The 68,837-nt window shown below is 46.6% G+C and overlaps 1 protein-coding gene, 1 long non-coding RNA gene and 2 pseudogenes across 10 annotated transcripts; 2 read left to right on the top strand and 2 right to left on the bottom strand.

Annotated features, from left to right (window-relative positions):
• The first annotated feature begins 24,997 nt into the window (after positions 1–24,997).
• Positions 24,998–42,451, top strand: LOC149911865 (uncharacterized). 5 transcript variants are annotated; one of them, XR_016462769.1, is made up of 9 exons: positions 24,998–25,282; positions 25,601–26,232; positions 28,300–28,596; positions 31,551–32,048; positions 32,254–32,703; positions 33,382–33,541; positions 33,936–34,310; positions 41,026–41,915; positions 42,335–42,451. It is a non-coding gene; the product is annotated as an uncharacterized LOC149911865 (long non-coding RNA). The 5 variants fall into 5 exon arrangements; XR_016462770.1 differs by having other exon boundaries at positions 41,026–41,161; positions 42,335–42,449; XR_016462771.1 differs by lacking the exon at positions 41,026–41,915 and having other exon boundaries at positions 42,335–42,448.
• LOC149911866 (olfactory receptor 4M1-like) lies at positions 34,434–37,068 on the bottom strand (annotated as a pseudogene).
• Positions 42,452–42,908: 457 nt separating the features above from the next.
• Positions 42,909–50,166, bottom strand: LOC116237348 (uncharacterized; annotated as a pseudogene). Its single transcript, XR_016462767.1, has 3 exons — positions 48,726–50,166; positions 43,294–43,383; positions 42,909–43,040 (listed from the first exon to the last, which is right to left on the bottom strand). The product of XR_016462767.1 is annotated as an uncharacterized LOC116237348 (transcript).
• A 5,320-nt stretch (positions 50,167–55,486) lies between these two features.
• Positions 55,487–59,754, top strand: LOC149911864 (zinc finger CCCH domain-containing protein 11A-like). Of its 4 annotated transcripts, none has more exons than XM_090133178.1 (8): positions 55,487–55,813; positions 56,668–56,830; positions 57,119–57,242; positions 57,667–57,729; positions 57,976–58,062; positions 58,343–58,657; positions 58,988–59,061; positions 59,519–59,746. In XM_090133178.1, the coding sequence occupies exons 2-8, from the start codon at positions 56,777–56,779 to the stop codon at positions 59,573–59,575; spliced, it is 774 nt and encodes a 257-aa protein (XP_089989304.1). In that variant the 5' UTR covers positions 55,487–55,813; positions 56,668–56,776; the 3' UTR covers positions 59,576–59,746. The 4 variants fall into 4 exon arrangements, 3 of the variants coding, with proteins under 3 accessions (XP_089989304.1, XP_089989303.1, XP_089989305.1); XM_090133177.1 differs by lacking the exon at positions 55,487–55,813 and adding an exon at positions 55,883–56,062 and having other exon boundaries at positions 56,640–56,830; XR_016462766.1 differs by lacking the exon at positions 55,487–55,813 and adding an exon at positions 58,758–58,807 and having other exon boundaries at positions 56,075–56,830; positions 59,519–59,558.
• Positions 59,755–68,837: the final 9,083 nt, after the last annotated feature.

Genomic DNA, 68,837 nt, shown 5'->3' with positions numbered 1-68,837 from the left:
TTCTTTTTCTTTCCAGACCATGCCTTTGCATTATTTTTTTCTGTTCTAGAAGTATTGCTTTTCTTTTCTCCTTTTCAGTGTAGTTTTTTTTGCATTCCATGAGCTCCTCTTTTTTTTTTTTTTTTTTCTCATTACATTCTTCCTCCTTCCTTGTCCCCATGCCTGCCTGCTTCCTCTTACATTGCCTTTACTTACCTGACATTAGTCCTCTGGATTCTTCATTTTTATCTTTCCTTTGCTGACTTGTTTAACTCAAGCCAGCTCCCTCTGCTTTCCTCCTCTGCTTGGTGCTTCCTCAATGGCTCAGCTGGCTTCCCGCCTCCTGGGTGTCCTTGCCTCATGCCTCGACATGGACTGGAGGCTTTCATCAGATGGCCGGCACATCCGTGCCCGGTAGCTACCCTTACCTCCTCCTCGGCATGACCACGAGCGCCTTCCCTTCCTCCAGAGAGATGGTTTGTCCTCATTAGCAGCCGCGGACTCCTGCACGGGCGCTAGCTGAGAAAGTGCATCTCTGGTGGAGGTCGCAGCATGCCCAGTAGCTACCCTTTCCTCCTCCCAGGCACGGATGGTTTGCTTCTGGCTGCACCACAGTCTCTTGTCATCTTTGCCCTGCCATCCAATTGAGGAGCAGATTTCTTTGCTCTTCTGTTGGTTGGTGTGGGTTCTTTTTGTTTCTGGTTCTTGTCTCTTTTTCCGCTGGGTCGCATTGGTTTGCTCTCGTTTGTTCACTTGATTTCGTTTTCTTTACTGCTTCTTTGCTTAGGTTTCCAAAGTTTATTTCATTTTTATTTTTATTTTTATTTTTACTTTTATTTTTATTTTTATTTTATTTTTTCCTTTGGTTTGCTTTCCGTTTTGTTGTTCTTTCTTTTCCTTGGCTTTTTGGTTTTCTTGTTTTGCTTTGCTTTTCCTACTTTCTACTTTGCTTCTTCCCTTTTATTCTCTTTGCTCCCCTTTTTAATGTATTTGGCTTTTTTTTTTTTTTTTTTTGCGTTCTCATTTAGCTGTTGTTTGCTGGCATTTTTTTTTCCCCGTCTTTGTCTGTATAAATCCTTTCATTCGCCATTGTATATTGTTGTCTTTGCTTTTTTTTTGTTTTTCCCTTTTTGGGTTTGCTTTGGATATTTTTGTTTCTTTTTTTGTTGTTGGATTTTTCTTTTTTATTATTGTTTTTCCTTTTTATCTTTTTTTCTCTTTACTGTGTCATTTTTGCCCATTTCTTTTTGCTTTTCTTTTTTTTATGCTTAGTTCTTTTTTTTCCTGTTTGTTTTTTCATTTTGTTTTTTTTTTTCTTCATTTTGTGTGTGTGTTGTATGGTAATTTTTGCATTGTGTGTTTTATTGTAACTTTTGTATTTGTGGTGTGCATTGTCGGTATTTGTATTCTGGTTTTTTTTGGTTTTGGTTTTTGATTTGTGATTTGTGCTCATTCTGGTTTCTTATTTTCTGTATTTGTGGTTTTTGTTTCGTTCCTTTTTGCTTTTTTGTTTCTATTTTATGCTTGTTTATTTTTTGCTTTTTTCTTTTTTCGTTTTTACATCTTTTTGGTTTTTTGTGCTTGTGTGTTTTTTGTGCTTTTGTTTTTTGCTTTTCTGTTTTTTATGATTAATTTTTGCTTTTCTTTTTAATTTTTTTCTGTTTATTTGTGGTTTTTGTTTTATGCTTGTGTGTTTTTGTTGCAATTTTTGTATGTTTGGTGTTTAGTTTGGGGTTTTTTTAATTTATGTTGGTTTTGCTTTTTATTTTCTTGGGTTTTTTTTGTTTTTTTGTGTGTTTTTCTTTTCGTGCTTTTTTTTTGTTGTTTTTTTTTTTTTTAATATATCATTGTGTGTGTGTGTGTGTGTTTTCATTTTTTGTCCTTTTATTCTTTTACATGTTTTGCCTGTTTTGTCTCTTTTTGTATTCTGGGTTTTTTTTTTGAACCGTTGTTTGTTCTTTTTTTTTTTAGGTTTTCTGTTTTCTTCCCTTTTTCTTTTTTCTTTGCCTTTTTATTTAGTTTTTACTTTTCTGTTTTGGTTTGCTTTCTTTTGTTGTTGCTTAGTTTTCTTACCTGTTGTTTTTTTCCTTTGCTTTCCACTGTTCTCTTCACTTGGGTTGGATTTTCATGGCAGTTTCTTTCTTTCCATTTCTTTTCTCTTTTTCCTGAATATTCCTTTTCATTTTATTCTTTTTTCCATTGCTTTGCTCTCCTTTGCTCTTGCTTTTCCTTCCTACCTTTCCTTTGCATGGCCTTTCATTCTGCTTGCTTTACTTAGTTCTCTTTTATTCCCTTTCTTTTTCTTTTCTGTTTCTTTTTCCGTTTACTTCCTCTTGCATTAGTTTGCTTATTTTTTTTTGTTTGAATCCTTTGCTTTGCCATGATACAGCATTGTATGTCTTTGCCTTTTCTTTCCATTCCCTTTCGTAGTTTTGCTTTGATTTTTCTTAGTCTTTTTTTTCTCCTGCCTGTTTTTCTTTCGTTTTGTTAGTTATTATTTATTTTCTGTTGGGTATTTTGTTCCCTTGGATGTCATAGGCTTTGTTTGCTTTTTTTTCCACTTAGTTTTCCTACTGCTTTCTACTTTGCTGCTTCTCTTTTATTCCCGTTTATTTTCTTTTTTCTTTTTCCTTTTTTTTTCCATGTACTCTCCTTAAATTTGTTAGCTTTTTTATTGTCTCAGGTGTTTCCTTGAATTCTTTACTTTGCCATATTCTTGCAGTCTATGCCTTAGCTTTTTGTTTGTCCTTTTTTCCCTTGGTTTACTTTGCTACTTTTCTTTTCACATTTGTTTACTGCTCCTTTGGCTTTGCTTTCTGCTGTTTCTTTTTTTTTGTTGTTGGTTCTTTTTCTTTCCAGACCATGCCTTTGCATTATTTTTTTCTGTTCTAGAAGTATTGCTTTTCTTTTCTCCTTTTCAGTGTAGTTTTTTTTGCATTCCATGAGCTCCTCTTTTTTTTTTTTTTTTTCTCATTACATTCTTCCTCCTTCCTTGTCCCCATGCCTGCCTGCTTCCTCTTACATTGCCTTTACTTACCTGACATTAGTCCTCTGGATTCTTCATTTTTATCTTTCCTTTGCTGACTTGTTTAACTCAAGCCAGCTCCCTCTGCTTTCCTCCTCTGCTTGGTGCTTCCTCAATGGCTCAGCTGGCTTCCTGCCTCCTGGGTGTCCTTGCCTCATGCCTCGACATGGACTGGAGGCTTTCATCAGATGGCCGGCACATCCGTGCCCGGTAGCTACCCTTACCTCCTCCTCGGCATGACCACGAGCGCCTTCCCTTCCTCCAGAGAGATGGTTTGTCCTCATTAGCAGCCGCGGACTCCTGCACGGGCGCTAGCTGAGAAAGTGCATCTCTGGTGGAGGTCGCAGCATGCCCAGTAGCTACCCTTTCCTCCTCCCAGGCACGGATGGTTTGCTTCTGGCTGCACCACAGTCTCTTGTCATCTTTGCCCTGCCATCCAATTGAGGAGCAGATTTCTTTGCTCTTCTGTTGGTTGGTGTGGGTTCTTTTTGTTTCTGGTTCTTGTCTCTTTTTCCGCTGGGTCGCATTGGTTTGCTCTCGTTTGTTCACTTGATTTCGTTTTCTTTACTGCTTCTTTGCTTAGGTTTCCAAAGTTTATTTCATTTTTATTTTTATTTTTATTTTTACTTTTATTTTTATTTTTATTTTATTTTTTCCTTTGGTTTGCTTTCCGTTTTGTTGTTCTTTCTTTTCCTTGGCTTTTTGGTTTTCTTGTTTTGCTTTGCTTTTCCTACTTTCTACTTTGCTTCTTCCCTTTTATTCTCTTTGCTCCCCTTTTTAATGTATTTGGCTTTTTTTTTTTTTTTTTTGCGTTCTCATTTAGCTGTTGTTTGCTGGCATTTTTTTTTCCCCGTCTTTGTCTGTATAAATCCTTTCATTCGCCATTGTATATTGTTGTCTTTGCTTTTTTTTTGTTTTTCCCTTTTTGGGTTTGCTTTGGATATTTTTGTTTCTTTTTTTGTTGTTGGATTTTTCTTTTTTATTATTGTTTTTCCTTTTTATCTTTTTTTCTCTTTACTGTGTCATTTTTGCCCATTTCTTTTTGCTTTTCTTTTTTTTATGCTTAGTTCTTTTTTTTCCTGTTTGTTTTTTCATTTTGTTTTTTTTTTTCTTCATTTTGTGTGTGTGTTGTATGGTAATTTTTGCATTGTGTGTTTTATTGTAACTTTTGTATTTGTGGTGTGCATTGTCGGTATTTGTATTCTGGTTTTTTTTGGTTTTGGTTTTTGATTTGTGATTTGTGCTCATTCTGGTTTCTTATTTTCTGTATTTGTGGTTTTTGTTTCGTTCCTTTTTGCTTTTTTGTTTCTATTTTATGCTTGTTTATTTTTTGCTTTTTTCTTTTTTCGTTTTTACATCTTTTTGGTTTTTTGTGCTTGTGTGTTTTTTGTGCTTTTGTTTTTTGCTTTTCTGTTTTTTATGATTAATTTTTGCTTTTCTTTTTAATTTTTTTCTGTTTATTTGTGGTTTTTGTTTTATGCTTGTGTGTTTTTGTTGCAATTTTTGTATGTTTGGTGTTTAGTTTGGGGTTTTTTTAATTTATGTTGGTTTTGCTTTTTATTTTCTTGGGTTTTTTTTGTTTTTTTGTGTGTTTTTCTTTTCGTGCTTTTTTTTTGTTGTTGTTGTTTTTTTTTAATATATCATTGTGTGTGTGTGTGTGTTTTCATTTTTTGTCCTTTTATTCTTTTACATGTTTTGCCTGTTTTGTCTCTTTTTGTATTCTGGGTTTTTTTTTTGAACCGTTGTTTGTTCTTTTTTTTTTTAGGTTTTCTGTTTTCTTCCCTTTTTCTTTTTTCTTTGCCTTTTTATTTAGTTTTTACTTTTCTGTTTTGGTTTGCTTTCTTTTGTTGTTGCTTAGTTTTCTTACCTGTTGTTTTTTTCCTTTGCTTTCCACTGTTCTCTTCACTTGGGTTGGATTTTCATGGCAGTTTCTTTCTTTCCATTTCTTTTCTCTTTTTCCTGAATATTCCTTTTCATTTTATTCTTTTGTCCATTGCTTTGCTCTCCTTTGCTCTTGCTTTTCCTTCCTACCTTTCCTTTGCATGGCCTTTCATTCTGCTTGCTTTACTTAGTTCTCTTTTATTCCCTTTCTTTTTCTTTTCTGTTTCTTTTTCCGTTTACTTCCTCTTGCATTAGTTTGCTTATTTTTTTTTGTTTGAATCCTTTGCTTTGCCATGATACAGCATTGTATGTCTTTGCCTTTTCTTTCCATTCCCTTTCGTAGTTTTGCTTTGATTTTTCTTAGTCTTTTTTTTCTCCTGCCTGTTTTTCTTTCGTTTTGTTAGTTATTATTTATTTTCTGTTGGGTATTTTGTTCCCTTGGATGTCATAGGCTTTGTTTGCTTTTTTTTCCACTTAGTTTTCCTACTGCTTTCTACTTTGCTGCTTCTCTTTTATTCCCGTTTATTTTCTTTTTTCTTTTTCCTTTTTTTTTCCATGTACTCTCCTTAAATTTGTTAGCTTTTTTATTGTCTCAGGTGTTTCCTTGAATTCTTTACTTTGCCATATTCTTGCAGTCTATGCCTTAGCTTTTTGTTTGTCCTTTTTTCCCTTGGTTTACTTTGCTACTTTTCTTTTCACATTTGTTTACTGCTCCTTTGGCTTTGCTTTCTGCTGTTTCTTTTTTTTTGTTGTTGGTTCTTTTTCTTTCCAGACCATGCCTTTGCATTATTTTTTTCTGTTCTAGAAGTATTGCTTTTCTTTTCTCCTTTTCAGTGTAGTTTTTTTTGCATTCCATGAGCTCCTCTTTTTTTTTTTTTTTTTCTCATTACATTCTTCCTCCTTCCTTGTCCCCATGCCTGCCTGCTTCCTCTTACATTGCCTTTACTTACCTGACATTAGTCCTCTGGATTCTTCATTTTTATCTTTCCTTTGCTGACTTGTTTAACTCAAGCCAGCTCCCTCTGCTTTCCTCCTCTGCTTGGTGCTTCCTCAATGGCTCAGCTGGCTTCCCGCCTCCTGGGTGTCCTTGCCTCATGCCTCGACATGGACTGGAGGCTTTCATCAGATGGCCGGCACATCCGTGCCCGGTAGCTACCCTTACCTCCTCCTCGGCATGACCACGAGCGCCTTCCCTTCCTCCAGAGAGATGGTTTGTCCTCATTAGCAGCCGCGGACTCCTGCACGGGCGCTAGCTGAGAAAGTGCATCTCTGGTGGAGGTCGCAGCATGCCCAGTAGCTACCCTTTCCTCCTCCCAGGCACGGATGGTTTGCTTCTGGCTGCACCACAGTCTCTTGTCATCTTTGCCCTGCCATCCAATTGAGGAGCAGATTTCTTTGCTCTTCTGTTGGTTGGTGTGGGTTCTTTTTGTTTCTGGTTCTTGTCTCTTTTTCCGCTGGGTCGCATTGGTTTGCTCTCGTTTGTTCACTTGATTTCGTTTTCTTTACTGCTTCTTTGCTTAGGTTTCCAAAGTTTATTTCATTTTTATTTTTATTTTTATTTTTACTTTTATTTTTATTTTTATTTTATTTTTTCCTTTGGTTTGCTTTCCGTTTTGTTGTTCTTTCTTTTCCTTGGCTTTTTGGTTTTCTTGTTTTGCTTTGCTTTTCCTACTTTCTACTTTGCTTCTTCCCTTTTATTCTCTTTGCTCCCCTTTTTAATGTATTTGGCTTTTTTTTTTTTTTTTTTTGCGTTCTCATTTAGCTGTTGTTTGCTGGCATTTTTTTTTCCCCGTCTTTGTCTGTATAAATCCTTTCATTCGCCATTGTATATTGTTGTCTTTGCTTTTTTTTTGTTTTTCCCTTTTTGGGTTTGCTTTGGATATTTTTGTTTCTTTTTTTGTTGTTGGATTTTTCTTTTTTATTATTGTTTTTCCTTTTTATCTTTTTTTCTCTTTACTGTGTCATTTTTGCCCATTTCTTTTTGCTTTTCTTTTTTTTATGCTTAGTTCTTTTTTTTCCTGTTTGTTTTTTCATTTTGTTTTTTTTTTTCTTCATTTTGTGTGTGTGTTGTATGGTAATTTTTGCATTGTGTGTTTTATTGTAACTTTTGTATTTGTGGTGTGCATTGTCGGTATTTGTATTCTGGTTTTTTTTGGTTTTGGTTTTTGATTTGTGATTTGTGCTCATTCTGGTTTCTTATTTTCTGTATTTGTGGTTTTTGTTTCGTTCCTTTTTGCTTTTTTGTTTCTATTTTATGCTTGTTTATTTTTTGCTTTTTTCTTTTTTCGTTTTTACATCTTTTTGGTTTTTTGTGCTTGTGTGTTTTTTGTGCTTTTGTTTTTTGCTTTTCTGTTTTTTATGATTAATTTTTGCTTTTCTTTTTAATTTTTTTCTGTTTATTTGTGGTTTTTGTTTTATGCTTGTGTGTTTTTGTTGCAATTTTTGTATGTTTGGTGTTTAGTTTGGGGTTTTTTTAATTTATGTTGGTTTTGCTTTTTATTTTCTTGGGTTTTTTTTGTTTTTTTGTGTGTTTTTCTTTTCGTGCTTTTTTTTTGTTGTTGTTGTTTTTTTTTAATATATCATTGTGTGTGTGTGTGTGTTTTCATTTTTTGTCCTTTTATTCTTTTACATGTTTTGCCTGTTTTGTCTCTTTTTGTATTCTGGGTTTTTTTTTTGAACCGTTGTTTGTTCTTTTTTTTTTTAGGTTTTCTGTTTTCTTCCCTTTTTCTTTTTTCTTTGCCTTTTTATTTAGTTTTTACTTTTCTGTTTTGGTTTGCTTTCTTTTGTTGTTGCTTAGTTTTCTTACCTGTTGTTTTTTTCCTTTGCTTTCCACTGTTCTCTTCACTTGGGTTGGATTTTCATGGCAGTTTCTTTCTTTCCATTTCTTTTCTCTTTTTCCTGAATATTCCTTTTCATTTTATTCTTTTTTCCATTGCTTTGCTCTCCTTTGCTCTTGCTTTTCCTTCCTACCTTTCCTTTGCATGGCCTTTCATTCTGCTTGCTTTACTTAGTTCTCTTTTATTCCCTTTCTTTTTCTTTTCTGTTTCTTTTTCCGTTTACTTCCTCTTGCATTAGTTTGCTTATTTTTTTTTGTTTGAATCCTTTGCTTTGCCATGATACAGCATTGTATGTCTTTGCCTTTTCTTTCCATTCCCTTTCGTAGTTTTGCTTTGATTTTTCTTAGTCTTTTTTTTCTCCTGCCTGTTTTTCTTTCGTTTTGTTAGTTATTATTTATTTTCTGTTGGGTATTTTGTTCCCTTGGATGTCATAGGCTTTGTTTGCTTTTTTTTCCACTTAGTTTTCCTACTGCTTTCTACTTTGCTGCTTCTCTTTTATTCCCGTTTATTTTCTTTTTTCTTTTTCCTTTTTTTTTCCATGTACTCTCCTTAAATTTGTTAGCTTTTTTATTGTCTCAGGTGTTTCCTTGAATTCTTTACTTTGCCATATTCTTGCAGTCTATGCCTTAGCTTTTTGTTTGTCCTTTTTTCCCTTGGTTTACTTTGCTACTTTTCTTTTCACATTTGTTTACTGCTCCTTTGGCTTTGCTTTCTGCTGTTTCTTTTTTTTTGTTGTTGGTTCTTTTTCTTTCCAGACCATGCCTTTGCATTATTTTTTTCTGTTCTAGAAGTATTGCTTTTCTTTTCTCCTTTTCAGTGTAGTTTTTTTTGCATTCCATGAGCTCCTCTTTTTTTTTTTTTTTTTCTCATTACATTCTTCCTCCTTCCTTGTCCCCATGCCTGCCTGCTTCCTCTTACATTGCCTTTACTTACCTGACATTAGTCCTCTGGATTCTTCATTTTTATCTTTCCTTTGCTGACTTGTTTAACTCAAGCCAGCTCCCTCTGCTTTCCTCCTCTGCTTGGTGCTTCCTCAATGGCTCAGCTGGCTTCCCGCCTCCTGGGTGTCCTTGCCTCATGCCTCGACATGGACTGGAGGCTTTCATCAGATGGCCGGCACATCCGTGCCCGGTAGCTACCCTTACCTCCTCCTCGGCATGACCACGAGCGCCTTCCCTTCCTCCAGAGAGATGGTTTGTCCTCATTAGCAGCCGCGGACTCCTGCACGGGCGCTAGCTGAGAAAGTGCATCTCTGGTGGAGGTCGCAGCATGCCCAGTAGCTACCCTTTCCTCCTCCCAGGCACGGATGGTTTGCTTCTGGCTGCACCACAGTCTCTTGTCATCTTTGCCCTGCCATCCAATTGAGGAGCAGATTTCTTTGCTCTTCTGTTGGTTGGTGTGGGTTCTTTTTGTTTCTGGTTCTTGTCTCTTTTTCCGCTGGGTCGCATTGGTTTGCTCTCGTTTGTTCACTTGATTTCGTTTTCTTTACTGCTTCTTTGCTTAGGTTTCCAAAGTTTATTTCATTTTTATTTTTATTTTTATTTTTACTTTTATTTTTATTTTTATTTTATTTTTTCCTTTGGTTTGCTTTCCGTTTTGTTGTTCTTTCTTTTCCTTGGCTTTTTGGTTTTCTTGTTTTGCTTTGCTTTTCCTACTTTCTACTTTGCTTCTTCCCTTTTATTCTCTTTGCTCCCCTTTTTAATGTATTTGGCTTTTTTTTTTTTTTTTTTTTGCGTTCTCATTTAGCTGTTGTTTGCTGGCATTTTTTTTTCCCCGTCTTTGTCTGTATAAATCCTTTCATTCGCCATTGTATATTGTTGTCTTTGCTTTTTTTTTGTTTTTCCCTTTTTGGGTTTGCTTTGGATATTTTTGTTTCTTTTTTTGTTGTTGGATTTTTCTTTTTTATTATTGTTTTTCCTTTTTATCTTTTTTTCTCTTTACTGTGTCATTTTTGCCCATTTCTTTTTGCTTTTCTTTTTTTTATGCTTAGTTCTTTTTTTTCCTGTTTGTTTTTTCATTTTGTTTTTTTTTTCTTCATTTTGTGTGTGTGTTGTATGGTAATTTTTGCATTGTGTGTTTTATTGTAACTTTTGTATTTGTGGTGTGCATTGTCGGTATTTGTATTCTGGTTTTTTTTGGTTTTGGTTTTTGATTTGTGATTTGTGCTCATTCTGGTTTCTTATTTTCTGTATTTGTGGTTTTTGTTTCGTTCCTTTTTGCTTTTTTGTTTCTATTTTATGCTTGTTTATTTTTTGCTTTTTTCTTTTTTCGTTTTTACATCTTTTTGGTTTTTTGTGCTTGTGTGTTTTTTGTGCTTTTGTTTTTTGCTTTTCTGTTTTTTATGATTAATTTTTGCTTTTCTTTTTAATTTTTTTCTGTTTATTTGTGGTTTTTGTTTTATGCTTGTGTGTTTTTGTTGCAATTTTTGTATGTTTGGTGTTTAGTTTGGGGTTTTTTTAATTTATGTTGGTTTTGCTTTTTATTTTCTTGGGTTTTTTTTGTTTTTTTGTGTGTTTTTCTTTTCGTGCTTTTTTTTTGTTGTTGTTGTTTTTTTTTAATATATCATTGTGTGTGTGTGTGTGTTTTCATTTTTTGTCCTTTTATTCTTTTACATGTTTTGCCTGTTTTGTCTCTTTTTGTATTCTGGGTTTTTTTTTTGAACCGTTGTTTGTTCTTTTTTTTTTTAGGTTTTCTGTTTTCTTCCCTTTTTCTTTTTTCTTTGCCTTTTTATTTAGTTTTTACTTTTCTGTTTTGGTTTGCTTTCTTTTGTTGTTGCTTAGTTTTCTTACCTGTTGTTTTTTTCCTTTGCTTTCCACTGTTCTCTTCACTTGGGTTGGATTTTCATGGCAGTTTCTTTCTTTCCATTTCTTTTCTCTTTTTCCTGAATATTCCTTTTCATTTTATTCTTTTTTCCATTGCTTTGCTCTCCTTTGCTCTTGCTTTTCCTTCCTACCTTTCCTTTGCATGGCCTTTCATTCTGCTTGCTTTACTTAGTTCTCTTTTATTCCCTTTCTTTTTCTTTTCTGTTTCTTTTTCCGTTTACTTCCTCTTGCATTAGTTTGCTTATTTTTTTTTGTTTGAATCCTTTGCTTTGCCATGATACAGCATTGTATGTCTTTGCCTTTTCTTTCCATTCCCTTTCGTAGTTTTGCTTTGATTTTTCTTAGTCTTTTTTTTCTCCTGCCTGTTTTTCTTTCGTTTTGTTAGTTATTATTTATTTTCTGTTGGGTATTTTGTTCCCTTGGATGTCATAGGCTTTGTTTGCTTTTTTTTCCACTTAGTTTTCCTACTGCTTTCTACTTTGCTGCTTCTCTTTTATTCCCGTTTATTTTCTTTTTTCTTTTTCCTTTTTTTTTCCATGTACTCTCCTTAAATTTGTTAGCTTTTTTATTGTCTCAGGTGTTTCCTTGAATTCTTTACTTTGCCATATTCTTGCAGTCTATGCCTTAGCTTTTTGTTTGTCCTTTTTTCCCTTGGTTTACTTTGCTACTTTTCTTTTCACATTTGTTTACTGCTCCTTTGGCTTTGCTTTCTGCTGTTTCTTTTTTTTTGTTGTTGGTTCTTTTTCTTTCCAGACCATGCCTTTGCATTATTTTTTTCTGTTCTAGAAGTATTGCTTTTCTTTTCTCCTTTTCAGTGTAGTTTTTTTTGCATTCCATGAGCTCCTCTTTTTTTTTTTTTTTTTTCTCATTACATTCTTCCTCCTTCCTTGTCCCCATGCCTGCCTGCTTCCTCTTACATTGCCTTTACTTACCTGACATTAGTCCTCTGGATTCTTCATTTTTATCTTTCCTTTGCTGACTTGTTTAACTCAAGCCAGCTCCCTCTGCTTTCCTCCTCTGCTTGGTGCTTCCTCAATGGCTCAGCTGGCTTCCCGCCTCCTGGGTGTCCTTGCCTCATGCCTCGACATGGACTGGAGGCTTTCATCAGATGGCCGGCACATCCGTGCCCGGTAGCTACCCTTACCTCCTCCTCGGCATGACCACGAGCGCCTTCCCTTCCTCCAGAGAGATGGTTTGTCCTCATTAGCAGCCGCGGACTCCTGCACGGGCGCTAGCTGAGAAAGTGCATCTCTGGTGGAGGTCGCAGCATGCCCAGTAGCTACCCTTTCCTCCTCCCAGGCACGGATGGTTTGCTTCTGGCTGCACCACAGTCTCTTGTCATCTTTGCCCTGCCATCCAATTGAGGAGCAGATTTCTTTGCTCTTCTGTTGGTTGGTGTGGGTTCTTTTTGTTTCTGGTTCTTGTCTCTTTTTCCGCTGGGTCGCATTGGTTTGCTCTCGTTTGTTCACTTGATTTCGTTTTCTTTACTGCTTCTTTGCTTAGGTTTCCAAAGTTTATTTCATTTTTATTTTTATTTTTATTTTTACTTTTATTTTTATTTTTATTTTATTTTTTCCTTTGGTTTGCTTTCCGTTTTGTTGTTCTTTCTTTTCCTTGGCTTTTTGGTTTTCTTGTTTTGCTTTGCTTTTCCTACTTTCTACTTTGCTTCTTCCCTTTTATTCTCTTTGCTCCCCTTTTTAATGTATTTGGCTTTTTTTTTTTTTTTTTTTTGCGTTCTCATTTAGCTGTTGTTTGCTGGCATTTTTTTTTCCCTGTCTTTGTCTGTATAAATCCTTTCATTCGCCATTGTATATTGTTGTCTTTGCTTTTTTTTTGTTTTTCCCTTTTTGGGTTTGCTTTGGATATTTTTGTTTCTTTTTTTGTTGTTGGATTTTTCTTTTTTATTATTGTTTTTCCTTTTTATCTTTTTTTCTCTTTACTGTGTCATTTTTGCCCATTTCTTTTTGCTTTTCTTTTTTTTATGCTTAGTTCTTTTTTTTCCTGTTTGTTTTTTCATTTTGTTTTTTTTTTTCTTCATTTTGTGTGTGTGTTGTATGGTAATTTTTGCATTGTGTGTTTTATTGTAACTTTTGTATTTGTGGTGTGCATTGTCGGTATTTGTATTCTGGTTTTTTTTGGTTTTGGTTTTTGATTTGTGATTTGTGCTCATTCTGGTTTCTTATTTTCTGTATTTGTGGTTTTTGTTTCGTTCCTTTTTGCTTTTTTGTTTCTATTTTATGCTTGTTTATTTTTTGCTTTTTTCTTTTTTCGTTTTTACATCTTTTTGGTTTTTTGTGCTTGTGTGTTTTTTGTGCTTTTGTTTTTTGCTTTTCTGTTTTTTATGATTAATTTTTGCTTTTCTTTTTAATTTTTTTCTGTTTATTTGTGGTTTTTGTTTTATGCTTGTGTGTTTTTGTTGCAATTTTTGTATGTTTGGTGTTTAGTTTGGGGTTTTTTTAATTTATGTTGGTTTTGCTTTTTATTTTCTTGGGTTTTTTTTGTTTTTTTGTGTGTTTTTCTTTTCGTGCTTTTTTTTTGTTGTTTTTTTTTTTTTTTAATATATCATTGTGTGTGTGTGTGTGTTTTCATTTTTTGTCCTTTTATTCTTTTACATGTTTTGCCTGTTTTGTCTCTTTTTGTATTCTGGGTTTTTTTTTTGAACCGTTGTTTGTTCTTTTTTTTTTTAGGTTTTCTGTTTTCTTCCCTTTTTCTTTTTTCTTTGCCTTTTTATTTAGTTTTTACTTTTCTGTTTTGGTTTGCTTTCTTTTGTTGTTGCTTAGTTTTCTTACCTGTTGTTTTTTTCCTTTGCTTTCCACTGTTCTCTTCACTTGGGTTGGATTTTCATGGCAGTTTCTTTCTTTCCATTTCTTTTCTCTTTTTCCTGAATATTCCTTTTCATTTTATTCTTTTGTCCATTGCTTTGCTCTCCTTTGCTCTTGCTTTTCCTTCCTACCTTTCCTTTGCATGGCCTTTCATTCTGCTTGCTTTACTTAGTTCTCTTTTATTCCCTTTCTTTTTCTTTTCTGTTTCTTTTTCCGTTTACTTCCTCTTGCATTAGTTTGCTTATTTTTTTTTGTTTGAATCCTTTGCTTTGCCATGATACAGCATTGTATGTCTTTGCCTTTTCTTTCCATTCCCTTTCGTAGTTTTGCTTTGATTTTTCTTAGTCTTTTTTTTCTCCTGCCTGTTTTTCTTTCGTTTTGTTAGTTATTATTTATTTTCTGTTGGGTATTTTGTTCCCTTGGATGTCATAGGCTTTGTTTGCTTTTTTTTCCACTTAGTTTTCCTACTGCTTTCTACTTTGCTGCTTCTCTTTTATTCCCGTTTATTTTCTTTTTTCTTTTTCCTTTTTTTTTCCATGTACTCTCCTTAAATTTGTTAGCTTTTTTATTGTCTCAGGTGTTTCCTTGAATTCTTTACTTTGCCATATTCTTGCAGTCTATGCCTTAGCTTTTTGTTTGTCCTTTTTTCCCTTGGTTTACTTTGCTACTTTTCTTTTCACATTTGTTTACTGCTCCTTTGGCTTTGCTTTCTGCTGTTTCTTTTTTTTTGTTGTTGGTTCTTTTTCTTTCCAGACCATGCCTTTGCATTATTTTTTTCTGTTCTAGAAGTATTGCTTTTCTTTTCTCCTTTTCAGTGTAGTTTTTTTTGCATTCCATGAGCTCCTCTTTTTTTTTTTTTTTTTTTCTCATTACATTCTTCCTCCTTCCTTGTCCCCATGCCTGCCTGCTTCCTCTTACATTGCCTTTACTTACCTGACATTAGTCCTCTGGATTCTTCATTTTTATCTTTCCTTTGCTGACTTGTTTAACTCAAGCCAGCTCCCTCTGCTTTCCTCCTCTGCTTGGTGCTTCCTCAATGGCTCAGCTGGCTTCCCGCCTCCTGGGTGTCCTTGCCTCATGCCTCGACATGGACTGGAGGCTTTCATCAGATGGCCGGCACATCCGTGCCCGGTAGCTACCCTTACCTCCTCCTCGGCATGACCACGAGCGCCTTCCCTTCCTCCAGAGAGATGGTTTGTCCTCATTAGCAGCCGCGGACTCCTGCACGGGCGCTAGCTGAGAAAGTGCATCTCTGGTGGAGGTCGCAGCATGCCCAGTAGCTACCCTTTCCTCCTCCCAGGCACGGATGGTTTGCTTCTGGCTGCACCACAGTCTCTTGTCATCTTTGCCCTGCCATCCAATTGAGGAGCAGATTTCTTTGCTCTTCTGTTGGTTGGTGTGGGTTCTTTTTGTTTCTGGTTCTTGTCTCTTTTTCCGCTGGGTCGCATTGGTTTGCTCTCGTTTGTTCACTTGATTTCGTTTTCTTTACTGCTTCTTTGCTTAGGTTTCCAAAGTTTATTTCATTTTTATTTTTATTTTTATTTTTACTTTTATTTTTATTTTTATTTTATTTTTTCCTTTGGTTTGCTTTCCGTTTTGTTGTTCTTTCTTTTCCTTGGCTTTTTGGTTTTCTTGTTTTGCTTTGCTTTTCCTACTTTCTACTTTGCTTCTTCCCTTTTATTCTCTTTGCTCCCCTTTTTAATGTATTTGGCTTTTTTTTTTTTTTTTTTTTGCGTTCTCATTTAGCTGTTGTTTGCTGGCATTTTTTTTTCCCTGTCTTTGTCTGTATAAATCCTTTCATTCGCCATTGTATATTGTTGTCTTTGCTTTTTTTTTGTTTTTCCCTTTTTGGGTTTGCTTTGGATATTTTTGTTTCTTTTTTTGTTGTTGGATTTTTCTTTTTTATTATTGTTTTTCCTTTTTATCTTTTTTTCTCTTTACTGTGTCATTTTTGCCCATTTCTTTTTGCTTTTCTTTTTTTTATGCTTAGTTCTTTTTTTTCCTGTTTGTTTTTTCATTTTGTTTTTTTTTTTCTTCATTTTGTGTGTGTGTTGTATGGTAATTTTTGCATTGTGTGTTTTATTGTAACTTTTGTATTTGTGGTGTGCATTGTCGGTATTTGTATTCTGGTTTTTTTTGGTTTTGGTTTTTGATTTGTGATTTGTGCTCATTCTGGTTTCTTATTTTCTGTATTTGTGGTTTTTGTTTCGTTCCTTTTTGCTTTTTTGTTTCTATTTTATGCTTGTTTATTTTTTGCTTTTTTCTTTTTTCGTTTTTACATCTTTTTGGTTTTTTGTGCTTGTGTGTTTTTTGTGCTTTTGTTTTTTGCTTTTCTGTTTTTTATGATTAATTTTTGCTTTTCTTTTTAATTTTTTTCTGTTTATTTGTGGTTTTTGTTTTATGCTTGTGTGTTTTTGTTGCAATTTTTGTATGTTTGGTGTTTAGTTTGGGGTTTTTTTAATTTATGTTGGTTTTGCTTTTTATTTTCTTGGGTTTTTTTTGTTTTTTTGTGTGTTTTTCTTTTCGTGCTTTTTTTTTGTTGTTTTTTTTTTTTTTAATATATCATTGTGTGTGTGTGTGTGTTTTCATTTTTTGTCCTTTTATTCTTTTACATGTTTTGCCTGTTTTGTCTCTTTTTGTATTCTGGGTTTTTTTTTTGAACCGTTGTTTGTTCTTTTTTTTTTTAGGTTTTCTGTTTTCTTCCCTTTTTCTTTTTTCTTTGCCTTTTTATTTAGTTTTTACTTTTCTGTTTTGGTTTGCTTTCTTTTGTTGTTGCTTAGTTTTCTTACCTGTTGTTTTTTTCCTTTGCTTTCCACTGTTCTCTTCACTTGGGTTGGATTTTCATGGCAGTTTCTTTCTTTCCATTTCTTTTCTCTTTTTCCTGAATATTCCTTTTCATTTTATTCTTTTGTCCATTGCTTTGCTCTCCTTTGCTCTTGCTTTTCCTTCCTACCTTTCCTTTGCATGGCCTTTCATTCTGCTTGCTTTACTTAGTTCTCTTTTATTCCCTTTCTTTTTCTTTTCTGTTTCTTTTTCCGTTTACTTCCTCTTGCATTAGTTTGCTTATTTTTTTTTGTTTGAATCCTTTGCTTTGCCATGATACAGCATTGTATGTCTTTGCCTTTTCTTTCCATTCCCTTTCGTAGTTTTGCTTTGATTTTTCTTAGTCTTTTTTTTCTCCTGCCTGTTTTTCTTTCGTTTTGTTAGTTATTATTTATTTTCTGTTGGGTATTTTGTTCCCTTGGATGTCATAGGCTTTGTTTGCTTTTTTTTCCACTTAGTTTTCCTACTGCTTTCTACTTTGCTGCTTCTCTTTTATTCCCGTTTATTTTCTTTTTTCTTTTTCCTTTTTTTTTCCATGTACTCTCCTTAAATTTGTTAGCTTTTTTATTGTCTCAGGTGTTTCCTTGAATTCTTTACTTTGCCATATTCTTGCAGTCTATGCCTTAGCTTTTTGTTTGTCCTTTTTTCCCTTGGTTTACTTTGCTACTTTTCTTTTCACATTTGTTTACTGCTCCTTTGGCTTTGCTTTCTGCTGTTTCTTTTTTTTTGTTGTTGGTTCTTTTTCTTTCCAGACCATGCCTTTGCATTATTTTTTTCTGTTCTAGAAGTATTGCTTTTCTTTTCTCCTTTTCAGTGTAGTTTTTTTTGCATTCCATGAGCTCCTCTTTTTTTTTTTTTTTTTCTCATTACATTCTTCCTCCTTCCTTGTCCCCATGCCTGCCTGCTTCCTCTTACATTGCCTTTACTTACCTGACATTAGTCCTCTGGATTCTTCATTTTTATCTTTCCTTTGCTGACTTGTTTAACTCAAGCCAGCTCCCTCTGCTTTCCTCCTCTGCTTGGTGCTTCCTCAATGGCTCAGCTGGCTTCCCGCCTCCTGGGTGTCCTTGCCTCATGCCTCGACATGGACTGGAGGCTTTCATCAGATGGCCGGCACATCCGTGCCCGGTAGCTACCCTTACCTCCTCCTCGGCATGACCACGAGCGCCTTCCCTTCCTCCAGAGAGATGGTTTGTCCTCATTAGCAGCCGCGGACTCCTGCACGGGCGCTAGCTGAGAAAGTGCATCTCTGGTGGAGGTCGCAGCATGCCCAGTAGCTACCCTTTCCTCCTCCCAGGCACGGATGGTTTGCTTCTGGCTGCACCACAGTCTCTTGTCATCTTTGCCCTGCCATCCAATTGAGGAGCAGATTTCTTTGCTCTTCTGTTGGTTGGTGTGGGTTCTTTTTGTTTCTGGTTCTTGTCTCTTTTTCCGCTGGGTCGCATTGGTTTGCTCTCGTTTGTTCACTTGATTTCGTTTTCTTTACTGCTTCTTTGCTTAGGTTTCCAAAGTTTATTTCATTTTTATTTTTATTTTTATTTTTACTTTTATTTTTATTTTTATTTTATTTTTTCCTTTGGTTTGCTTTCCGTTTTGTTGTTCTTTCTTTTCCTTGGCTTTTTGGTTTTCTTGTTTTGCTTTGCTTTTCCTACTTTCTACTTTGCTTCTTCCCTTTTATTCTCTTTGCTCCCCTTTTTAATGTATTTGGCTTTTTTTTTTTTTTTTTTTGCGTTCTCATTTAGCTGTTGTTTGCTGGCATTTTTTTTTCCCCGTCTTTGTCTGTATAAATCCTTTCATTCGCCATTGTATATTGTTGTCTTTGCTTTTTTTTTGTTTTTCCCTTTTTGGGTTTGCTTTGGATATTTTTGTTTCTTTTTTTGTTGTTGGATTTTTCTTTTTTATTATTGTTTTTCCTTTTTATCTTTTTTTCTCTTTACTGTGTCATTTTTGCCCATTTCTTTTTGCTTTTCTTTTTTTTATGCTTAGTTCTTTTTTTTCCTGTTTGTTTTTTCATTTTGTTTTTTTTTTCTTCATTTTGTGTGTGTGTTGTATGGTAATTTTTGCATTGTGTGTTTTATTGTAACTTTTGTATTTGTGGTGTGCATTGTCGGTATTTGTATTCTGGTTTTTTTTGGTTTTGGTTTTTGATTTGTGATTTGTGCTCATTCTGGTTTCTTATTTTCTGTATTTGTGGTTTTTGTTTCGTTCCTTTTTGCTTTTTTGTTTCTATTTTATGCTTGTTTATTTTTTGCTTTTTTCTTTTTTCGTTTTTACATCTTTTTGGTTTTTTGTGCTTGTGTGTTTTTTGTGCTTTTGTTTTTTGCTTTTCTGTTTTTTATGATTAATTTTTGCTTTTCTTTTTAATTTTTTTTCTGTTTATTTGTGGTTTTTGTTTTATGCTTGTGTGTTTTTGTTGCAATTTTTGTATGTTTGGTGTTTAGTTTGGGGTTTTTTTAATTTATGTTGGTTTTGCTTTTTATTTTCTTGGGTTTTTTTGTTTTTGTGTGTGTTTTTCTTTTTGTGCTTTTGTTGTTGTTGTTTTTTTTTTTTTTAATATCTCATTGTGTGTGTGTGTGTGTGTTTTCATTTTTTGTCCTTTTATTCTTTTACATGTTTTCCCTGATTTGTCTCTTTTTGTATTCTGGGTTTTTTTTTTGAACCGTTGTTTGTTCTTTTTTTTTTAGGTTTTCTGTTTTCTTCCCTTTTTCTTTTTTCTTTGCCTTTTTATTTAGTTTTTACTTTTCTGTTTTGGTTTGCTTTCTTTTGTTGTTGCTTAGTTTTCTTACCTGTTGTTTTTTTTCCTTTGCTTTCCACTGTTCTCTTCACTTGGGTTGGATTTTCATGGCAGTTTCTTTCTTTCCATTTCTTTTCTCTTTTTCCTGAATATTCCTTTTCATTTTATTCTTTTGTCCATTGCTTTGCTCTCCTTTGCTCTTGCTTTTCCTTCCTACCTTTCCTTTGCATGGCCTTTCATTCTGCTTGCTTTACTTAGTTCTCTTTTATTCCCTTTCTTTTTCTTTTCTGTTTCTTTTTCCGTTTACTTCCTCTTGCATTAGTTTGCTTATTTTTTTTTGTTTGAATCCTTTGCTTTGCCATGATACAGCATTGTATGTCTTTGCCTTTTCTTTCCATTCCCTTTCGTAGTTTTGCTTTGATTTTTCTTAGTCTTTTTTTTCTCCTGCCTGTTTTTCTTTCGTTTTGTTAGTTATTATTTATTTTCTGTTGGGTATTTTGTTCCCTTGGATGTCATAGGCTTTGTTTGCTTTTTTTTCCCTCAGTTTTTCCTACTGCTTTCCAATGTTTTCTCTACTTTTGTTGATTTCTTCCTTGCAGTTTCTTTCTTTCCATCGTTTTTTTTCCTATGAATATTGCTACGAATTTCTGTGGATCTGGTAACTCTTATACATGCCAGAAATGTGTCACCCTTAACACTTATCACTAACACAAAATGGCAACCACTAGCCACATCCAAAAAAGGTAGATCTTGTGCCTAATGCAAAAGGGTATCCCTGAATCCTAAACCCCAATCCAAACCTCGAAGGGCAACCATTAAACCAAACCAAAAATGGGTACCCATCACTCTTACCGCTTCTCCAACACGGTAACCCTTTACCCTTCCGTAACGGCACAACCCCGAACCCAAACTGATAACAAGCCTAACCCCAGAGAGAAACCGGTAACACAAACCCCAAACCGTTTGCCTTAACGCTTCGCCCTCAGCCAAAAGGGTGACCTTTAAACCTGACCCAAATGCAGAACGCTTGACACGTAACCCTGAAGCAGAACCCCATCTGGGAAGCCCTAAGCCGAAAGCCAAACCCAAGAGGGTAACTCAGCACTCACCAATCACACAAACGGTAACACTTCGCCACAACCCAGAGCGGGATGAGGCTGAGCTTCTCTGCTGCCGGGGCTGCTCTGAGGCACAGGGCACGGCGAGCGGCTGCGGGCAGCGCAGCTCACAGAGGAGGTGCCTGCACCCAGCTGCCTTGGGCAGGGCCCTCCGTCCTCATGGAAACGCACTGTGACAGCATAAAGGCTCCAGGGGCCCGGCTGATGTCATCTGTGCTGTGACGTGCTCTGTGCTGGTGCTCTGCCTGGCCTGGAGCCAATGCCTCCAGCTTGTAGTTTCATGGTGTCTTAGTGTTTCTTGTGTGTTATTTTCTGTTTGCTTTTTGTTTTTTCTTTTTCTTTTTCTTTTTTTTTTTTTGTCAGTTGTCATCTCTGCTTTGCCATGACATTAAATCCTGTTTCTTTGGTGTTCTGTTGGTTGTGTTTCTTTATATTTTGGGATATGGATATGGGATCAATTTGGGATAGGATACGGGGGTATGGACTTGGGATTAGATGTGCACATGGAATGAATATGGTCTGGGATATGGATAGAGGATGAGATACGGGATGGGAAAAGGGGAGATGGTTATGGGATGGGCTGTAGATATGGGATGGATTTGGGATATGGGTATGGGATGGAGATGAGGGTCTGTATATGTGTTATACATATGTATATGTATAAAACATATATATATATATATATATTGCCCCCACCCCATGGGAACAGTGTGGTCTGTGGTGGGGGACACACAGAAGGGGCCCCCCAGCTTTGGAATGTGACACCATGGGGGGATGTGGGGGCGCCCCCAGCTGTGGGACTGTCCCCAACTCTGGGGTGTGACACTGTCAAGGTGACATAAAAGTGTCCCCAACTTTGGGGTTCAACACTGTGGCAGTGTCCCCAGTGCTGGGGTGTGACACCATTGGAGTGACAGAGAGGTGTCCCCAACTACATGGTGTGACACTGTGGGGGTGTCCTCAACTTTGGGGTGTGACACCATTGGGGTGACACAGATTTGTTTGCAGCTTTGGGGTGTGACACTGTGGGGATGACATAGGGGAGTCCCCAACTTCAGGGCGTCACACTCTGGAGGCATCCCCAACTTTGGGGATGTGACACCGTGATGCGGTGTCCCCACTTCCCCTGGAAAGTCTTCAAGCTGCTCATGGTGTCCCCAACTTCGACAGAATGTCCCCAGGGGGGTCCTTTTGTCCCCTCTGCGTGAGGATGACACCCAATGACAATGACACCCCGTCAGAGCTGTTCCACACTGATGTCACCCCTAGTCCCCTCTGGTGGTGGCACAGAGTTCACCCCTGTGTGCATCCCTGTCCTCGTGACAGACGATGGTGACAGCTCCAGAGGGCGCCGGTGTCACTGGGTCCGGCTGTAGGCAGGCCTGGAGGGGTGACAAAGGACAGTGTGAGACTCAGTGACAGCACGGTGACTGTGTGGGGCCACCTGTGCCTGCCCCCATGTGGTGGTCAGAGCACAGGGAATGCTGTCACCCGAGAGATGGTGACACACAAGTGATGGTGATACAAAAGTGATGGTGACAAAAGTGACAGCCAGTGATGGGGACACTGTGCCACAGCTGTTCCACACTGAGGTCACATGCAGTCACCTTTTTAACAGTGTCACCAGAGTGATGGTAACACCCAATGACAGAGACAACAGTGACACCCAATGATGGTGACACCCCAAGGACAGTGACACTCAGTGGTACCCAGCGATGGTGACAACAGAGACACCCAAAAGCAGTGACACCCAATGATAGCGACACCTGAAGACAGTCACAATGGTGACACCCAGTGATGGTGACAGCTGTTGACGGTGAGACCCAATGACACCTGGAGGCACCCAATGACGGTGACATTCAAAGATGGTGATAACGGTGACACCCAAGTGATGCCGACACCCAATGACACCCAATGACGGTGACAGCAGTCACCCTGTGCCCCTCTGGGTCATCTCCAGACCCTTCCAGTAGACAACAGGTCCCTTGGAACCCACCTAAGGACCCCCCAGACCCTACAAGTCCTCTCAGGGACATCCTCAGATCCTTCTGAATCCCTCTGAGGATGTCCTGGACACACCTGGGACTCCCTGGACCCCACAGGATCCTTCTGGGACATCTCCAGACCCTTCTGGATGAATCCACAGACCCCATGGATCAACATGAGGACCCCCCGGACCCTCCAAGTCCTCTCTGGAACATCCCCAAACCATTCTGGATGACTCCAGGACCATTCAGACCCTCATGAGGACTCCCTGCACCGTACCAGACTCTACTGGGACATCTTCAGATCAGACCAGTGTCTCACTCCGATTTATAGGAGGGAGAGGAGGTTCTTTTAATATCTGTATACCCGGCGTGAGATTAAGAAACAACGGTTCAAATGTTGGTCCGACCAGTTTATTACAGATCTTAATTAGGGAGATGGGGAAGGGGAGGACGGACGCTATTATGAATTAGGGTAATGGGGAAGGAAAGGAGGGCGATAGAAAAGGTAGGAAAGAAGAAGCAAGGAGTCTTTATAGGAAGAAAAAGGGACATAGTCACCACCATGGATCCAGTGTGGTTCGTAGTTCAGCCTTTGATCTTCAGTAGTGGTGGGTCATCGGGCATTGTTGTTGATGGCGACGACGACAACGGTGACCATGGTGATGATGGCCCTTTTTCAATGCTTTCAAAGTGGTCGAGTCAGCTGTCTTTGGAGTGACAGCTCAAATCCAAAGTGGTTGAGTCAGCTCTCCTTGGAGTGGCAGTTTCTGGCTCTGGGATCTCAGCAGAAATTCCTTTGTTCCCACCTTCTGGGCCTTGCCAGCAGATAAGAGGGAGCAGGGATGCCCATCTGCATCCTGTTTTTCACAGGACACGATGGTATCGTTCCCCAATTTTCCCATACAAGGTTGGAGCTATTTAGTCACAGGCCAGATCTTCCGCCAGTAAGCACTTCTGAGCACTCTCTTCCAGAGGTAAGCAACTCTGGAGGAAGGGGCTTTCAAATGTTCCCAGAGGGATGTCAATTGTCACACGGTAGCACCCATCTCTTGCCTCCTCAACAAATCAATCAGAGTCTTATCACAAGAAATACCTCAGGAAGCAAGCTTTGAGCCAAAAAACAAAGAAAGATTCTCACAACCAGAGACTTCTCAGTGCTCCTGGACTCCTAGTGGGAGCTTACAGATCTTTCCAGGGGCCCATGGGATCAACCTGGGGACTCTCTGGATGCCCCAGTACCACTCTGGGATAACTCCAGACCCTTCTGGATGAGTCTGGAACCCCCTGGATGCCCCCAGACCTCTCCAGGACTTCTCCTGCAGATCCTTTTGCATGATTCCAACAGGGGATAAGGGGGGTTCAGCAGGGGGTGGGAGGGGGGGAAATGAGCTAGTGAGGCTTCTGTGGGGTGGAAAGGGGGTCTGGGGATGGAGGGAGAGGTGGAAGAGGGAAACTGGAGAGTTGTGTGGAGCTTCTGTGGGGTGTAAAGGGGGTCTGGGAGGAGAGAGTGCTAGTTGGGGGGGGGGTAAAGAGGAGAGGCAGACCACATGAGTGGAAAGGGGTTCTGGGGGTGGAGGGAGGGGTGGGAAGGGAGAACTGGAGGTCGTGGGGGGGCTTCTATGGGACGTAAAAGGGGTCCAGTTGGGGGAAATTGGGGTCAACATAGGGGAATGCACTCCAGAGGGCAGGGAGGAGGGCATGGGGGTACAGGGGACTGTAGGGGTCAGAAAATGGGGTCAGAAGCAGGGGGAGGAAGGGAAGACAGGGGACCCTGCGGGGGTGCAAACAGAGGGGACTGGGGAATGGTAGGAGATTCTATGATGTGAATGGGGGAATTGGAGCAGGGGAACTTGAGGGGACAGGGAATTCTGGGGGTCAGATAGAACGGACGGGGGAGGGGGATGAATCTAGGGGAGAAAATGGGAAGACTTGGGGGGGTCGGGGGAGAGTATGGGGACACAAGGGATCAGTGAGAGACAGACACGGAAGCCTGGGGGTCAGAATGGGGAACAGGGGCAGACAGTGACGGAGGAACTGAGGGGACGGGTGGAAGAGGACTCCAGCGATGAGAATGGGGGAAGTGGAGGCGGGGAATGGGGGGGGAGAGTGTAAGCCCAGCGGTCAGACTGAGGGACTCGGGAGGTTGTGGGCGACCCGCGGCGGGGGTGGGGGGGGGGGGGGGGAAGGCAGTGAAACACCGTGGGTGGGGGGGAAGGGCGGGGGGCACAGGGCACCTCCCGCCGCCGAGCAGAGGCCCTGAGCAGCAGAGGACCCACGAGGCCAAGACAGGACGGCCCCAGCCCCGGTGCCCCCGCCGCCCCCGAACACCCACTCGTAGAAGCTGAGGCGGAGCTGAGGCGGCGCTCGGAGTCCCGGGGCTGCGCCGCGGCGCTGGAGCAGCGCGGGGCCCCACTCCGCTTCCGCGTGGCCGCGTCCTCGCGTCGCCGCGTGATGACGTCACTCCGCGGGGAGCGGGGACGGCGCGTCGCTCGAGCAACGGCCGCGCCGGGGCGCTGTCGCTATGGAGACGCCGCCGCGCATGCGCTGTCGCCGCGGGGACGGCTTCCCGCGCCGCAAGGAGGGAGGGCGCGCTGTCGCCGTGGCAGCGCGGCCTGCACGCACGGCCTGAAGCCCGAGTGGGGCTCGAGGGGCAGCGGGGGGCGAAGAAGGGTGGGGGGGGAACGGAGAGCCCTCAGGGATCTCCTGGGGAGGTGGGGGAGCGACTGGGGGAGGGCAGAGCTCCGGGGATGGCGGCTGTGAGTGGGGCTGTGGGGTGGGACATCCGCAGGGAGATGCAGCCAAACAGGGGGATGTGGGCAGAGCATGGAGGTGTGGGAAAAGGAAGACGGGCATCTGGACAACAGCGTGAGAGCCAGGCTGATAGGGAGGGAGGGAGGGAGGGGGGGGGGGGGGGGAGGGAGGAATGGGAAGAAAGGGAGGGAGGGAGGGAGGGAGGGAGGGAGGGAAATGGAAAAAGGGGAAAAAAAGGGGACAAGGGAAAAGAAGGAAAGGAAAGGAAGAAGGAGAGAGGGGAAGAGGGGCAGAAACGAAGAAGAAAAGGGAAAAAGTCCAGAGCTTGGCCTGGGTGGTATTGCAATGTAGAAGGGCTTCAGGTATCTTGTTAGGTGCACAAGAAGGAGTTCATGCAGCAATAAATGATATTGTTGTGTTCATGTAGGTCAGAGTGGTAGAATTGAAGCAGATGGAGATAAGATATGGCACCAAAGTGAAATACTGCACAACATAAGACGATGTGAGCTGAAACCAACATGACTTCCTGGCTTCCCAAATTGCACTGGTTTAAGAAGTTATTTGTGGGGATGGTGTGTGTAATCGCTGTATGTATGCATCCTTCCTTGTAGTGTGATTGGACTGTGGAGATGTATCTCTAAGTATGAAAGGTCAAAGGTGGTGAGGATTAGGATGTGAACATCGTAATCCTCAAAGGAAAAGGGGGGATTGATGTGGGGTGCTCTGTTCAGCAGTAGGGATTAGCACATCAGTTTAAGAACCAGTGTATGAGTTTAGCAAAAGGAATCCATGAGTGATCGTTCTGAAACTTTCATTTCAGCTTTAGTGGGAGAACAGCCTCGTTCCTCCTCAATAACTTTCCACAAATGAATACTTCTACCTTCTGCCTCCATGACTGTGCCTCACGAGAAGCACCAGAGTCCCAGTAGAATACTTTTATCTTTTGCCTCAACACGCGCGAGGACATTTTCCTCAGGTCCCACATACACTGCTAGGAAAAAGTGGCTCACTATGGCCTTATCAGCCGCTCCGCTCGGCAGCCAGTAACGTCTGAGTGCGAAAACACAATGCGCTGATGGAACTGCATGTTAAGCTCTGCAAATTGCCACAGCACTGCGTTCCTGCCAGGGCTGCTGTCTGTGTGCAGGGATAGGATTAGGAAAGCCAAGGCACAGGTGGAGCTGAACTTGGTGTGGGATGTGAAAAATAACAAGAAGGGGTTCTACAGGTACGCAGGCAGAAGACAGGCCAAGGAGAGCGTTCCCCCTCTGATAAATGAGGACAGAGAACTGGCTTCCTCAGACATGGAAAAAGCTGAGCTGAGGTGCTCAATAAGTGTCTTGCTTCGGTCTTCATTGGTGGTCAGGCTCCTCCCCATGCCTGCCAGGACCTGAAGAGAGGAAAGTGGGACTAAAGAAGGCTTCTCTGAGAGCTGCTGCTGCACGTGCAGAGGTGAGTCCTTGGTGAACACAGACACGGCTCTTGTTCTTCTCAGCGCCTCCGTCTGTCAGAAGTGAAAGAGATTGCAGAGTCCCAAGGGAAATGGTGTCCTGTTACTACGCTCACTTTGTTTCTTTCCAGTCCTCACACCTTCTTCTACTGTCCTCTTCTGCAGTTCCTTCTTCACTGTCCTCTCTCTTCTTTCTTCATGTGCTCTTCTTTTACTGTTCTCTTCATATCACGATCTGCTCTTCTTTACTGCTCTTTTCGTTTTCTGCTCTTCTGTACTCACTTCTCTTCTGCTCTTCTCATTTGCCACTTTCCTCTCTTACCGTCTCTTGTACTTCTGCCAGACTTCCTTTCTCGCTTTTCCTCTTCAGCTTCTCTCCAACTTCTGCTTTTGTCTTCTCTGTATACGCTCTGTATACGCTAATACCTCTTTTGCTTTTCTCCTTGTCTGCTTGTTTTTCTTACCTACATCCTTTTTCTTCTTCTCTGCTCTTCTTTCTTTCTTGTCTGTTCTCCTTCTGCTCTTATCTTTCTCAGGGTCTCTTCCCTTTATTCTCTCCGCTACTGCTCATCTCTTTTGCTGTCTTGCCTGTATCCTATTGTGCTTTTCATCTTCTGCGCTTCTTCCTTACCGGTATCCTTAATTTTATCCTCTCTTCTGTTCTTTTTCTCTTCTTCTCCGTGTCCAATGCCTGCATCGCAACTCTGTCAGAATTAGTTTTGGGGTGGAAAAAGGTACCCAGATACATAGGTTTGTACAGTGGAACCTCTTACACTTTGCCTGAAAGGTGATCCAAAGGAGCCCTCAGGAACCAAGACCACAAAGGAGCTGCTTTTGAATGGAGAATTTTCCAGAGTTCCTTCCAGTCGTTGCTCAGAGGAACTGAGGTTTTTATCCTTGTATCTCTGCAGAAAAGCAGGGTGGAGGGAACACATATGGTGAGGTGCTCGGGTGAAATTGCCCTCCTTGCACAAACAGCCTGTTTGTGTCCATGTGATGCACGGTGAAGAGAAGCCTGCTGTTCTGTGAGTAAGCCTGCCAAAAGGGAGTTCTGGCCTTTTTGGCAAGTCTCTGAGGTGAGGTCTTTAGACAGGCTGGTTGTTTTGCAGGGGAAATGCCATTTCAGCTGTTTGTTGCCACGCTTGGTTGGTGCTTGTATGAAAAACATTCATCATCTAGACAAGCAGTGCTCTAGCACCAGGGAAGGGAAAAACCTCATGTACATCCAGTCTTCTCCATGAGCCTTATGTTGCCTTTCCACAGAGTCTCTAAATGCCTGTGGAAATCACAGGGGGGTGGGAGGGGCAAGGGGATGGGGAAGAGATGAGGGGCAGTTTGTGCGCATCCTGTGCCCACGGAGCAGGTATTACCTACAAAGAGCTAGGAACCCTTCACGGCATCCTGGACTTGTTTACTTTCCTTTTTGAGCGTGATGGTTTTGTAGGTACTTTGTGCATTTTAAGTAACTGTCAACTCTGCTGAGACAACAGGCGTCCTAGAGAGAGCCTCGCCGTACCCTTTTTGTTCGGGCTGTTTTATTCCCTCCTGAGATTAAAAGGGACTGTGGTCTTGCTTAGCAAAGGGAAGCGTGTGCATGCTTCCAAAGCAAAGGCAGGTAGGTGCGTGCTTGCTTAGCAAAGGCAGGTAGAGGCATGTGATGCGAAGGCAGATGGTTGCTTGTGAAGCCATGTCAGGTGGTGTGTGCGCTTCAGTGCTGGTGGGTCAGAGTTGAAGATGCACGAGCTGTGTGACAGCTCTGAGAGTGGGATGGCCAAGGAAGAAGCCTATGGTCCTAGCCCCCTGGGGAGAGAGTGAGATCACTAAAGGGAGGGAGGATTCTTAGACTCTGAGGGGTCTAGAAAGGGAGCTGAAAGGTTTGGGGCTCCCTTGCTGTGCTCTGCGCAGGCTGTGGCAGTGCTGGGGTTTATTTTGGAGTCAGTCTGAAAACAAAATGAGACAAGGGGGTTTTCTGTGCAGTTTGAAGCCCTGCAACTCTGCTGCCGGGGCTGCAGCCCAGGGTAGGCACCCTGTCCCCACAACTGCTGACCACGTTCTTTCCTTCTCTGCAGTGACCACGTCCAGCCCTACGAAGACACTTTACATCATGTCGGACACCAAAGTGTCTGCGCTGACCACGTCTGTGATGGGTGAGGCTACCTCAGTCCCTCTCAAACTGCCAGGCATCCAACCTTCCTCCTCCGCCAGCTCTCCTCCTAGCCCTGTCACCTTTGCCACCTCCCCATGTTGTGTCGTGTCATGGAGATCTGTGGTGCTGGGGCAGGCCTGAACTCCCCTCCCTGACAGCAGACGCGTTTCTGAAATCTCTGCTCATTTCCTCATCCTGCTGGCTCATTCTGTATTTACAGGTTTGTGTCCTTTACTTTTCTTGGGTAATTTAGGACTGGTTTAAAGCAGCTGTATTTGCTATTGCCTTTGTCTGCAGTTACCCTTGTGGATGATGGTGATGGGATATACCCTTTTGGGTTAGGTTTTTATGGAAGGGGAAATGGTGGAATCACCATCCCCAGAGGTGTTCAAGGAGTGTTTAGGTGTTGTACCGAGGGATGTGATTTAGTGGGAAATGTTGGACTAGATGATCTTAGATGCTGTTTCCAACCGTGGTGATCCTATGATCCTAAGGTTTACACTTGTGGATTGTGATGAAGTGTTAGTGTTTAGTGCTAGAGCTAAGTGCTGAGGGTAACCCTTTGGGGTTAGGGTTTCATGTTACTGTTTTCTGTTAGGTTTAAAGGTTAAGGCTTAACACTTGATGTTAGTGATGGTGGGGGTGTGCCCACCTGGTTGGGGGTTTATGGCTTGTCCTTTTTGTTAGGGACAACAGCAGCACTTTTGAGATGGGAATGAGGGTTAAGCGTTAGCATTTTGGATTAGGGCTGAGGAGTATCTTTTGGGGTGAGTGTTAAGGATTAGGCTTTTAGGTTAAGGTAAAGGGTTAAGGGTTGTCCTGTGGAGTTAATGCTAAGGGATGCTGTAGTGTAAATGCTGAGACATGGCTTGAAACCTGATTTTTCACCTGGTAGAAAGGCAGGGCCAACCCAGAGCATGCAATGTTCCAGAATGACAGAAGGGGTGGAGCCAGGATCCACCCCTTCCCAGCCCTCATTGAAGGGTTGGCAGTGTAGGCAAAGGAGATCCCTGCCTACCTGAATCCTTCTGAAGATAAGCAGCTTCTTGCCTTGATTTCTGTGCCCACGGCTGTTGCCTTTGAGCAAATTCTCCCTTGCTGCAGCCTTGGACCTTGCTCCTCTGCTGTCATGGCATGAGGCCTGGCCTCATGGGGCGCAACCCTGCTGACTGATAGATGTGTTGGTTTGGTTGGGGGTGGATGCCGTAGCTAATGGCAAAACCATTTCCTTAGTGCAACTAAGGAGGTAAGTGAGAAAACAAGAGAGTCTTGAGAGGAAAGAGTGACTGATGGCAGCGCTGTACTGGAAGCAATAGAGAGGCTGACAGTGGCTGTCGGTGGCAGTAGAGCGATCCGAGTCTGTGTCTAAATGGTTCTTAGAGCTGTGTCTGTTCCTTGGAGAGGCCAAACAGTGTGGAGGTACTTGTACTCACAGTTGTTTGACTTAGGAATGAAGTGTTTCTCAGCTCATGCACCTGACAGCGTTGTGTTTGCTTGTGCAGCTTTGCTTTGTGCATTGTAGAGCTGTCAGACAGATGTGGATTCATTTGCCACTCACTCAGCAGGAATGAGACTAGTAATACTTTCTGTAAATGCATTTCAGTTGAAAAAATGAGTTTGTTTTGGCTGTAGAAATGGTGTATTGGAGGGATTTTGGTGGATGTGGGCTAACAGGATAAGGATTCTATTGGCAACTGCTTTCTGTGACATGGAAAGGCTGTACTTTATTTTAGGGATGGAGCATGGGATTCTATTGACTCTTATTGAGAAAGGGGGAAATGGAAAGCCTCTGTGGGTAAGAATGTTTTGTGAGCTGTATTTTGGGTACTTTCATCTAAATAGGACTGTGTGAAAGGGTGTGTGTGATGGAGGAGAGAGAAAAGTGCCTCGTGTTGACTGTAAGGAAGGCATAACGTTAGAGCAGTGGAAAGGCAAATTTAAGAAACTGTGCTTGAAAACTTGAAGTTAGTGGCTGGCTGTGCTAAAATCTTCTTCCAAAGAGTTGCTCTTCAAGTATTTCCTGCTTTCTCTCTGTGAGAAACTGACGCCAGTGGCCTTCCACTGCAGCATGGCCGTGCGGAAAGGCTGGGGAAGAAGACAGAGCTGGAGAAAGCACCAAAGAGAGGTACAGATACATAACAGGCATCTGGACTTGATGCACTGTCTTTCTGCCCAGGCTTTCTGTTTCTTCATTGCTGGGACAGTTCTCTGCAGTTTGCATCCCAGCTTTCTCCCAAGTCCTGGCTGCACAAAAATGCAAGCATTCAGAGGAAAAGGAAAAAGCAGAGGAGTGGGCTTCTGAGAAAAGAGTTGAGGGGGAGCGTGAGGAGCTTGAGGCAGAGTTTCAGAAAAGTGGTGCTTTCACTTAGGATTGCTCTGAGATTTCCTTGCCCTGGGTTATGATTGAGTGTAGCTATTGGTTTCTTGGTTCCTGTGTATGCATTGTTGGTAGACAGATTAGTGTGTGGAAAACACAGCTGAGAATCCGGGACATGGTAATGTACCAAATGGACTGAACTACTGGAAGGATTGTGGGAATGAGAAGAGAACCTGGATTTCTCTTGCACAACAAGCCTGTATCAGTTGTGTCTCCTTTCACTGAGCTGAACGCACAGTGTGTGTGAAGTCTTCTGATGGGAAACCCACGGTCCCACAAAGTGGGCGTGGAAACGAAATGGAGCTGAGGTGCATCTGTGTGCTGAGTCATACTGCTGAGGACAGAGAGGAGCCCCAGCTGAAAAAGCAGCTTTGGTAAGAATAGTGGTGAAAGTAGGAGTGGGTATGGAAGGTTTAGACTGCTCTTGGAGGAAAGGTGAAAGTTTCAAATGTTCTGCAGATTCAGTATGCCTTGGTGTGCCACATCTGCCTGCCCTGTCAGCACTATGTCAGGCTTTTTTTCCTTTCCTTTTTAAGGTAGGAAAAACAGTTTCTGGCTAGGAGAAGAAGAAATGCAAGTCTTCCCTGCATTGCTCCTTGGGCAGTGGGTGCTGATGAGCAGTCCTTGTATGAGAATAATGTATTGTCATTTGATCTGTCTTTCCATTCCTTCAGCAACTGGGGTGTTGATGCAGCTGCACGTATCTCCTGTTTTGTCCTGCTTTGTGTAAAAGAATAGTATAGTATGCAATCTCTGTGTGAAATTTTCTTAAAGTATTTTACTTTATTTGCCCCTAGGAAGCAATGGCTTGGAAATGATGGCAGTGTCACCCAGCAGCCCACACAGTGACCTGATGTCTCATTGCTTGCGTCTGTTAACAACCACCACGATGAGAAAAGAACGTTTGCATGGATTCTGTGCTGACTGTGTCAGTACAGCCCTTAGGAGTGGTGTGGACATGGCATGGCAGGGAGAAGGGAATTCCCTTCTGATGGGAAAGTGCCCGAGGAGTGTTGACATCCCGTGTGTTGGTGCCCCATGCCCACCCCATGCCCCACGCACTTCTGAATGAGCAGCACAGCTTTTGTGTCATTCAGCCACCTGTGGCAGAGCAGATCAGGCTTTCTGCAGGCGTCAGCAATCATCCCATCGCTTTCTGCCTTATAAGGAGTTGAAAACCTTTTCATTTTGGAATCCTACTTCCAAGCTTAACCACCTCCATTGAAGCAGATGTCATTTTTCTTGTATCCTTCAATTCTGAGTCCATATTCTCCCAAAAGCAAAAGAGTTTGGAGGTAACCACCAATAGTTAAGTGAGTGATTTCAGTATGTATTTCTGATCGTGACAATTACTTCAGTTTAGAGGTCACAGTTAATGTACTGTGCCTGTTTTAATTCTGACCAAGGTTGTAGTTGTAGCTGACTTCCCAAGGCTGCAGTACGTGGTGGTGACACAGCCATGGGCTTCTGCATTTGCATTAATCCCACATTTCCTTGCAGGTCAGCTTGTGCTGGAAGTGGACGGTATCAGAGTGTGAGTGAAGGTCAGTGCAGGAGCAGCTGTTGATGGGAGTCCAGGCTAATGAACTCTGGAGCATCTCCCAGTACGGTACCGGAGGAGGCAGGAATGATGTTAAGGAGCTCCTCAGCAGGAAGGTGGCTCATCCAAATGCTTGCTGACAGTTTGAAAGCCCAGACCCTTCCAGCCTCCACCTCAGAGGCAACATCTCCTTTGTCCGATCATGCAGCACCTGAGCAAGAGGGGGACCTGAGCTGGCTACACAAGAGTCATCTTAACTTCTTTGTTATTTTACTTCAGATAACTCCATTGGGTGACCCTGCTGTTGGTTTCTTAAAATTTGGATTACGTCTGATGGAGGCCCAGAAGTGTTGTGAGCACTCACAGAGGTCACAACTGTTGCTGGGGTGGGAGCGTTTGTCCCACAGCTGGTGAGCAGAGCTGGTGCTGCACGCAGAGACTGGGCTCTGGGCCTTCCTTGAGAGAGATCGCCCTGTGAGAACCCGTCAGAAGCACTGCTGCAGCACGTGCCTGAGCTGGGCACAGCTCAGGCTGAGCAGGCCGAGTGGGTGAACTGGGTTTGGTGCTGGGTGGTTGCTGGGAGGTGTCTCAGAAGAAAAGCTGGGCTGGGGTGGGCCCGCTGTGTCAGCCCTTGTCCCAGCTGGTGGTGAGAGCAGGGTGGAGGCTGATGGGTGCTGCCCACTGTCACTGCTGCTCTTACCATGTGGCACAGCAGTGCTCTGGTGTGTGAGCTGGGAGGGAGAAGGACAGCCACTGTGCCTGGCTAAGGCAGAGCTGAGGTCTGTTGAACACGTGGATCGTACCAGTGCAGCTATTGTGGCTGCAGTAGGGGTGGAAGACAAAGGGAATTTTCTTCATGATAGCAACACCAGCCACTTGCTTCAAGGTGTGTAAATGTTGAGGAGATGGAGAACACTTGCTGTCAGAAATCATGGCAGCTGTACAGAATCTAGTTGTATTTTGGGGATGGTTCTTGTAACCAGTTGATTTTAAGACACTGTGCTACTCAAGAGTCTAAAGTGCATGATAGAAGAAAGCTGGGAAAATGCTTCTCCTTACTATTTTTCACTTGCAGATTCTTTCTTTAGGGATTCTTTCCAAAAGGAGATTTTGGGGATTGAGGCAGTTGAAGAAAGAGTGAAGCCAGGGGGCAGTCCCTGTGGAGAGGACCCCAGGAACTGAGCTTCCCCACCACTGTCTCAATGAGAAGACAGACGCAGTTCCCATTCCTGCTCTGCATATGGAAAAGTGTGGCTGGATTTATTTGTTTTGGTTTTCTTCCCTTCTCTCATTTTGAAGGGGAAAAGCTGGAGCAGGGGGAGCACTACTGGTCCTTTGTTACCTCCATAACCGGTTGGATTCTGCATGTGCTGCAACAGGACAGCATTGCCAGGCTCCTTAACCTGCTGGGGCAGGGTGGGAGCAAAGAGCGTGAACTGTCCTCCTGCCAGCTGCACCTAGTTATAGTTTGCCAGGTCCCTGCTGCCCTGAATTTCACCTGAAAGGTTTGTTCTAGCTGCTTGCAGTAGTAAAATTTAGGGAAGAAATGGAAGTCAAGAGCTAAGGCTCTGCACAATAACTTTGCGTGGATTGAACTGTGGCACCTGAAGACTGTTTCCTGAATAATGCTGGCATTTTGCAGGTGTGTTGGTTTAACCCACTGAACTGATGTCTGTGAGCGCCAGTCTTCTCCACCTGAACAGTAAGAAAGCTGGGATATGCCCAGAAATTGCAGCAGTTGCTGTGAATACTCTCCCAAATGTTTGTTTCCTTTAGTGGTAGCTAATGACTCAGCACTGTGATATCCTGTCTCTGGCACGATCTGGAACGCTGCATCTCTTTGCAGATGTTGGGTGCCCATTTCCATGGACCCTCCTTTCTTTCTCTCCTCAGAAGCAGCACAGTGCGGTTCCCTGCGTTAGGGAGCAGCAGCCAGCAGGCTGCCAGAATGCCAGCTGGGCCTTGCAGCGCGCAAAGGGACGTGTTGGGGATGGACCATCCTTAGCACCACGCAAAAGTGAGTCTCTTCAGTCCTCTGTCATGAAGTATGGAAGAATGCATTTTAAGTATTACTTCTGAGCGGGTGCAGGACTGTAGGGATGTCAGGTAACCATGGTGGAAGCACTGGGGAGGCCGACAGCAGCAGCTGATGGCAGCAGTGTGACAGAAGGCCGTGTATAAGTGGTGGTGCTCAGAGCTGAGTGCATTCCTGAGAAAGGCACTCTTGACTTTATGGCGTTTTCTTTCACCTAGTGATATGTAGAAAGTTAGTGAAGAAAGGAACAACAAGAACAAAAATACCCTACTGCAAGGGCAACTGCATTTGGATATTTACAGCATGCTAGAGCGTTATGTGAGAACCAAGAACTCCGTGACCTGTAGGATGCAATGTCTTCTGAGAGATTATTGGAGGACTTTGTGGACGGAGACGTGTTTAGCTCACTCTGCATCATCTACACTGCCTAAGGAAGTTACACTGCAGTAAGAAAACCATGCTCTCTGAAAGCACAGTTTCCCATTGAGAAGAATTATTTGGCTGACCACCTTGGGGTCAAACTATAAAGCGGATTACAGGGCAAGTACAAGGGGCGAGACAAAAACGCCTAAGGCATGGTTTATTACTTCTCAAAGTAGAAATTAAGAAAGGGTTAGCTGAACTTCTCCCTAGAAATGCCTGTTAGTTTTGCTGGAATCCTTAGTGACTAATTCAGACAGACATCTGTGCTGCAAATGTCTGTAACTGTATGGATAAAGTTTATGATCTGCACGTCCTGTAAAGCTATAGCTACATTGTCTTTGATTTTTACTTAACAGATTGCAATGTCTTGCCTATGCTATATGAATTGCAAAGCTTGCCTGCAAGCTGGATCATCCAGCAGCTTTCACACTCTCCCTTTGTGGAAATGTAATCAACTCATTCAATGGTGGGATCATGAATGAGTCCAACGAGAAGGCAGCATCAACAGTGAAAGTTTGACTATAAACTGAAATAATGAATTACCATGGTTGAAGCTGAACCAGTAGTCCAGTAATAGTTCTATGAAGTCTCAACACCTACCAGATACTTTCTAATGAATTTAAAAGATTCTTAATGATAACTTCATAGTGCATGAGTTGGTTCCTTTACACAGGTTGGTTCTTTCTTAACTTATTCCATACAGGTTTTAGTATCACTCTAGGGATTTTTTTGATAGAAAAGGACTTCTTGAAGGTTATCACTTGTACATTATGCTTTTACATAACGTACAGTGTGGATTTGTTCCTAAGAAAATTGCATGAACAAAACGAGGAACAAATAAACTTTCATTTATTTCTTTCAAAATTTTTTTTTTAAATATGTATTTGCTGACCAACTTCCACACGGAGCTTTTGATCTCCTTGTTACAGCATGTAGATCATGGGATTAGTCAAGGGAAGACAACCGTATGGAAAAGAAAGGTTTCCCAATGGAAACCTTTTCCATTGGGACAGCCTCAGAGGGTAGGACATATATGTAGACAGCTGGGCCAAGCATGACAAAAACTACGATGATGTGGGAAATGCAGGTGGAGGTTATTTTGTTCTTTGTTTTGGTGTGTCTGGAGCTTCAGCAAGAGGATTATGTAGGAGATGAGGAGAAGTGCAAAGCACATGACAATGACAACTCCATTGTTGAGGAACATCAGAAGTTCCGCCGTGTAAGGTCAGCACAGGCCAAGTTCGCCAACTGACGCACATCACAGACAAAGTCGTCCAGGACGTTGGGGCCACAGAAGGGGAACTTGATGGTGAGAGCAAATAGAATGATGCCATGAATGAAGCCACCGCCCCACGAAGCTCCAGCCAGGGCACAGCATACAGTCCTGTTCACAAGCATGGTGTAGTGGAGAGGCTTGCAAATAGCAACGTAATGGTCACAGGCTATGGCCAACAGCAGGAAAGCTGCTGCTGCTCCCAGGAAGTGAAGAAACAAAGGCTGGGTCAGGCCTTGTAGGAGTTGATCTTAGGATTTGAGAAAAAGTCAGCCAGCATTTTGGGTGGGGTCACAGAACAGTAGCAGATATCCAAGAATGCCAGATTAGCCAGGAAAAAATGCATGGGTGATCCCAGCTGGGAATCCCCCTGAATTGTGAGAATGATAAGGATGTTGCTTGGGAGAATTATGATGTAGAACAGGAGGAAGAAGAAGAAGGGAATTGACTGGACTTTGTGGGATTGAGACAATCCTAGCAGAATAAACTCTCTAACTACAGTTTTCATGCTCCATTTTGACTCTTGCAAGCCCTGAAAAACAGACAGCAATAAACACACAATGCCAATATGTTGCAATATTTAAGCAACTAGGGCTACGCTTAGGCTACTGAAAATGCACATCCTGTGACCGTTACCTGGTTTTATGGAGGACCACATCCCTGTATGTAAAGGAACATCAGATTTATTGGGCCATACCATACGGCAGGCCGCCATTAACCATTCTATTATTGAATGGTTTTCATCATTATATTGATTACCTGCATATAATCTCTGTCTAAGAGCAGGATGGACGGTCATTGTGGCCAATTTGGCTATTTCCAGGCCATTCACCAGAACACTTTCTGCCCCAGAATCCCATAGTCTTAATAACCAAGCCGGCACACTTTCTCTAGGTTTCTGCCTGAATCGTTGGACTAAGTCCATCAGTTCTGTTGCCGTGTACGGTTGGGCTGTTACGTGCAAGTGGGTTTGAGCGGGGGGCCACTGATCAGGCGGCACCCCTGCTGGTCTGTCCTGTACCTTTTTTGTTTTTTGAGATATAACAGGACGGACTTCCAGTGCGTCCGTCAAAATTGGGGATTCAAGATCCGATTTAGATGGTTTATTTTCCTGATCAACACAGTCCGTTGATTCAGGAGCCTGGTCATTGTTTGTTGAAATACTACGAACTTGACCTATTGGAAGACGTAGAATTGGGTTTTTTTCCTGTTAATAGGCCAAGTTCCTGTTCTAATTTTTCAATACGATCTTTTAAAAGTTCATTTTCATTCACTGAAGTATTATTCCTTATTTCGGCATTGTTTAAAGCATTTAATAGCAGCCATGCCACTGTAGAAGCAGCTAATTGTCTTTCTCTAGTGACTAATATATCTTTGCCTAGTCCCTGAAAGTAATCCGCTAGGCGATATGGGGAAACGTTTCCCACAACACTTAGGGGACCCCATTTTTCAATGATAGTTGCCAATTCATAATAAGGGGATCCCGCAAATCCTGGGATCTGCCCTGGAATTATCTTATCTAGGGGGGTAGTGTTCTCCCCCTTGAACCATTTACAGAAATTCCAAAGAAAGGACATAGTGTAAGTTTCAGTATATTCGGCTTGCCTGCCTGGCTCGCCAAGTGTATAATCAATGAAAATTATATAAAGGAATATTATAGGAATATATATATATATATATATATATATATATATATAAAGGAATATTAATAATATTAAGATGTTATAGTAATGAAATAAGCAAGAGAGTTAGGCACAGTGAGACAAAGAGAATAAATAGAAGGCTCACCCGTGTCGTGGGCTCGCTCAGGAAAGACCAGTGGAGTGGATCTTCCGAAGAGAGAGAGAGATCCTTCCCCACTAGTAGTCAGCTCTTGAATGGGTCTAGGAGAGGTGCAGCCAGGCTCCACCCCTTCCTGCAGCACAGGTGAATTGCTTTCACCTGTGCTCCCAGGGCTGACTCATTGCTCGCCTCAGGTGACTAATCAGAGGTTCAGGCCGTGACTCAGCAGTTCCCATACACTGAAGTAATCTACCTGGACTTGTGCAAGGCTTTGATATGGTCTCACTCCACATCCTTATCTCTGATTTGGAGATACGTGGATTTGAAAAGTGGATTAGTAGCTGGCTGTATGATTGCAGCCTGAGGGTTGTGGTCAGCAGCTCTGTGTCCAGGTGGAGGCTAACAATAAGTGGTTATATTAAGGAATCCCTCAGGGTTCCATCTTGGGACTGCTGTTTTTAATATCTTTGTTGGTGATCAAATAAATTCTTCACTGTGGGGGCTGTCAGGCACAGGAAGAGGTCCCCCAGAAAGGTTTTGGATTGCCCCATCCTATGAGGCATTCAGGGCCAGGGTGGATGTGGCTCTGGGCAACCTGATCTACTGCATGACAACCCTTCCCATGGCAGAGGGGTTGGAACTGTATGATCTTTAATATCGCTCCAACCTAAACCAGTCTATGATTCTCTGAATCTAACTCGGTTCAGTTGGTCAATCTGGGACCCAAATAAATATCTGTATAAACATGCCAAGGCACCCTAACAGCCTAACACAAGTGCACGTGGCTGGCACAGGATGGATCCCCTTCCACCCCAGTGCAAGGAGAAAGGATGAGGAAAAGCAGACAGGTTCTCAACGCCTTTTTTACATCTGTCTTTAATAGTCAGGCCCGTTATTCTCAGGGTACTCAGCCCCCTGAACTGGAAGACAGGGTGGGGAGCAGAATAAACCCTCCACAATTCAGAATAAAACAGCACGTGACCTGCTGCTCCACCCGGGCTGTCACACATCCGTGGGATTGGACTGGATCCACCTGAGGGTACTGAGGGAGTTGGTGGACGTGGCATCCTAGCAGCCCTAATCAATCAGGGAGTTCCCAGGTGACCAAATACTTGCTAATGTGGTGCCCATCTACAATAAGGATCATCCTGATGTCCTCCTATGACTACATGCCCACCTGGTGGATGAGATGCTGTGGGTGGAAGCTACCTGGACTGGAGCAAAGTCTCTGACACCGCCTCCTGTAGCATTCTCCTGGAGAAGCTGGCAGTCCATGGCTGGGATGGGTACACTCTTTGCTGAGTAAAAAACTGCTAGGAGGGCCAGGCCCAGAGAGATCCAGATGGAGTCCAGTTCTGAGAGGTGTTCCTCAGGGGTCGGCACTGCAGCCTGTCCTGTTCAGTGTATTCACTGACGAGTCGGATGAGGGAATTGGGTGCACCCTCAGTAAGTTTGCAGATGACACCAAGTTAGGAGGAAGCGTCCCACAGACGGACTGAGATAGGCTGAATGACCGCGCTGACTGCAACTGCATGAGCTTTAAGAACGTCAAGAGCTGAGTGCTGCTTTTCGGCTACAGAAACCCCAGGCACCGTCACTACAGGCTTGGGGCAGAGCGGCTGTAAGGCTGCACGGACGAAAAGGGTCTGGGGTGCTGGTGACAGCCGGCAGTGCCCTCCAGTGGCCAAGGAGCCCAATGGCAGCCTGAAATGGGGCAGTCAGGAGCGGGGATGCGATCGTCGCTGTGATTTGCCAGTGGCCCCAGGGGATCTAAATTGCTAGCGGTTGTCCTTGTCCCATCAACTGCAGCCCAGCCCAGCCCAGCCGCTCCCTACAAGAAGACATGGCGGCCCTGGAGTGTATCCACAGAGGGGCACCAAAGCTGGGAGGGGTCTGGAGCGCAAGACTTAACGGGGAGTGGGAGAGGGAGCTGGGATGGTTCCGTGTGGAGAAGAGGAGGCTCAGGGCAGACCTTATCGCTCCATCCAGCTACCTGGAGGGAGGTTACAGCGAGATGGGACCTCTTCTCCCAGGTAAATAGCAATAGGACTACGGGGAATGGCCTCACATTGCACCATGGGAGGTTCAGATTGGATAGTAAGAAAAGTTTCTCCCAGAAGGGGTGGCGAGGCATTGGCACAGGCTGCCCAGGGAAGCGGTGGAGTCTCTGGAGGTGCGTAAGGAAAGGGTAGCTGTGGTACTTCAGGACAGGGTTTGTTGGGCAGTGTTGGTGGCAGGTGGATGGTTAGACTGGATGAGCTTTCCAACCTTAATGATTCCGTGATTCTCCTCTCAGTACCTTACGTTCGCAGAAGTAGCACTAAATATACTGTGGATCTTTCTAAAGTGCAGAAGGTTACAGTGAGCTGTGTCTGTTCCATAATGTTCTTCCATTGGCTCTGGAGCATCGTTCTCCAATTGACGTGGATCCAGGGTGTCCCTTAAGGAGACCTGCATAGGCAGGAAGAGCAGTTGCTTAATCTGACACTGCATGGACAACGTGACTGCCCATCTCCCCAGCCCTGTCTGCTTAATGCCACCTGGCACTTGCCTTGCTTTTCCTTACATCAGACTTCTCTTCTAAAGTCTGCACTGAATGTTTCAGATCCTTTGTAGCAGCTGCCACCTGCTCTCCTCAGAGGACACGGGTGCAGAAGGGTTTCTCTTACCTTTAAACAAAGAACAGTAAGCGTAACAAAGCGTAACACAGGTTACCAAGAAATAGAACGTACTCCTCAGCTGTATGCCTCCACTGAAGTTCTCCTTCCCAAAAGATGACTGTACAAGAAATACATAGATAGGAAATGATAAATATTAATATGAAAGGCATATTAATTAAACAGTAAGCTGGCTAAGGACACAGTGAGACAAACTGCTAAGGAGGGACAAACATTAGCTCCCTGAAACTCAAAGAACTGCACTCATTAAAAGGGCTATAAATGATCAGAGATTAAGGGGAGAGGAAATTGGGATAACAATAGAAACTGCAAAGGTTGAGACAGGCAGCTGGAAAGGTGGCTTCCAACGTGGTCAGCCTAATCAGGGCAGGTGGAAATACCTGTAAAATGAGGGCAGTTACATGCACAGAATGAGAGAGAGTTGTCAGTGCAAGAACAGCGGAAGATTGGTATTTCTTTCCATACAGTGAATATCCATCCTGAAAGGTCACGTTTTCTCATGATAGAAATTCCACTTATTGTGTGCATGTTTCACTGACAGGATTGAACCAGGGCAGCTCATGAGGAGGTGCTGAGTGTTTGAAAAACACTGAAGATGACTTCAGGTTTTCAAGCAGAGCTCCACCGTGTGACCACAAGCAGCCGGTGCCATCTCGAGAGGCCCTGGTGTTCCTGAGGTACCTGCCTGGGACTAACAGTTGTCAGAGAGAACCTGCAGGAGACCAGAGCCCTTTGGGACTGCAGATGGAGCCTGGAAGGAGAGCCCCAAGGGATCTGATTGCTAGCAGTTGTCTTTGTCCCTGTACTGCAGCCCAGCCCGGCACTAAATCCTCCCCCCCACAATAAGACAGTGGATCGTTGGGGATGATCCACAGTTGAAGTGGCCACTGGAATCCAAGAAACTCTTCCTGGTTCTTAGTAGATATCCAGATATCCACGAAACATGCTGGATTATCTGTGGCAAACTCAGACTGAAAGAGTCGAGTGCAGGTCACGCCAAGTAACTGTGGTAGAATCCATTATTTGGGGAGAACATCTCCTTCCAGCTAGGGAAGTTAAGTGGAACAGTGTGAAAAGATCCATCCGGCCAATCCTCTGAGTAAGGGAAAATCAAATGTATTGTGCTATAGTGGCAGAAGGCAAACATTATTGGACTGTGCCTCAATTTACTAAAAGCTGTCTAATCCACTTAACCCATGAGCAAAAACAAATGGTCTAAGCGGAGTGAAGGACACTGATTTGTGACGTAACATGAGGAAGACAGTAGATTGCTGATGTAAGAACTGTCATGCTTGTGCCCTGACCAGTGCTGATTATGCTGGAGTAAAAGCCTCAGGCCAGCACCAGTGTACCGAAGGCCCAGGGGAATGACTGCAGATTGACTTTGCAGGACTCCAGCCCACGACAGCTCAGAGCAACAAATGCATCTTGGTATTAGTAGTTCCTTTTTGCAATGGGGCAGTAGCCATTTATCCCTTCACAAATGCCAGTGCTGAGAAACCAAAGGCTCTACAATATCGTTCATATAACTCTATGTGTAGAGAAAATGGCTTTGATCCAAAAAGCTAATAGTATAGACAGATAACAGAGAAGGCAGAATACCAGAAGACATGCCACAACAGCAAAACGACACATCAGTGACAATGAGCTTGTCTTTCTCTGTTTATTTCAAATGTGTTTTTTTCTCTCTTCTGCATTGATTGCCATATTGTAGAAAGGATTGAAGGGAATAAAAAGCTAAATAAATATATTAGAATTAGTCGGGAAGAAAATGAATGTAAGCAACCTCAAAAACACTTCTTTATTTTTCGCATACGCTTGACTTAGTAAAAGGTGCTCCTTTTCTGTAGGTATGAAACAACGGATACACCAGGAAATTTTGGCTGACCTCCCCAGATCACAGCCTTTAAAGGGATCATTAATTGCAATGGAGAAAGATTTTGGTGGGCTACATCAAGGGGAAAATGGAAAAGCTTTGTTAGGATTATAAAACACCAGGACTACAGCACCCTCTCATGGCTTCAATTCAAATGGACTGGGTGCCCTGCCACTGGCTGGGAGGGCGGGTAGAAGGCAAGGCCAAGTGAGGAGGAATTGAAGGAAGAATGGAGGGAGAGGGAAGCAGAGGGCAGGGGCTGCAGCTGCCCCACAGGGAGAGTGCAGGAGGGACAGAATGCATCCAAACGGCACCAAAAGGAGTCAGAAATTGTGCTGAGGGCTCCAGAGGACACTGGGTGCTACCTCTGGTGGGCTGTCCCCCCCAGCGTCACTCAGTGCCATCTCCTCGACTTCAGTACTGTGTTCAACCCACTGGATATCACAGAATCGTGGAATAATGGAGTTACTGCAGGGATAATGGGTACACATGGACAAAAGGACAAAGGGACTGATGGATGCAAGAATAGAGGGACACACAGACGCAGGAGCTTTGCTGGCGGTGTTTATTGGTGTTTCTTTATGGGAAAACAGACTGTGTTCTTTCAAAGATCTGGTGGCGATATGCAGGGATGATCAAGTCCTTATGGAACATGGTGGGGACAGCACCAGTGTTTCATCCTGAAAGTCAAAGTGCAGGCGGTGACCTTATGGTCACTTTATTTGGTCTGTATGGCACCAGAACCCTTCGTGTTCTTTGGGTGACCTTATGGGGTCCTTATGGTACCACGACGATCACCTGCACCTTACAGGGATGACACTGTTCTTCTTGGATCCTTTTTGATCTCCTCCACACCTCCCAGTCCAGAGGGATTTGGGGTCCCCCCACAGCCCAGGACCCTGCAGGATACAGGGGTCCCCCAGTGTCACTCACCTTGATAGGAAGATTCACAACCACGGGATCTGGGAGCGCCAGCAGAGGGGGAAGGGAATGGGAGTTCCGTTTTCCTCGTAGCAACTTAAGCTGCAGTGGGAGAAATGAGGAGATCCCAGTGGGCACCAGAACCTCCTCAAAAACCACTGAGGACCTGGGGCTCCCCAAATGGGAGGCACCTCCTGAGGGCACCGTAGTACTCACTCCTAAATCAAAAGCTCCGCTTGCTCCCACCAGGAGCTGAGGAAGGAGGATGAGAGACAGTTTGGGTTGGAGTTAATAAGAAAGCATATGGCAGCGGGTGATGCCTTCGCAACAATCCCATATGGCCTCCCCTTGGTCTTAAAGGGAAAATCCCTACTGGTTCCCACAGACCCAATTGCTTCCACATGTCATCTGGAGTCCCTGGAATGTGGGGATCGGCTGGGGGTGGAGACCAGAAGGTGGAGATCCAAAGAAGGAAACAAGGGGACCCAAGAAGGGGGGCCGAGAGGATCCAAGGAGAGGGGACAGAGGGGACCTAAAGAGGAAACCCAAAGAGAAGAAACCAAGAAGACCCAAAGAAAGGGAATCAATAGGACTCACAAAGAGGAAACCAAGTGAACCCAGGGACCCAAAGAGAAGGAACCAAAGGAACCCAAAGCGAGGAAACCAAGGGGACAGAGGGGACCCAAAGAGCAGGAAGCAAGGGAACCCAAGGAGAAAGTGGTTGCGAGCCAGCCCGTTACCAAGAACCCGTCTGCACACCCTAGCCTGTGCCTGGAGGCACATGGAGGCGAGGAGCAGGAGCACGATGACAGCAACTGCTTTCATCTTCCACTGTACGCTGGGAGCTGGGTGAGGCTGCAAGAAGCCAGGGCTGCATTTATTCTCTTGGGACCCCCCTCATGTTCCCAAATGCCCCTGGGCTTGGCAGAGTCCCCTGGCACAGGCTGAGCCTGGCATGCAGCCAGCCCCTACCTTGGCTCCAGGGCATGGGAAGGAGCCAGGGATCAGGGGAAGGGCACTAAGTGCTGGGAACCCAATGGCACCGAGCCCCAAAGGGGGGAATCCTAATATCATGCCCGAATCCCAGAGTCCTATTGTCCTAGAATCCCGGAAGAACTAAGTTGGAGAAGACCTCTAAGAACATCAAGCCCAACCAAGGATGTGCCATGCCATTGTCCCCGCACCTACTCCCCAGCACCACAAGCCCGGGGCCCAGCAGGGTGACATGATGCAGATATGGTGACATGTCACAGGCTGTGGGTTTAGCGGTGGAATTGGCAGCACTGAGTTAATGGTTGGATGACCTGAGAGGTCTTTTCCAAGTTAAAAGAAGCCATGATTCCATGCTCAGCTGCTGGCTGAGCAGCCTGAGAACCTCGGACCCCATCACACTTTACGTTTCAGCATTGTACAGTCACAAAGAACTTAGGATTCCTTTTTAGATATCATCAAACCAGCAAAGAGGGTTTTCCTGAGTGGAACCTTTAATGTGAAGTTACTACCAAGTATCACCCACCTGCTTTGCCTTTATCTTAAAAACAGTCTTCACCTCACCTAAGTGTGATGTCAGTCTGTATTTAAATACAGCAAATAACACAGCACTGATAAGCTCCCTGACAAACGCTGCAGAGCAGAAGCAGCCCAAAGGAAACTCTTCCAGCTGACTGCTCTCTGGGCAATTTCCAAAGCAGACATTCAAGTGATCTTTTCAGAGCACAGCAGCTCTCTTATCTATGGGAAACGTCCCACAAGGCCGTGACCAGCTATCCATTCTGCCAGACATAACACTTAAAATTAGCACACCGCTTTTCCTTGAGGAACCGTTGAGCCATTTACAGTTCTGAGCCATTTATCAGTATTTTATTATTTCTTTTCATCTGGATAAAACAAGAGTCACTTTCTTTGAAGCCATGACAGGAGGCTGGACCATCACGGGAACAAAACCAGTAGGACACCTTTTGTTCTGCTGAAACTCAGGCACACAGCCCAGTGACTCCAAACCCCAACACAAATTTTTGATTGCCTGACTGCGTGTCCTAAGGACAAATTGTCCTCATGGACAGAGGCAGCACTACTGCCGTTTCAGATTCACGATGCAGATTTCTGGATGTAACGTGGTGACTCCTGATGTTGGTTATGAGCAGAAAATACATGACGTGTCTCCTGATGAGACTGTAGGGGTCTTGTCACACCCAAGTGACTCCTTGACTTTATAGTTCTACGATACTGTGATTCTGTGATTCTGTGGTTCCATGATTTGTTCATTCTATGAGTCTAAGACCCCACGATTCTGAGATTTCAAAGATCTAAAAGTCATGGTCTTTGGGTTTTGCAGCAGTAAATGACAAGGAAACCCAGCTGCCACTGCCAGATTTTTATTCACTCCCGATCTCCTGCTTGGCAACAAGGGCGCTGAGTGGACACTGCCAGGGACGCGTGTCTTTGTTGTCCTGTATTCTGATGTCCCTGTCACCCACCTGCTTCTATGTGTCCCCCTGTCCTCATGTCACCACGATGTCCCCGTATCACCATGATGTCCCCACTGTCCATGTCCCCATTGGCCTCTCACTTCTCAGTGTCCCCAGATGTCATGTTCCTAGGGCCCCAAGGGATCGGTCTCTCACCTTGGTGCCTCACAGGACTTAAGAGGACTCTGGCATACCTACTTGGACAAATCCTTGATATAGGGACCATCTCCAGGTGGTCCTGGAAGACAGAAGGCAAGTACCAGATGCTTGATTTGGTGGCTTGGGGCTCGGTGCCATTGGGTTCCCAGCACTCAGTGCCTGTCCCCTGATCCATGGCTCCTTCCCATGCCCTGGGGCCGAAGTACGAGCTGGCTGCAAACCAGGCTCAGCCTGTGCCAGGGGACTCTGCCAAGCCCAGGGGCATTTGGGAAGTTATTCAAGAGTTAAATAACTACGGCTGAAAAAAGGACCTGGGCTCATGGTCCTTTTTTCAAGCTGAGCCTTGCTGCCAACTCCTCGTCTCGAGTCCCCTCATCTCGCCTCACCTCCTGTCTTGTCTTGCCTTTTGTTTCGCCCCTTCTGGTGCCCCCTTCTGTCCTCCCCTCATCACATCTCACCTTTCATCTTGCCCTATCTGGTGTCCCCTTCTGGAATCCCTATCTGGTGTCATCTCATCTCACTTCTTATTGACCCCCTTCTGTTGTCCCATTCTGGCACCCCCTTCTCCCATCCCCTTCTCATCCCCCTTTGTCTCCTCTAGCCTTTTGTCTTACCTCTTTTGGATTCTCCTTCTGGCATCCCCTCATCTCACCTCACCTCTTTTGCCATCCTCTTCTGGCCTCCCCTTACCTCGTCTCGCTTCTTGTCTTGCCCCTTCTGGCTTTTTTTGTATTCCAGCAATACCAGAAGACATTCATTTTGTATTTTTTGTCACTGATGACACACTCCCTGGTGGTTCTCTCAGTCAGAAGGCAGCATCCAGAGATGCTGGAGGAATACGCTCTGAGGCACGTGATTTGATGTCCAGGAGCTGACCTCGATGCCCCTTGTCTCGTCTGAAGCTTCTCTCCTCCTACCCTGTGGGTTCTGTGATCCAGCAGGGATCATGCAGGGACACACACACAGCAGCAGTGGGAACCCAGAGTCCTTTCAGAGGAGATCCAATTCTGTCATGGCCTACTAACGGGGCAAAAAAGGTGACTCTCACATCCAGCGTGTTCTGATGGTAATAATGAAACTTAATGGTGCACGATTCCATGACTTGCACAAGGGGCAACGGGAAGGGAAGGGAAGAGAAAGAAACTGGTGGGAGATGCCACAAGGTAATGGAAGAGAAAGGAGACCAGGAGGAGACACCCCATGGGAAGGGAAAGGATGGAAATGGGAGAGATGACATAAGGGAAGGGAAGGCATGGGAAGGCAACTGTGGGGAAATGCCGTATAGGAAGGGAGGGCGACAGGGGAAATTGTGTAAGGGAAGAGAAGGGAATGGGATTGGGACTGGGAGAATTTGCCACATGGGAAGGGAAGAGAAGGAAACCAGGGTGAGACATTACAAGGGAAGGGGACCAGGGGGAAAGGCTGGAACGAAAGGGAAGGGGACCGGTATGAGATGCCGTAAGGGAAGAGAAGGGAAGGAAACCGGGGTGATGATGCAAGGGAAGTGAAGGAGACCAGAGGGAGATGCGGGAAGGGAAGGGGACTGGGGGGAAACGCTGCAAGGGAGGGGAAGGGAAGGAGACCAGAGGGAGATGCTGCAAGGTAACGGCAGGGGACGGGAACGGGGCAGGGGAGAGACGCCACAAGGGAGCTGAAGGGAAGGGGAGCGAGAAGAGAGCCGGCAGCGCCGGCGCTGACCAATGAGAGGGAGGCCGGTGGCGGGGCGGCGCCGGCGCTGACCAATGAGAGGCCGGGCCTTCGCCGTCGCCCCGCGCCGATGGCGGCCGGCTCAGCCTGCGTGCCGCCGTTCCCCACGGCTGAAGCGGCGGCCGGGCGAGGCTCAGAGCTGGCGGGCCTCTGCCCGGAGGGACCGCGTGCAGCACGGCAGGTTCGGCTGCTCAGTGTGTGAGGCCGGGAAAGCTTGCGGGCTGTGGCTCCAGGGCGGGCAGAGGAAGTCACAGCGCCGGTGCTGCTGGAACCCGCGTGCTGTCACGCTGCGTTTCCACGAGGACGGCGGGCCCTCCCCGAGGAGCCGAGGGCGGCTTTGCTGCTGTGTTCGTTACCCGATGAAGCCCGACGCAGAGGGGCTGGGCAGACAGTCTTGCTAAAGAGGCCCGTGCTAGAGCAGGATTGACAGCACGACTCCTTTTGTTCCCCTTGAGCCCTGGCCAGGCTGCGGGGAGAAAGCCACGAGGAGAAAGAGGGCAGCGGCTGTCCCCCCGCACCGCTCCGTACGTTGGTTTATTCCGTGCGAGAAAGGCTGGAGCTGCTTGCAGCGGCTCTGGACGCCTCACCGTGGGATGGATGCATTGCTGTGCAACTTCCCCATGGCTGGGAGAGGTTCTCCAGATCCTCATTGCAAACGGGGCTCCGCAGTGACTGTGGGTCTGGGTGATGGTAAAGTACTGGGGCAGTTGGTGATGCACCTGAGCTCACGTGGCAATGAGGGATCGGGAGGGGGAGGGGGCAGACAGGTGGACCCCGGGGGTCAGAACGGGGGAGGCACAGACAGGAGGGGTGGAAGAGGACTACAGTGATCAGAATGGAGGAACTGAAAGGGGGAAAAAGGGGAGGGGAGGCGCAACCCCGGGGGTCACACAGAGCGACGGGGGAGGTTGTGGGCGACCAGTGGCAGGAGGAGGGGAGGAGGGCAGTGAAATACACGGGGCGGGGGAGGCGGGGAGACACAGGGCAGCTGCCCCCGCCGAGCGGAAGCCCCGAGCGCCACAGAGACCCCGCGGGGCCAACGCAGAGCGGCACGTGGCCCCCAGCCCCCTTAACCCCGGCCCCGCCCCGGTGCCCCCCCCGAACACCCACCTGTAGAAGCTGAGGCGGCGCTCGGAGCCCCGGGGTGCGCCGCCCCACTTCCGCCTCCTCCTCGGGTCGCGGGGCTGGTGACGTCACTCAGCGGGGACGGCGCGGCGCCACAGCGACGGAGCGGCGCAGGCGCGCTGAGGCGCTGTCGCCATGGGGACGCCATCACGCATGCGCTGTCGTCACGAGGATGGCTTCACGCGCTGCAATGAGGGAGGGCGCACAGTCGCCACGGCATCAGATGGAAAACGGCGCTTGGAGACTGCAGCTGCGGGGCAGCAGCTCAGCACAGCGCTGCCGATGACTGGAGCCGAGCGAGAAGCGAAGGCGCTGGTCGGACTCCGTGCCGGGCTCGAACGCGCCTCGATCCGCGCGATCGCTCCCTCTCTTCCGGGGCTGCCCGGCTCAGCCAGGAGCCGCTCCCGGACACCGGGCGGGTCCCGCCTCTCGCGGTCAGCCGCCGCTTCTCGCAGCCCGGCAGCGCCTCGCCGCAACGACGGAGGACGGCTCGGTTCCTCCTCCGAGGGCAGCCGGATTCTGACGGGGGACGGACGGGACGGTGCCCCCGCGCCGCCTTCCCCTGACCGCCCGGCGTCCCTGAGGCACGGGGAGGGCGGCGGCAGGGACGCGGGGCGGTGGACCGCCGCTTTCCCCGCGCGGAGCCCCGTGGCTCCGCCATCCCGCCGTCGCCATCAGCATCTCCATGGCGGCGGCCCCGCGTCCGCAGCCGCCATTGGCGGAGAGCCCGCGCTCGGCCCCGCCTCCTCCGCTCTGTCATTGGTCGGTTCGCCGAGTGGGGCGGGCGCTCCGCGCGGGGTCCTTTCTGTCCGCGGGCGCGCCGTCATTGCGACATCACCGCGCGCGTTCCCGTGGCCCCGGCCCCGCTGCCCTCGCGATGCCTGCCGTCGTGCGCCCGCTCCGCTTCCGGGGCCCCGGCTGCGGCTGCGGGAGGAGAAGGGCGGGGAGGTGGGGGACCTCAGCGGGGCCGGGCCCGCGCCGCTCCGCCCCGCTCCGTGCGGGCCTTGCTGGAGAGCGGCGAGCGCGGGCTGGCGGCCGCCGGCAGGTGGGGGAGCGGGGCGTCCGGGCGGGCGGCGCAGCCCGGCGGTGGCGCTGGGGAACTCGCTGGAGACGAGCGGCTCCGCGGGCACCTTGACGTTCCGCTCCAGGCGGTCGCGGTGCCGGCCCGAGGCCGGCGCTGTGCGGGGCGGGGCTGAGCGCGGGGCGATCGCCTCCTGCTCCTGCTGCCTTCGCTGCTGCCGGTAAAGCGGGCTTCTCGGCCGCCTGCACAAGGCGCGCTGCTGGCTCGCGTTCAGCCGAGCGTCGGCCCGCAGCTCCAGAGCCTTTTCCTCCACGCGGCCTTCCGGCCGCTCTGCCCCAAGCCTGCAGCGGTGCCTGGGCTTGTTGTGAACAAAGTGCGGGACCCGGCATTGAGTGATGTTGAACCTCGTGCCGCTGGCATCAGCCATCGATCGGCCTGTCTGTAGCCCTCTGCAGGGTCCTTAGGCAGATTATAGGAGGATGCCGTAGCTGAGGGGCGATGGGAGACAGGGAGGGGAGCAATCCTGCCCTGCCACCGGCAGCCCGGGGACCACGTGCTGTGGGTGCCGGCACGGAGCTCCTCCATCCGTCAGCACGGGAGCTGCGGTTCTGGCTGCAGCGGCAGGAACTCAGCGCAGCCCTGCAGAGAGCGGTCCGGCAGCACGAGAAGAAGATGACGGCCGTGGAGTGCGAGAGCCTCAGCAGCGTCTGCAGCCCGCGAGGAGCTGAGCGGGGCTGGGAAGAGGAAGCTGTGGGAGTCCTGGGGGGGACGCGCAATGACAGCATCAGTGGCAGAATCATCTGCTTCCTCCTCCGCTCCTGATACCGTGCGCTGGTTTTCTTTGAGAAGCCAGTGCAGAACCAAACTCCACTGTCACATCTGTGGGGTTCCACAGAACACACAGACATGGGGTAAGTTTAGGTTGGATATCAGGACAAACTTCTCTACAGGAAGGTTCTTAAGCACTGGAATGGGCTGCCCAGGGAGGTGGTTGAGTCACCATCCCCAAACGTGTTTAAAAACCGTTTGGATGTGGTGCTCCGGGACATGATTTAGAGGAGGGTTGTTAGAGTTGGGGTACTTCAGGTTGTGGTTGGACTCGATGCTCTTGAAGGTCTTTTCCAACGTGAACGATTCTGTGATTCTACAGGGACACAGTGTGTTGGATTGCTGTTTGTTGCAGAACACCAGCACAGGGCAGGACTGGGGACTGGGAAGATCACAGAAGATCACAGAAAAACCAAGGTTAGAGAAGACCTACAAGATCATCCAGTCCAATCATCCACCTATCACCAATAGTTCTCACTAAACCATATCCCTCAACACAAAATCCGAATGTTCCTTGAACAACTCCAGGGTTGGTGACTCTACCACCTCCCTGGGCAGCCCATTCCACTGCCTGACCACTCTTTGAGAGAAGTAGTATTTCCTAACGTCCAGCCTAAATCTCCCCTGGTGCAGCTTGAAGCATTCCCTCTAGTTCTGTCACCAGTTACACGAGAGAAGAGGCCGAAGCCCAGCTCACTACAGCCTCCCTTCAGGTAGTTATAGAGAGCAATATGGTCTGCCCTGAGCCTCCTCTTCTCCACAATGAACACTCCCAGCTCCTTCAGCCCCCACCCATCAGGCCTGTGCTCCAGACCCCTCACCAGCTGTGTTGCCCTTCTTGGAACACGCTTTGGGGGCATCCTCCGGTGGGTTCAGATGGTCCTGTAGTCTTCTGGAAGGGTCTGGAAATGTTCCTGAAGTGTCTTGGGGTGTCTAGTGGATCCTGGACTCATCCAGAAGGGTCTAGAGATGTCCCAGAGGGTTTGTTGGGGTGACCAGAGGGTGCCCAGGGTTTCCTGGAGTGTTCCAGAGTTCTCGAATGGGGATTTTGAGGACAACCTCACATAGTGACACGTTCTTATGCTGCTTTGTCCCCATGGGATCGTCCCCAAAAATATCTGTTTCCATTAAAATAAATACTATGTCAATTTTGTTGTATTTTTTTCGCCACTTCCTTTCAGAAATGGATGGTTCTCGCTAAATCTCCGTGCAAAGCTCCACAGAAACAACTCCCCACAGGCCACCAGGTGACACCAGGACAACCGTCAGCAGTGTCGGCACCGGGACAACCACCTGTCCCCGAAGTTCTCACTGTCACTGTAACCGTGGAACCTGGGGCCATACCAACCCGTCTACCTCGAGAGCCCCATCAGCGTCCTACAGCTCCTGGAGCCTGGTGACGCTGTCACCCTGGCTGTCCATGACTGTCCGAAGCTGTCCCCCCTGCCTTGGTGGCACAACTGCAGCATGGTGACATCCTCATTGAAGAGGTGACGAGGAGGATTACAGGGAGGGAGCTGGGGACAGTGGGGGGACACATGGGGTGTGACATGGGGTTGGTGGTATCATCATTGGTGGTACTATCATTGGGTGTCACCTTCACTGGATGCCATTGGGTGTCACTGAGTGTCACTGTCTTCAGGTGACACCATGACACAAGGTGACCTCGATGTGGAACAGCCATGACGCAGTGTCCCCATCCCTGGCTGTCACTGTTGTTATCGTCATCTGGTGTCACCATCACTTGTGTGTTACCATGTCTTGGATGACACTATTCCCTGTACACTGAGCACCACACAGAGGGTGGGACTCGACTGTCATCCGGCCCCGCAAGCCCTGCGTTGTCACCATGCTGTCACTGAGCCTCTTGCTGTCCTTTGTCACCCCTCCAGGTCTGCCTACAGTCGGCCTCTTGTGAGGTTCAGATATGCTATGTGGATCAGGCTTTGTTTTTAAAGTCCTCGGTGGCTGCTTGCTTTGTACTGCTGGCTGTTGTTTTGATAGGAGCAAGAGAAGTCTTGTGTGCTAAGAAGAACCTGGTGGTGGAGGGGAAAAAAATCCTCAGGGTTTGGATGCTTCCGTGTGTTACGAGTGATGGTGATACCGCTGCTCGATCAGTTTGAGTGCATGAAACAAGTCTGCAATCTTTTATTAATGGAGTAATGTGAAAGGAGTCCTATGGATTTGAGAGTTGACTTTAAGTCTGTGGGCATTTTCCAGGAGCTGGGGTAAGGGATGAGGCAAGGAAAGTTGTGGTAAGAGGATGAGGTGTAGGAATAAGAACAGCTTCCATTGATATCAACTCCCGCGGTTACTTTTTGACTTGGAATGCATGCTTTTTTTAATAAAGAACAAACTCATTGTGCAGCTTTTGAATGAATTCATTCACACCTGTTACTGTTTGGTGTTCTTCTCTACATGGAACTGCAATTGAAATGGAGACTCCTGGTCTGATTGCCAGCCCCCTCCCGCATGCTCAGATCAGCCAAGTTTGCAAGGCCTGGCTCTTGGTGCCCAGTTGTGCCCAAGGTCAGAGAGTTGGCTCTTCTCGGCTTTGAGATGTGTTTTCCAGTTGCATGTTGTGTTATTTCTGTTGCGTTGACCTCTTGAGCTACAGCCCCAACTGGGGATCCAAGTAAACTAACACAGCAGGAATGGTTGAGGTATATGTGAACTTGGATTGGAAATGCAATACCAAGGACTGCACAAATGTGGGACAGTTCTGTCAGTGTAAGGAAAGGCATCTGCTGGCTGAGTGCTTTGCTGGGTGGGCATCACCCTGCTGAAGAGTAGGCAGCTGTTGTCTTTGCAGAAGCCACATCCATGGGGATTGGAAAGCTTTTTCTGCCTTCCAGCTCTTGGCTGTTGATCTGAGAGCGGAGGTTCTTGCCTGGAAAGAACCACCAGCAGAAAGGATCCCATGCATGGCTTCTGAGCCCTTTCAGATAAACCAGCTGGATTAACGTGGCCTGTGACCTTGGTTTGGAGTTAAGCCAGCAGGCTTTGCCCAAAGCAGAATGACCTGTGGGCACAGCGTCCAGCAGGTAGAAGTGACCAACAGCTGGAGACAGCAGCAGCTTGAGCAGCGCTCTTGAGGGAAATCCTCACTGGGAACAAAGGCCCAGAAGAAGAGAGTAGCTTGTCCCTGTGTTCACATAGTAAGGTTTTCCTTTCTCACCTGACTGTTACCTCTCAGGTGGTGCCTACAGCTGTGTGATGTGCTCTGCAGGAATTGCTAATGTTTTGCATTTAACCTTGTCTTTCATCTTCTTTTAAAGCTTAGAGGCAACCTTAATTTCTACAGTCCTGAGCTTTGTGCCACAAGAGCTCTCCAGTTTCTACCTGTGATGTGAGACTGTATTGTGTCTACTCTATGTCAGGCTCTTCTTCTCTTTTCATTTTAAGCTAGGAAAATTCATTTCTGGGCCAGGAGAAGAAGAAATGCAACAATCTTCCCTGCACTGCTCAGTTTGCCTGAGTTGCCAAGTGCTCCTCATTTTTCTTGTATCCTTCAATTCCAAGTTCATATTTTCCCAAAAACAAAAGAATTCAAAAGTAACCACCTACAGTTAAGTAAGCGATTTCAGTATTTATTTCTGATTGTGGCAATTACTTCAGTTCAGAAGTCATACTTAATTTACGGTGCCTGTTTTAATTTTAACAAAGTTTGCAGTTGTAGCTGACTTCCCAAGGCTGCAGCACATGGTGGTGGCACAGCCTTGGGCTTCTGCGTTTGTGCTAATCCTCTGTCTTGCAGGTCAGCTGGTGCTAGAAGTGGACGGCATCCCAGTGTGAATGAAGGTTTGTGTAGGAGCAGCTGCTGATGGGAGGAAGGAAGTGCAGGCTAATGGACTCTGAAGCATCTCCCAGTACGGTACCAGGGGAGGCAGTAGTGATGTTGGGGGGCAGTTGCAGAAGAACACGAGGAGCTCCTCAGCAGGAAGCTACAAACCCTGCAGAAAGCTGCAGGAGACTCAGAGCACGTGTGGATGCCCAGGAGGAAATGGAGGCCCAGTATTTGAGCAGCGCCTGGCCATGGAGTGCTTTCCAGTCCAAATGCTTAAAGCCACAGTCCAGTTAGAGAGGCTGACACACGTCCTGGGGCCTAAAGATGCTGCTAGAGAAGCCAGGACTGGCCCTGAGGCCTAAAAACAGAGCCAGAGAGACTGGCAGTGGCCACAGGACCTGAAGCCACAGCCAGAGTGGCCAGCACCAACTCTGGGGCATAAAGCCACAGCCCCAGCCAGAGAGGCTGGCACAAGTCCTGGGGTATAAAGCCACAGCCAGAGAGGTCTGCGCTGGCCCTGAAGTCTGAAGCTCCAGCCAGAGAGCCCAGCACCAGCCCTGGGCCATAATGCCACAGTTATAGCCACAGAGGCCAGCACCAGACCAGATGGGGCTTAAAGCCACATCTACAGCCGAACAGGCTGGCACCAGCTGTGGAGCCTAAAGCCAAATCCTGAAAGGTCGGCACCAGCCCCTGCGCCTGAAGCACAGCCAGAGAAGCCGGAACCAGGCCAAGGGCCTAAAGACAAAGCCACAGCTGGAGAGGCCTGCACTGGCCCCAGGTCCTAAAGCCACAACCACAGCCAGAGAGGCTGGCACCACTGCTGTGGCCTAAAGCCGAAGCTGGAGAAGCCGGCACTGTCCCCAGGACTTCAATCCACAGCCTGAAAGGCTGACACCGGCTCCAGGGCCTAAAGCCAGGCACAAGAGGCCAGCACCAGCTTCGGGTCTAAACCACAGCCACAAAGGCCTACGCCGGCCCCGGGGCCTGAAGGTGCAGCCACAGCCCGAGAGGCCGGAACCAGGCCAAGGGCCTAAAGCCACATCTGCAGCCCGAGAGGCCGGCACCAGCCCTGGGGCCCAAAGCCAGGGGCACAGGCCAGTTCCGGCCCCAGGGCACACAGATGTGCCTTCCTATTGGTTTCTACTGATTCCTATAGGACTCCATTGACCACTCTGAGGCCATACTGGTCCTTACTGGTTTTTACTTAGCCATACTGGACTTTTCTGGTCTATACTGGTGTGCACTCCTCCCAGTTCCTACTAGTTCCTCTGGGACTCTACTGACCACAACGAGGCCATATTGAGTTTTTATTGGGCTGCATAAGAGTCATGTTCACTTCTCTGTTGCTTTACTTCAATTAACCCCCATTCAGTTAACCCCATTCACCCCACTGGGTGACCCTGGTGTTGATTTCCTAAAATTTGGATCTAGGAGGTGACCACTCCCTTTGCTTATGATGAAAGCACAGAAGTGATGCAGGCACTCTCTGAGGTCACAATTGGTGCTGGGGTGGGAGCGTTTGTGCCACAGCTGGTGAGCAGAGCTGGTGCTCTCGTGAGCGTGCTGCACACGGAGACTGAGCTCTGTGCTTTTCTTGAGAGAGATCACCCTGTGAGAGCCCATTGGAAGCACCACTGCGGTGTGTGTGAGCTGGGCGCAGCACAGACTGAGCAGGCTGACCAGGTGAGCTGGGTTTGGTGCTGGGTGGTTGCCAGTGGTGTCTCAGCAGAAAAGCTGGGCTGGGGAGGAGTTCTCAGCTCCAGCGCTGCCCTTCTGAATGGCTGTTTCCAGAGGAAACATGTTCTTCTTGAGATTCCATCCCATGTTTCGGTGAGGATGACGAAATGTCATTCCTCCCCTGGAAAATTGCTGCCAGGCCCCCACCTTCATGTCAGACCTAAAAAAGGAAGCAGAGTGCAGACTTCATAGAGTGCAACTTGTGTCTCACTGCTCCATGGATTGCTTGGTGTGCCATACCCAGCAGGTGTTTCAGCAAACCGCGCTGAAGTCACGGCAGAGAGCCGGGTGCTCAGCTGGGCACATGGACGGTCAGCACACCTGTGGGGGAAAAGGGGACCTGGGGGCACTTGCTGACAGAAGCCATGGCAGTCAGACACAAGCTGCAGCTAGTGATGGGCAATTCTTGCAGACAGCTGAGGTCCATGCATTGCCCTCCTCAAGAGACTACATTGCGTAGCAGAAGAAAGCTGGGAAAATGCTTCTTCCTCATGATTTTTCACTTGCTGATACTTTCTGTAAGGGTTCCTGTCCAAAAGGAGAACTCGGAGATCAAGGCAGTTGAAGAACGAGTGAAGCCAGCTCCTTCTAAGAGCGAAGGAGGTTCCTGTGGAGAGAACCCTCAGACCTTGCAAGTCTTCCTCTGACACTTCAGCCATCATGGCTCAGCAAGGAGATGACCGTGGTTCTAATTCCTGCTCTGTGAGAGGAAAGGTACGGCTGGGTTTCCTTTGCTTGATGTTTCTTTCTTTTTCCCATGTTTAAGGGAAGGGGTGGAGCAGGAGGAGCCCTACTGGTCCTTTGTCACCTCAAAAACCACTTGGATTTTGCGCTCCCTGCTGACAGTCTGGGCTAATGACGTGGACATGGCTTAGGCTGTATTTTCCCTTAGTGATAATTAATCTCTCAGTACTCTGATAATCTATCTCTGGCACAATCTGGAACCTCTCTGCAAACCTTGGCTGCCCGTTCCCACTGACGTTTCTTCCTTTCTCTCCCCAGAAGCAGCGCAGCGCGCTTCCCCGTGTTTGGGAGCAGCAGCCAGCAGGCTGCCGGAGATCCAACCGCATCTTGCAGCGCGCAGAGGGACGCGATGGGAACAGAGCGTCCTTACTGCCACGCAAAAGTGAGTTTCTTGAGGCCTCTGTTATGAAGGATGGAGGAATGAATTTTGAGTATTACTTCTGAGTGGGTGCAGTGCTGCAGGGGATGTCAAATAAGCCACTGTGGAAGTGTTGGAGAGACCGACAGCGGCAGTTGGTGGCAGCAGTGAGGCAGAAGTCTGCATATAAATGCTTAGAGTCGAGTGAATTCCTTTTAGAGCCACAAAATGTGTCTCAACTTTTGCACCTGATAGTGTTTTGTTTGGTGATGCACCTCTGCTCTGTCAAATGTAGAGCTGTCAGGGAGGCTGGGGTTCTTCTGCTGTCATCTGAGCAAGAATGAGACTTTTGGTTTTTTGTTGTTTTGGGGATGGATTTGGTCTGACAGGACAATACTTCTACAGGCTACTGGTTTCTGTTAAATCAGCAAATTGTATTTTGTTGTAGGGACGGAGCCTGCGCGTCTGTGGAATGGTGCTGGGCAAGGGGGGAAGCGGAAAGCCTCCGCAGGTAAGCAGCTCTTGTGAGCTGTGGTGTGGGTACCTGCCTCTAAATAGGGCTGCATGCAGGGCTGTGTGTGATGGAGAGGAAAGGACACTGCAGATCTGTGTTGACTGCAGAAATGGCACAGTGTTGAATCAGCAGAAAGGCAAATGGAAGAAACTATGCTTGAAGACCAGAAATTTGTGTCTGACTGTGCTAAAGTCTTCCTCCAAAGAGATGTTCTTCATGTCTTTCTTGTTTCCTTTCTGTCAGAAGCTGATGCCAGTGGCCTTCCTCTGAAGCGCAGCCTTGCAGAAAGGCAGGGGGAAGCTACAGACCATGACATGGCACCCAAGAGAGGTACAGACGCACAACAGGCATCTGGGTTTGGTGCACTGTCTTTCTAACTAGGCTTTCTGTCTGTTCTTCCTGGGACTGTTCTCACTGCGTGTTGCTTGGGGTCTTAATCCCCGGGACTTATAGTTACCTTTCCTGTGCTGATTTGAAATACAAACCCACAGTTCATCCACGATCCTAAGATCCGTGACTGTGAACACTGCAGATGAGATGTGACCCATTTTGCAGACCGAAAGTAGTATTGGACTCTTGTTATATCTTCTTGCTTCTTCTTTCTTGCCAGAGATAGGTGCTGAGCCCAATGGAAAGATCTACACGAAAGCGGTGCAGGAAGTCCTTTCTGAGAGAGCTCATCTCCAGGCTGGAGGGCTTCCTACAACAGCAGGTCCCAGCTCAGGGAGAAGACCTTCCCCTGCAGCGTGCCCCCGCTCTGTCTCCAAGTCCCTGGCTGGATGTAAACGCAAGGGCTTGGAAGAAGAGCAGCAAACAGCAGCGCAGTTGCCTGCTACCAAAAGAGCGAGGGGTCAGAGCGGAGACAGCGTGCCGGCTCCAGCAGCACAGCCTGGGCCTGCTGCAGCACGGAGCTCCAAGCTAAGAGGTAAGAAGGTGCTGTGGTACCCACCCTGTAGGGTAGGTGCTGCCCTTATCAAGCACACTGAAGTTGCATAGGGTTTGCTTTGCTTTTTCCTTCTCTGCAGAGGGGAAAAGAGTTGAAGCCTACAAAGTCCAAAGGCAGTGAGGTGCCACAGTATGTAACCCCGACTCCATTAACTCCATGGTAGTCTTCTGCACCTTTCCACTGGAAATGTCATTCACTGAGAGGCTTCCAATTTCCTTTGTCTTTTTTCTGCCATCTGTTTTTATGGTACCCATGTTTCTGCAGTTTTGCTGCTGACAGAACGAATTCAGTTTTATTCTTGCTTTATAGCAAGAAGACAACGAAAAGAGAGAAGAGTGGAATTGAAGAAGGCTTCTCTGAGAGCTGCCGCTGCACGTGCAGAGGTGAGTCCTTGGTGAGCACAGACACGGCTCTTGTTGTTCTCAGTGCCTCTGCCTGTCAGACATGAAAGATACTGCAGAATCCCAAGGCAAGCAATGTAATAGAAAAACACCCAGCTGTATGTTTAAGGAAATCACACTGTCAGTGACAGCTGCCTAGGGGAGCTTGGATGCCTTCCTCTGGCTTGAGAAGGACACTGTTGGTAACGGCTGGAGGGTTTTTCTGTGATAAAGAGCCTTGCCATGTCGGGCACTGCGACCTTTGGGACCTCGTTCCCCCAGCAGAGCATGAATCTTACCATAGGCAGCGTGTTATGGGAAGGAATGTCAGTGACCTGAATGGCAGGAACGTGCTGTGCTGCATGGGGCCGTTCTGGAAGGTTTACTGATCAGACTTTCTTAATGAGATCGCCCTAGATTGTTTCTGTCCTATCTCTATACTTGCCTTATTTCTTTCCAGTCATCCGCAATGAACACCCTTGTGGAGATGATGCAGAAGCTGCAGCTGAAGGACTGAGAGGAAGAGCATCAGAAGGCAGCGGCTGCAGCACGCAGAGTTACAGGGCAGCGTTCTGAGTGCCACCCAACTTGGCACTCCATGTTTGGTTGTAGTCAATAAAAAATAGTCACAATTAGAGATTGACAAAGAGCGCACGGCCTGATTTGTCCAGTGGCATTCCATGAGCTGCTGCACTACTGCTGGTCCAGAGTAGAAACTATGCAGCTTCGGACCTCCAAGCTGCCATCCTGGCATTGTTCTTCTTGGAGGCAGTGGAACTTGGAGGTTCTCCTGCTGTTGCTGACACCTGACGTTGCCTAGGGAGGACTTGGCCACTGCATTCTGCTCCACCCCCTGTGCCACACACACACGAGTGCAGCCCACCACCCTTCCACCTGCCATGCAAACGCACCATCCCATCTTGCACACTTCAGCCACATGGCTTTCCTCCTCCTCCCCCCACCAGATCCCATTCCTGCTTCCCCTTCCCCACCCCGCCCCCCCATTGCTTTGGCCCCAGTAGCGTGCCACCCCCCGCAGCCCTCCAGTTTGCATGAGGCTTTGCTTCCTTCGTGCACAACCCCTCCATTGCTGTGCCCCTTGTTGCAGCCTTCTTTTGCAGCACCATTTAGCGATTTCACAGAATCACAGAATTGCCAGGGTTGGAAGGGACCTCAAGGATCATGAATCTCCAACCCCCCTGCCACACGCAGGGCCACCAACCATTCCACCTAATGCTAGACCAGACTGCCCAGGGCCCCATCCAATCTGGCTTTGAACACCTCCAGGGACGGGGCATCCACAACCTCTCTGGGCAGCCTGTTCCAGTACCTCACCACTCTCTCCGTAAAGAATTTCCCCCTGACGTCCAACCTAAATCTCCCTTCCCTCAGCTTAAAACCATTTCCCCTTGTCCTGCTGTCACTCACCCTTTCAAAGAGTTGATTCCCCTCCTCTTTGTAGGCTCCCTTTAGGTACTGAAAGGCTGCAATGAGGTCACCCCGCAGCCTTCTTTTCTCCAGGCTGAACAAGCCCAGCTCTTTCAGCCTGTCCTCGTAGGGGAGGTGCTCCAGTCCCCTGATCATCTTCGTGGCCCTCCTCTGGACCCTCTCCAACAGCTCCCTGTCTTTCTTGTACTGGGGGCTCCAGACCTGGACGCAGTATTCCAGATGGGGCCTCACAAGAGCAGAGTAGAGGGGAGCAATCACCTCTCTGTCCCTGCTGGCCACCCCTCTTCTGATAGAGCCCAGGATCCCATTTGCCTTCCGAGCCGCAAGGGCACACTGCTGGCTCATGTTAAGTTTGTCATCTATCAAGACCCCCAGGTCCTTCTCCACGGGGCTGCTCTCAAGGACCTCTCCTTCCAATCTGTAGGGATGCTTGGGATTCCTCCGGCCCAAGTGCAAAACTCTGCACTTTGCTGAGTTGAACCTCATCAGGTTCACCCGGGCCCACCTTTCTAGCCTCTCGAGGTCCCTCTGAATGGCATCCCGTCCTTCAACCGTGTCAACCACACCACTCAGCTTGGTGTCGTCAGCAAACTTGCTGAGGGTGCACTCGATTCCGTCATCGATGTCATTGATAAAGATGTTAAAGAGCACCGGTCCCAAGACAGATACCTGGGGGACGCCGCTCGTTACTGGCCTCCACCTGGACATGGAGCCATTGATGACCACCCTCTGTCTGCGGCCTTTCAACCAGTTTCTTATCCATCGAGTGGTCCACCCATCAAATCCACATCCCTCCAGTTTGGAGAGAAGGATGTGGTGGGGGACCATGTCAAAGGCCTTGCTCAAGTCCAGGTAAATGACATCGGTCGCCTTTCCCTTGTCCACCGATGCCGTCACTCCATCATAAAAGGCCACCAGATTGGTCAAGCATGACCTTCCTCTGGTGAAGCCGTGCTGGCTGTCTCGGATCACACGCCCTTTCCTCATGTGATCAAGCATGTCATCTAGGATGATCTGTTCCATGATCTTCCCAGGCACAGAGGTGAGACTCACCGGCCTGTAGTTCCCGGGGTCCTCCTTGCTCCCTTTCTTGTAAATGGGAGTGACGTGACCCTTCCTCCAGTCATCCGGGACCTCACCTGACAGCCACGACTTCTCAAATATGATGGAGAGCGGCTCGGCAACCACCTCAGCCAGCTCCTTCAGAACCCTGGGATGCACGCCATCCGGCCCCATAGACTTGTACACATTCAGTCTCATGAGGCGGTCTCGGACCTGCTCTGTCCTCACAGCGGGGGGGGATTTACCACAATCTTCTCTTTTATCTGTTCAAAAGCCTGCTGCTGCTCAGGACCCCATGCAAAATTATTCTTCTTCGGAGTCACCTGCTACAGGGGGCTTACTGTGAGGCTACAGTCTGGAACATGCATTCTCCAAAAAACCACTACACCCAGAAAAGACTGTGTCTCTTTCTTAGACATGGACAGAAACATGGAGATTTTGTTGATCACATCTGTCGGGATGTGACAATATCCATCTAGGAATGGAATTTCCTGGGCAGGTCCTGAAAGGTGAGAAGGGCCCCATAAGTGAACATAAAAATGTAAGAAAGCTTCACAGTGACTGAGAACAAGGGGGGATGAAGGGACAATAGTTAGAGATAGTTTATAGAAGTAAGAATGTAGAGCTTGTTAGAAAAATAAGGGATGGCAGACACTGGGTCTGGGATAGTGAGGGGGATGAAGCCACACCAATAAGGTTTGAGTACAACACAGAGACATTTGTCAGGGAGGTGATGAGATGTCCACAGAGCTAGAAGAAACCACTTTGGAGGGATTCCCCCCGAAAGGTCAGAAGTTTACAGCAAGAAAGGTCAGAAGCCTTCATGAGGAAGACAACAAATCTTCATCCCACAACCCACCGCATGCGCACAACAGGGGTGGGTCTGCATGCTAATGAACTCTTGAGGGTGTAACGAGTACGCATGCAAATTCCGGGAAAACAATTGATTATGTATTAGTTTGACCTATATCTGTAGCACAATTTTTCCAGATGGTGTGCAAGTTATGTGGATCTATCCCCCTTGCACCCAGTGTACACACACCGCTGAATAAACCAGACCTGCTTTGTAATCTTACTTGGGTTACAGAGTTTGATTCCAAACATCACAGTGACCAGTGTCATATTCTTCTCAGTCCTGCTGGTAAGGAGGAGTGGCTTGGGCACTGGACAGGTCCTGCATGTCAGCTATTGTTTGTGCAGCGGTTATCAGCAACAGGGCTTTATTTTATGGGAACAGGAGACTCAGTACACAGGGAGAACAAACACCCTGCATCAGTGCAGGAGGGGGATTGATTGACTGTGATCTTCCCTGCAGCTTTGTCAGAAGGAACTTGGGCTCCTTGTGGACAACGAGCTCACCATGAGCTAGCAATGTGCTGTTTCTGCAAAGAAGGTTGAAAGCTGCTGGGCAGCAGTAGGGCTAACATAGCCAGCAGATCAAGGCAGGGGATTGTTCCTCTCTGTTCAGCACTGCTAACATCACTCACTCACCAGTACACACGGAGCACTGGCTTAATGAAACAGGACCAACAAAGAGCTTCAAAAAGTGGACTGGGTTCACCTTCCTAACAGGTGAGGCTATGAGAGCAGGGCATGTCCAGCCTGGAGATGAGAAGCTCCAAGGAGACGTACCTTGACAGTGTATATAAACATCTGAGGGGAGGCCAGAAGAAGTGGGAGCCAGGCTCTTCTCAGTGATGCCTAGCAAAAGGACAAGGGGCAAATGGATCCAGATGAAACACATAACATTTCGTCCAAGTCCAGGGAAGAATTTATTTACTGGAGGCTGCTGATCACTGGAACTGGCTGCCCAGAGAATTTCTTTCCCTGCAATGAAAATCAAAATCAAAAGATGTAACCAAAAGATGTGTAGACACACTCCTGGATATTCAAGTCAAATCTACAGCCCTATGTCCAGATGGAGGCCTGTGACGAATGTTGTCCTTTGGACAGGTGATCTGTAACATCTTTATGAATGGCATAGACAATGGGATCAAGTGTTCCCTTAGCAAGTTTGGTGATCACACCAAGCTGAAGGGTGCAATTGACACAGCAGAAGGAAGGGACACCATTCAGAGAGACCTGGTTGGATTTGAGAAGGTGGCCCACATGAACCTAATAAGATTCAACAACGTCAAGCACAATGCACTGCACATGGGTCAGGGCAATCTCAGATATTTGTACAGAGTGGGAGAAGATCTCGTAGAGAGCAGCCCTGCAGAGAAGGACTTGGGAATCCTGATGAGTGAAAAGCTGGACGTGAGTCAGCAATGTGCTCTCGCAGCCCAGAAGGTCAACTGTGTTCCAGGCTGCATCAGATAGGAGTGCCCAGCAGTGGAGGGAAGGAATTGTCCCCCTCTACTCTGCCCTTGTAATGCCCCAGCTGGAGTAGTGCATCCAGCTCTGAGGTTGCCAGCACAAGAAGGATGTGAAACTGTTGGAGTGGGTCCAGAGCAGCACCACCAGAGTGCTGGAGCACCTCTCATGTGAAGATAGGTTGAGGTCAGTCTGGAGAGAGTTCTAGAGAAGCCTCACTGCAGCATTTAAATAATTAAAGAGAGCTTATAAACAGGAGAGAGACCAACTTTTTGCTTAGGAAGAACGTGATACAAAATGGGGCAACATTTTAAACCAAGAGACAAGACATTTGGATTATACAATAGCAGGAACGTAGTTACTCAGGGAGTGGGAAGGCACTGGTACAGAGAAAGAGGGCAATCTGGAGGTCCTCAAGGCCCGGCTGGATTCAGCCCTGGGCAACCTGATCTATGGGAGGCAACCCTTCTCTTGACGGGTAGTTAGGAAGGAATTGTTAAGGCCCCTTTCAACCCAAGACATTCTATGGTTTTATAATACCAGAATAAATGCCACCAAGAAAGGAGCTCTTGGTTCAGCACTCAATCACTTCCAGATCACCTGGGCCTCTCAGCCTGTGTCCTTCAGTCTGTGGAGAACGCCAGCAAATAAAAAAGAAAAGAGCAACTCTGCAACCACAGGACTGCCACTGTGAGATGCAACAGGACTGTTGTGAAATGACATGAGACCCGAGGGCTACCAGGAGTGTAGAGGTACAGCATGGGTACAGGAGTGTAGGAAAGCATGGGAGTGGAAAGACCAGCACTCAAAAGACCACCTCCTGCCCCTGCCCATCGCCATGGCCCCAGCAAAGAAGCAGCCCCAGCTCAGTGGGCACAGATAGCGGGAGACAACCAGGCAGTGAGGAGCATCACCCAGGGACACCAGGGCTGCTGTTCCATTTGGCAGCTGGGCTTCTGGTCCCTGAAATCCTCCTGCATAACAACTTTGTTCCACCAGGTCCAGAGCAGAAGGAGAGAAATGGCTGCTGGAAGAAATGAACTTCTTCTGGCTCAGTTATAGTGTTTATCTACAGAGGAACCCTACCTCTGTAGGTACATGAGATGACTGGGTCAAAATAAACAACTAACAAGTGGGAGGCTTAAATTCAAAATCCAAGTTTTAAGAAATAGCAACAAAGAAAAATAACAAAATATTGTTATAATAGTTTCTGAGCTACTGTGGGATTCTTCTAAGAGTCCGCAAAGCGTCCTTGAACTCCTGGTTCCTCATGCTGTAGATGAAGGGATTCACAGTGGGAGGTAACACTGAGTACAGAAATGAAACCATCAGGTCAAGGGATTGGGAGGAAATAGAAGAGGGCTTTAGGTAGGCAAAAATCACAGTGCTGACAAACAAGGTGACAACAGCCAGGTGAGGGAGGCACATGGAGAAGGCTTTGTGCCGTCCCTGCTCAGAGGGCATCCTCAGCACAACTCTGAAGATCTGTGCATATGACACAACAATAAAAACAAAACATTCAAGGACTACAGAAAAAATAAAAGCAAGAATCCCAGTTTCCCTGAGGATGTCTGATTCTGAGCAGGAGAGCTTGAGAATCTGGGGGATTTCACAGAAGAACTGATTGATGGCACTGCCTTGGCAAAGAGGCAGGGAAAATGTATTGGCAGTGTGCAGCAGGGAATAGAGAACCCCAGTGACCCAGGTAGCTGCTGTCAAGGTGGCACAAGCTCTGCTGTCCATCAAGGTCCCGTAGTGCAGGGGCTTGCAGATGGCAACGTAGCGGTCATAGGACATGATGGTGAGAATGCAGTATTCTGCCGATATCAGAAAGACAAACATAAAGGTCTGTATAGCACATCCAGCATAGGAGATGTGTCTGGTGTCCCAGAGGGCATTGGCCATGGCTTTGGGGAGAGTGGTGGAGATGCAGCCCAGGTCGAGGAGGGCGAGGTTGAGGAGGAAGAAGTACATGGGGGTGTGCAGGTGGTGGTGGCAGGCTACGGCTGTGCTGATGAGGCCGTTGCCCAGGAGGGCAGCCAGGTAGATGCCCAGCAAGAGTCAGAAGTGCAGGAGCTGCAGCTGCTGCGTGTCTGCCAACGCCAGCAGGAGGAACTCACTGATGGAGCTGCTGTTCGGCATCTGCTGCCTCTTGGGATGTAGTTCTGTGCAAGGATAAGACATGAGGATTGTGGAAAAAGTCTTCAGAAGAGTCACTCTTTTCTAAATCTCTCGGGACCTGGAGGTTTCCACCAGAGTCTTCTAGATTTGAAGGGGATGTTTTCTGCACCTGGATCCCTGCTTTGAATTATTCAGTTTCTCTCCAGTGGCTCTGTTTATCACGAGTCATGAAATTGGCACATTGTCCATCAGTCTGCGTAAGAAAATGAGATGGGATTCTTCTTATCCTACTTTTCTATCCTTCAGAGATGGGTCCATAGAGTTAGAATCACAGAGCTCATGCTGATATGCTGGGAAAGGGAGAGAGAGATGCTCATGAGATCAGCACTGAACGAAACCTCTTCACATTTTGCGATTTTGATACGGGAAAAACCTGACTTCAAATCAATTTGCAGAATGCAGATTCTTCAAATTCTATATGAGTAATAGGATGAAAAACCTTTGTTGTGTGCAGTCTCCAAATGATTAAACTTCACACCTGTTTTTGGATTAGGATTCCCCACAAAATAAATTGTGAAATTGTTAAATCAGTTTGCTTTCCAGGTGTAAGCATAAGTCAGTGCACAGATGTAAAACCCCCTCACTGTCACTAAGAGAAGAGTCAAGCTGCTCTGTCCATCAGGCTTGTTCCTACCTGCCCCGTGCTGCCCCTTGCTCAGCTGGAGGATGGCTGCACACACAGGTTGCTCTGGAGAAGAGCCCGGGCTGTGCAGAGGGCCAGTGCCAAACTGCTGTCTCTCAGCTCAGCTCTGTGGGGGAGGAGGAAAGGGAGATGGTGAGGCTTCTGATTCACATCATAGGAGCAAAGGCTCTCAGACTGGAGGATGGGAACACAGGAGCTGTGCCCATCTTGGGGCTTGCGGCAGCTTTCCAGGGCACCGCCACAGTGGTAGCCTCGAGCTGATGTCTCCTGTGGAGAACAAGCTCATTCCTTAATCAGAAAAAATCTCACTGCACCAATCGTCAGAAGTGTTAAGGGGAGGGGCAACATGGTCTTAAGACAACTCCCCTAGGACAGGATCTGTAGCAGAACTGGAGCTTAACATCCCCCATCAGCAGTGCGGTTACAGGGGGCACTCCAGGAAGCCTGCTCCTTACCCAGCTGCACACACACCTCCCAAGCAGCACAGTCCAAAACCGCATTGCAGAGCCTTACTTCAAAAGTTCCCTATCTGTCTGTGCCCATATTTACATTCTGAAGCTGTTCCTTACAGGAGCTGCTTCAAATATCTCCTTCTTGATGCAAGAGCCTCAGTGATTAATTCAAACACATTTGTGCTTTCATTTAGGTGAAAAATAAAACTCATACTCCGCAAGGTCCTTATGTGAAAGATGGATACATGGAAAGTCTCCACAGAAGTGTCAAGAGCCCCTACCTCAGGCAGCAGCTGTGGCAGCAGAAGGCTCCTGCCCTGCCCTGCCCTGCCGGGGGCTCCTTCCCCCCCACGTCTCCCCACAGCGCCCTGGGCAGCTCCCCGGGCAGGCTGAGTGCTGAGTGCTGAGTGCTGAGTGCTGAGTGCTGAGTGCTGAGCCTGGCAGGCGGCAGAGTCCCTGCCCCGGCACACAGCCCCTGGGGCACAGCAGGGACCTGCTCTGCAGGACAGCCCTGGGCACCCGGCTGCAGCCCCGGCTGCACAGCCTGCAGCCGTCCTGGGACACGCAGCCCTCAGGGCTGTGCTCTGATGCTGCAGCACCGAAGCCCTCAGCTGGGCAGGTCCTGCTCTGCAATAAAGAAGCATGGAGTGCCTCCTGACTGATATGCTGGTCTAACAGGACCAGGAGAGATTGCATGGTCTTGTGTACTTTGCCCTGCCAATGTAGACTTACTGTGTTAAGGTCTGCGAGCATTGATCCTTCCGTGAACTCAGCCTTCTCCCTTCTACACAGCGTGTTGCATTTCTCTCCCTTCTGTCTCCTCATTGTCACCTACAGGTCATGTCTTCAAAGTCCTGCACTGTGCAGAGAAGCTGCTCCTGTACCAGCAGCTGTATGAGCTCCCTGTGTCCCAGAAGCCCAGCCCAGCTCAGCAGCAGAGGCATAAGGGATCCCTTTCTCCATCCCTGTGGGCTCCCTGCAGATGTCCCTAGGGCTCCACAGGATGATATGTGGAAAAATACTGAAGGAGTCCTTGATGTTCCTTTCCTCTGTGTGGGAGAACACTTTCCTTCCCAGCAGTGTCACTGCTCCTGTCAGAGACAGAGTTAAGTGGAAAAGCCACCTTCCCTTGTCCCAACACAGACAGGACACCTGGGCAGTGACAGGCAGGGATCACAGGTGCCCAAGCAGAAGAAAATTACTCAGATGAGTTGACTGAGGTACCTCGTTCTGAATCTGGAGATATTCTTTTGGTGGGAAATCTCTATAAGTTAAGTGAAAGATACCTATGTGGAGTCAATTGAACCTCTTCTCTACTCATTTTGTGCAAAACAGCACCCAGAAATACAGAGCTGAGAAAATGGATTCATGTGCCATAGGGAGAACTACGTCTCTCTCTCTCTTCAGCCCAAGCTGTATTCCCCAGCTGCCCTGGGGGTAAAATGGTCTCTGTCTCATGTACATCCTTCATTGCCTAGCCATATTCAGGGTGGCTGAGTATAACACACATGCCTAAATACTGTTCCATATTGCCCCTCTGACTAAAAGCCAAATATGGCCTGCACTCTACTGCCAGACGGGTGGAGAAAAATGCACTGCCATTGTCATTGTGACATATCACTTGGCTGCCTTTGACTCCAGTTCATACTGGAATTCTAGCATGCCTGGCACAGCAG

This window comes from Phasianus colchicus, unplaced genomic scaffold (genome assembly GCF_987193195.1).
Source record: "Phasianus colchicus unplaced genomic scaffold, bPhaCol1.hap1.1 HAP1_SCAFFOLD_54, whole genome shotgun sequence".
NCBI lineage: Eukaryota > Metazoa > Chordata > Aves > Galliformes > Phasianidae > Phasianus > Phasianus colchicus.
Note: the sequence above shows the minus strand (reverse complement) of the source record. Positions and strands in the feature narration are given on the sequence as shown.

Coding starts and splice junctions, on each gene's coding strand:
- LOC149911864 (XM_090133178.1), top strand. CDS start 56,777: ATGGCTCAGCAAGGAGATGACCGTGGTTCTAATTCCTGCTCTGTGAGA. Junction 57,730..57,975: donor GAAGCGGAAAGCCTCCGCAG/GTAAGCAGCTCT, acceptor CCTTTCTGTCAG/AAGCTGATGCCAGTGGCCTT. Junction 58,658..58,987: donor ACGGAGCTCCAAGCTAAGAG/GTAAGAAGGTGC, acceptor CTTGCTTTATAG/CAAGAAGACAACGAAAAGAG.